Here is a 72,089-nt window from a genome sequence, read left to right on the forward strand (position 1 = left end):
CACTCCTGAGTACTTAGCTTTTTCTCCGTGTCCTTCTACCGTGTTCAGAATCTCTCTGTGGTTGAGGAGGCGAGTTCCTCAGGATCTTCATCTTTCTCTGTCTTGGTATACGACCATAAGAGAGAGGAAAATTAACAAGAGGTCAGAAACACTGATGTCTCGAACAACCGGTGCCCATGTCATTGCCAGACTCCTGAGTACTTAGCTTTTTCTCCGTGTCCTTCTACAGTGTTCAGAATCTCTGTGTGGTTGAGGAGGCGAGTTCCTCAGGATCTTCCCCTTTCTCTGTCTTGGTGTACGACCATAAGAGAGAGGAAAATTAACAAACGGTCAGAAAAACTCACTTCTTCTCGAACAACCCGTGCCCATGTTATTGCCAGGCTCCTGAATACTTAACTTTGTGTCCGTGTCCTTGTACAGTGTTCAGAATCTCTGTGTGGTTGAGGAGGCGAGTTCCTCAGGATCTTCCCCTTTCTCTGTCGTGGTGTATGACCGTAAGAGAGAGGAAAACCAAAGGGAGGTCAGAAATCCTCAGTCACAACAGACAACCCGTGCCCATGTCATTGCCACACTCCTGAGTACTTAGCTTTTTCTCCGTGTCCTTCTACAGTGTTCAGAATCTCTGTGTGGTTCACGAGGCGAGTTCCTCAGGATCTTCCCCTTTCTCTGTCTTGGTGTATGACCGTAAGAGAGAGGAAAACCAAAGGGAGGTCAGAAATCCTTACTCACAAGAGACAACCCGTGCCCATGTCATTGCCAGGCTCCTGAATACTTAGCTTTTTCTCCGTGTCCTTCTACAGTGTTCAGAATCTCTGTGTGGTTCACGAGGCGAGTTCCTCAGGATCTTCATCTTTCTCTGTCTTGGTGTACAACCATAAGAGAGAGGAAAATTAACAACAGGTCAGAAAAACTCACTTCTTCTCGACCAACCCGTGCCCATGTCATTGCCACACTCCTGAGTACTTAGCTTTTTCTCCGTGTCCTTGTTCAAGGCTCAGAATCTCTGTGTGGTTCAGGAGGCGAGTTCCTCAGGATCTTCCCCTTTCTCTGTCTTGGTGTATGACCATAAGAGAGAGGAAAACAAAAGGGAGGTCAGAAATCCTCACTCACAACAGACAACCCATGCCCATGTCATTGCCACACTCCTGAGTACTTAGCTTTTTCTCCGTGTCCTTCTACAGTCTTCAGAATCACTGTGTGGTTCAGGAGGCGAGTTCCTCAGGATCTTCATCTTTCTCTGTCTTGGTGTATGACCATAAGAGAGAGGAAAATTAACAAGAGGTCAGAAGAACTCACTTCTTCTCGAACAACCCGTGCCCATGTCATTACCAGGCCCCTGAATACTTAACTTTGTGTCTGTGTCCTTGTACAGTGTTCAGTATCTCTGTGTGGTTCAGGAGGCGAGTTCCTCAGGATCTTCCCCTTTCTCTGTCTTGGTGTACGACCATTAGAGAGAGGAAAACCAAAGGGAGGTCAGAAATCCTCACTCACAACAGACAACCCGTGCCCATGTCATTGCCACACTCCTGAGTACTTAGCTTTTTCTCCGTGTCCTTCTACCGTGTTCAGAATCTCTGTGTGGTTCAGGAGGCGAGTTCCTCAGGATCTTCCCCTTTCTCTGTCTTGGTGTATGACCATAAGAGAGAGGAAAATTAACAAGAGGTCAGAAATCCTTACTCACAACAGACAACCCGTGCCCATGTCATTGCAGGCTCCTGAGTACTTAGCTTTTTCTCTGTGTCCTTCTACAGTGTTCAGAATCTCTGTGTGGTTCACGAGGCGAGTTCCTCAGGATCTTCCCCTTTCTCTGTCTTGGTGTACAACCATAAGAGAGAGGAAAATTAACAACAGGTCAGAAAAACTCACTTCTTCTCGAACAACCCTTGCCCATGTCATTCCCACACTCCTGAGTACTTAGCTTTTTCTCCGTGTCCTTGTTCAAGGCTCAGAATCTCTGTGTGGTTGAGGAGGCGAGTTCCTCGGAGTCTTCCCATTCTCTGTCTGGGTCTACGACCGTAAGAGAGAGGAAAACCAAAGGGAGGTCAGAAATCCTTACTCACAACAGACAACCCGTGCCCATGTTATTGCCAGGCTCCTGAGTACTTAGCTTTTTCTCCGTGTCCTTCTACCGTGTTCAGAATCTCTGTGTGGTTGAGGAGGCGAGTTCCTCAGGATCTTCCCCTTTCTCTGTCTTGGTGTATGACCATAAGAGAGAGGAAAACCAAAGGGAGGTCAGAAATCCTTACTCACAACAGACAACTATGGCCATGTTATTGCCAGGCCCCTGAATAATTAACTTTGTGTCCGTGTCCTTGTACAGTGTTCAGAATCTCTGTGTGGTTCAGGAGGCGAGTTCCTCAGGATCTTCCCCTTTCTCTGTCTTGGTGTATGACCATAAGAGAGAGGAAAATTAACAAACGGTCAGAAGAACTCACTTCTTCTCGAACAACCCGTGCTCATGTTATTGACAGGCTCCTGAATACTTAACTTTGTGTCCGTGTCCTTGTACAGTGTTCAGAATCTCTGTGTGGTTGAGGAGGCGAGTTCCTCAGGATCTTCCCCTTTCTCTGTCTTGGTGTATGACCATAAGAGAGAGGAAAATTAACAAGAGGTCAGAAACACTGATGTCTCGAACAACCGGTGCCCATCTCATTGCCACACTCCTGAGTACTTAGCTTTTTCTCCGTGTCCTTCTACCGTGTTCAGAATCTCTGTGTGGTTCAGGAGGCGAGTTCCTCAGGATCTTCCCCTTTCTCTGTCTTGGTGTACGACCATAAGAGAGAGGAAAACCAAAGGGAGGTCAGAAATGCTCACTCACAACAGACAACCCGTGCCCATGTCATTGCCACACTCCTGAGTACTTAGCTTTTTCTCCGTGTCCTTGTTCAAGGCTCAGAATCTCTGCATGATTGAGGAGGCAAGTTCCTCAGGATCTTCCCCTTTCTCTGTCTTGGTGTACGACCATAAGAGAGAGGAAAATTTACAAGAGGTCAGAAACACTGATGTCTCGAACAACCGGTGCCCATCTCATTGCCACACTCCTGAGTACTTAGCTTTTTCTCCGTGTCCTTCTACCGTGTTCAGAATCTCTGTGTGGTTCAGGAGGCGAGTTCCTCAGGATCTTCCCCTTTCTCTGTCTTGGTGTACGACCATAAGAGAGAGGAAAATTAACAAACGGTCAGAAAAACTCACTTCTTCTCGAACAACCCGTGCCCATGTCATTGCCAGGCTCCTGAATACTTAACTTTGTGTCCGTGTCCTTGTACAGTGTTCAGAATCTCTGTGTGGTTCAGGAGGCGAGTTCCTCAGGATCTTCCCCTTTCTCTGTCTTGGTGTATGACCAGAAGAGAGAGGAAAACCAAAGGGAGGTCAGAAATCCTCAATCACAACAGACAACCCATGCCCGTGATATTGCCACACTCCTGAGTACTTAGCTTTTTCTCCGTGTCCTTCTACAGTGTTCAGAATCGCTGTGTGGTTCAGGAGGCGAGTTCCTCAGGATCTTCATCTTTCTCTGTCTTGGTATACGACCATAAGAGAGAGGAAAATTAACAAGAGGTCAGAAATACTGATGTCTCGAACAACCCTTGCCCATGTCATTGCCAGGCTACTGAGTACTTAGCTTTTTCTCCGTGTCCTTCTTCAAGGCTCAGAATCTCTGCATGATTGAGGAGGCGAGTTCCTCAGGATCTTCCCCTTTCTCTGTCTTGGTGTATGACCGTAAGAGAGAGGAAAACCAAAGGGAGGTCAGAAATCCTCACTCACAACAGACAACCCATGCCCATGTCATTGCCAGGCTCCTGAGTACTTAGCTTTTTCTCCGTGTCCTTCTACCGTGTTCAGAATCACTGTGTGGTTGAGGAGGCGAGTTCCTCAGGATCTTCATCTTTCTCTGTCTTGGTATACGACCATAAGAGAGAGGAAAATTAACAAGAGGTCAGAAACACTGATGTCTCGAACAACCCGTGCCCATCTCATTGCCACACTCCTGAGTACTTAGCTTTTTCTCCGTGTCCTTCTACCGTGTTCAGAATCTCTGTGTGGTTCAGGAGGCGAGTTCCTCAGGATCTTCCCCTTTCTCTGTCTTGGTGTACGACCATAAGAGAGAGGAAAACCAAAGGGAGGTCAGAAATCCTCACTCACAACAGACAACCCGTGCCCATGTCATTGCCACACTCCTGAGTACTTAGCTTTTTCTCCGTGTCCTTCTACAGTCTTCAGAATATCTCTGTGGTTGAGGAGGCGAGTTCCTCAGGATCTTCATCTTTCTCTGTCTTGGTATACGACCATAAGAGAGAGGAAAATTAACAAGAGGTCAGAAACACTGGTGTCTCGAACAACCGGTGCCCATCTCATTGCCACACTCCTGAGTACTTAGCTTTTTCTCCGTGTCCTTCTTCAAGGCTCAGAATCTCTGCATGATTGAGGAGGCGAGTTCCTCAGGATCTTCCCCTTTCTCTGTCTTGGTGTATGACCGTAAGAGAGAGGAAAACCAAAGGGAGGTCAGAAATCCTCACTCACAACAGAAAACCCGTGCCCATGTCATTGCCAGGCTCCTGAGTACTTAGCTTTTTCTCCGTGTCCTTCTACAGTCTTCAGAATCTCTCTGTGGTTGAGGAGGCAAGTTCCTCAGGATCTTCATCTTTCTCTGTCTTGGTATACGACCATAAGAGAGAGGAAAATTAACAAGAGGTCAGAAACACTGATGTCTCGAACAACCGGTGCCCATCTCATTGCCACACTCCTGAGTACTTAGCTTTTTCTCCGTGTCCTTCTACAGTGTTCAGAATCTCTGTGTGGTTCAGGAGGCGAGTTCCTCAGGATCTTCCCCTTTCTCTGTCTTGGTGTATGACCATAAGAGAGAGCAAAATTAACAAGAGGTCAGAAATCCTTACTCACAACAGACAACCCGTGCCCATGTCATTGCCAGGCTCCTGAATACTTAGCTTTTTCTCCGTGTCCTTGTTCAAGGCTCAGAATCTCTGTGTGGTTGAGGAGGCGAGTTCCTCGGAGTCTTCCCATTCTCTGTCTGGGTCTACGACCGTAAGAGAGAGGAAAACCAAAGGGAGGTCAGAAATCCTCAATCACAACAGACAACCCGTGCCCATGTTATTGCCAGGCTCCTGAGTACTTAGCTTTTTCTCCGTGTCCTTGTACAGTGTTCAGAATCTCTGTGTGGTTGAGGAGGCGAGTTCCTCAGGATCTTCCCCTTTCTCTGTCTTGGTGTATGACCGTAAGAGAGAGGAAAACCAAAGGGAGGTCAGAAATCCTCACTCACAACAGAAAACCCGTGCCCATGTCATTGCCAGGCTCCTGAGTACTTAGCTTTTTCTCCGTGTCCTTCTACAGTCTTCAGAATCTCTCTGTGGTTGAGGAGGCGAGTTCCTCAGGATCTTCATCTTTCTCTGTCTTGGTATACGACCATAAGAGAGAGGAAAATTAACAAGAGGTCAGAAACACTGATGTCTCGAACAACCGGTGCCCATCTCATTGCCACACTCCTGAGTACTTAGCTTTTTCTCCGTGTCCTTCTACAGTGTTCAGAATCTCTGTGTGGTTCAGGAGGCGAGTTCCTCAGGATCTTCCCCTTTCTCTGTCTTGGTGTACGACCATAAGAGAGAGGAAAATTAACAAACGGTCAGAAAAACTCACTTCTTCTCGAACAACCCGTGCCCATGTTATTGACAGGCTCCTGAGTACTTAGCTTTTTCTCCGTGTCCTTCTACAGTGTTCAGAATCTCTGTGTGGTTCACGAGGCGAGTTCCTCAGGATCTTCATCTTTCTCTGTCTTGGTGTACAACCATAAGAGAGAGGAAAATTAACAACAGGTCAGAAAAACTCACTTCTTCTCGACCAACCCGTGCCCATGTCATTCCCACACTCCTGAGTACTTAGCTTTTTCTCCGTGTCCTTGTTCAAGGCTCAGAATCTCTGCGTGGTTGAGGAGGCGAGTTCCTCGGAGTCTTCCCATTCTCTGTCTGGGTCTACGACCGTAAGAGAGAGGAAAACCAAAGGGAGGTCAGAAATCCTTACTCACAACAGACAACCCGTGCCCATGTCATTGCCACGCTCCTGAGTACTTAGCTTTTTCTCCGTGTCCTTCTACAGTGTTCAGAATCTCTGTGTGGTTGAGGAGGCGAGTTCCTCAGGATCTTCCCCTTTCTCTTTCTTGGTGTACGACCATAAGAGAGAGGAAAACCAAAGGGAGGTCAGAAATCCTCAATCACAACAGACAACCCGTGCCCGTGTCATTGCCACACTCCTGAGTACTTAGCTTTTTCTCCGTGTCCTTCTACCGTGTTCAGAATCTCTGTGTGGTTCAGGAGGCGAGTTCCTCAGGATCTTCCCCTTTCTCTGTCTTGGTGTACGACCATAAGAGAGAGGAAAACCAAAGGGAGGTCAGAAATCCTCACTCACAACAGACAACCCGTGCCCATGTCATTGCCACACTCCTGAGTACTTAGCTTTTTCTCCGTGTCCTTCTACAGTGTTCAGAATCTCTCTGTGGTTGAGGAGGCGAGTTCCTCAGGATCTTCATCTTTCTCTGTCTTGGTATACGACCATAAGAGAGAGGAAAATTAACAAGAGGTCAGAAACACTGGTGTCTCGAACAACCGGTGCCCATCTCATTGCCACACTCCTGAGTACTTAGCTTTTTCTCCGTGTCCTTCTTCAAGGCTCAGAATCTCTGCATGATTGAGGAGGCGAGTTCCTCAGGATCTTCCCCTTTCTCTGTCTTGGTGTATGACCGTAAGAGAGAGGAAAACCAAAGGGAGGTCAGAAATCCTCACTCACAACAGACAACCCGTGCCCATGTCATTGCCAGGCTCCTGAGTACTTAGCTTTTTCTCCGTGTCCTTCTACAGTCTTCAGAATCTCTCTGTGGTTGAGGAGGCGAGTTCCTCAGGATCTTCATCTTTCTCTGTCTTGGTATACGACCATAAGAGAGAGGAAAATTAACAAGAGGTCAGAAACACTGATGTCTCGAACAACCCGTGCCCATCTCATTGCCACACTCCTGAGTACTTAGCTTTTTCTCCGTGTCCTTCTACAGTGTTCAGAATCTCTGTGTGGTTCAGGAGGCGAGTTCCTCAGGATCTTCCCCTTTCTCTGTCTTGGTGTACGACCATAAGAGAGAGGAAAATTAACAAACGGTCAGAAAAACTCACTTCTTCTCGAACAACCCGTGCCCATGTTATTGACAGGCTCCTGAGTACTTAGCTTTTTCTCCGTGTCCTTCTACAGTGTTCAGAATCTCTGTGTGGTTCACGAGGCGAGTTCCTCAGGATCTTCATCTTTCTCTGTCTTGGTGTACAACCATAAGAGAGAGGAAAATTAACAACAGGTCAGAAAAACTCACTTCTCGACCAACCCGTGCCCATGTCATTCCCACACTCCTGAGTACTTAGCTTTTTCTCCGTGTCCTTGTTCAAGGCTCAGAATCTCTGCGTGGTTGAGGAGGCGAGTTCCTCGGAGTCTTCCCATTCTCTGTCTGGGTCTACGACCGTAAGAGAGAGGAAAACCAAAGGGAGGTCAGAAATCCTTACTCACAACAGACAACCCGTGCCCATGTCATTGCCACGCTCCTGAGTACTTAGCTTTTTCTCCGTGTCCTTGTACAGTGTTCAGAATCTCTGTGTGGTTGAGGAGGCGAGTTCCTCAGGATCTTCCCCTTTCTCTTTCTTGGTGTACGACCATAAGAGAGAGGAAAACCAAAGGGAGGTCAGAAATCCTCAATCACAACAGACAACCCGTGCCCGTGTCATTGCCACACTCCTGAGTACTTAGCTTTTTCTCCGTGTCCTTCTACAGTCTTCAGAATCACTGTGTGGTTGAGGAGGCGAGTTCCTCAGGATCTTCATCCTTCTCTGTCTTGGTATACGACCATAAGAGAGAGGAAAATTAACAAGAGGTCAGAAACACTGATGTCTCGAACAACCGGTGCCCATGTCATTGCCACACTCCTGAGTACTTAGCTTTTTCTCCGTGTCCTTCTACCGTGTTCAGAATCTCTGTGTGGTTCAGGAGGCGAGTTCCTCAGGATCTTCCCCTTTCTCTGTCTTGGTGTACGACCATAAGAGAGAGGAAAACCAAAGGGAGGTCAGAAATCCTCACTCACAACAGACAACCCGTGCCCATGTCATTGCCACACTCCTGAGTACTTAGCTTTTTCTCCGTGTCCTTCTACAGTCTTCAGAATATCTCTGTGGTTGAGGAGGCGAGTTCCTCAGGATCTTCATCTTTCTCTGTCTTGGTATACGACCATAAGAGAGAGGAAAATTAACAAGAGGTCAGAAACACTGGTGTCTCGAACAACCGGTGCCCATCTCATTGCCACACTCCTGAGTACTTAGCTTTTTCTCCGTGTCCTTCTTCAAGGCTCAGAATCTCTGCATGATTGAGGAGGCGAGTTCCTCAGGATCTTCCCCTTTCTCTGTCTTGGTGTATGACCGTAAGAGAGAGGAAAACCAAAGGGAGGTCAGAAATCCTCACTCACAACAGACAACCCGTGCCCATGTCATTGCCAGGCTCCTGAGTACTTAGCTTTTTCTCCGTGTCCTTCTACAGTCTTCAGAATCTCTCTGTGGTTGAGGAGGCGAGTTCCTCAGGATCTTCATCTTTCTCTGTCTTGGTATACGACCATAAGAGAGAGGAAAATTAACAAGAGGTCAGAAACACTGATGTCTCGAACAACCGGTGCCCATCTCATTGCCACACTCCTGAGTACTTAGCTTTTTCTCCGTGTCCTTCTACAGTGTTCAGAATCTCTGTGTGGTTCAGGAGGCGAGTTCCTCAGGATCTTCCCCTTTCTCTGTCTTGGTGTACGACCATAAGAGAGAGGAAAATTAACAAACGGTCAGAAAAACTCACTTCTTCTCGAACAACCCGTGCCCATGTTATTGACAGGCTCCTGAGTACTTAGCTTTTTCTCCGTGTCCTTCTACAGTGTTCAGAATCTCTGTGTGGTTCACGAGGCGAGTTCCTCAGGATCTTCATCTTTCTCTGTCTTGGTGTACAACCATAAGAGAGAGGAAAATTAACAACAGGTCAGAAAAACTCACTTCTTCTCGACCAACCCGTGCCCATGTCATTCCCACACTCCTGAGTACTTAGCTTTTTCTCCGTGTCCTTGTTCAAGGCTCAGAATCTCTGCGTGGTTGAGGAGGCGAGTTCCTCGGAGTCTTCCCATTCTCTGTCTGGGTCTACGACCGTAAGAGAGAGGAAAACCAAAGGGAGGTCAGAAATCCTTACTCACAACAGACAACCCGTGCCCATGTCATTGCCACGCTCCTGAGTACTTAGCTTTTTCTCCGTGTCCTTCTACCGTGTTCAGAATCTCTGTGTGGTTGAGGAGGCGAGTTCCTCAGGATCTTCCCCTTTCTCTTTCTTGGTGTACGACCATAAGAGAGAGGAAAACCAAAGGGAGGTCAGAAATCCTCAATCACAAAAGACAACCCGTGCCCGTGTCATTGCCACACTCCTGAGTACTTAGCTTTTTCTCCGTGTCCTTCTACCGTGTTCAGAATCTCTGTGTGGTTCAGGAGGCGAGTTCCTCAGGATCTTCCCCTTTCTCTGTCTTGGTGTACGACCATAAGAGAGAGGAAAACCAAAGGGAGGTCAGAAATCCTCACTCACAACAGACAACCCGTGCCCATGTCATTGCCACACTCCTGAGTACTTAGCTTTTTCTCCGTGTCCTTCTACAGTCTTCAGAATATCTCTGTGGTTGAGGAGGCGAGTTCCTCAGGATCTTCATCTTTCTCTGTCTTGGTATACGACCATAAGAGAGAGGAAAATTAACAAGAGGTCAGAAACACTGGTGTCTCGAACAACCGGTGCCCATCTCATTGCCACACTCCTGAGTACTTAGCTTTTTCTCCGTGTCCTTCTTCAAGGCTCAGAATCTCTGCATGATTGAGGAGGCGAGTTCCTCAGGATCTTCCCCTTTCTCTGTCTTGGTGTATGACCGTAAGAGAGAGGAAAACCAAAGGGAGGTCAGAAATCCTCACTCACAACAGAAAACCCGTGCCCATGTCATTGCCAGGCTCCTGAGTACTTAGCTTTTTCTCCGTGTCCTTCTACAGTCTTCAGAATCTCTCTGTGGTTGAGGAGGCAAGTTCCTCAGGATCTTCATCTTTCTCTGTCTTGGTATACGACCATAAGAGAGAGGAAAATTAACAAGAGGTCAGAAACACTGATGTCTCGAACAACCGGTGCCCATCTCATTGCCACACTCCTGAGTACTTAGCTTTTTCTCCGTGTCCTTCTACAGTGTTCAGAATCTCTGTGTGGTTCAGGAGGCGAGTTCCTCAGGATCTTCCCCTTTCTCTGTCTTGGTGTATGACCATAAGAGAGAGCAAAATTAACAAGAGGTCAGAAATCCTTACTCACAACAGACAACCCGTGCCCATGTCATTGCCAGGCTCCTGAATACTTAGCTTTTTCTCCGTGTCCTTGTTCAAGGCTCAGAATCTCTGTGTGGTTGAGGAGGCGAGTTCCTCGGAGTCTTCCCATTCTCTGTCTGGGTCTACGACCGTAAGAGAGAGGAAAACCAAAGGGAGGTCAGAAATCCTCAATCACAACAGACAACCCGTGCCCATGTTATTGCCAGGCTCCTGAGTACTTAGCTTTTTCTCCGTGTCCTTGTACAGTGTTCAGAATCTCTGTGTGGTTGAGGAGGCGAGTTCCTCAGGATCTTCCCCTTTCTCTGTCTTGGTGTATGACCGTAAGAGAGAGGAAAACCAAAGGGAGGTCAGAAATCCTCACTCACAACAGAAAACCCGTGCCCATGTCATTGCCAGGCTCCTGAGTACTTAGCTTTTTCTCCGTGTCCTTCTACAGTCTTCAGAATCTCTCTGTGGTTGAGGAGGCGAGTTCCTCAGGATCTTCATCTTTCTCTGTCTTGGTATACGACCATAAGAGAGAGGAAAATTAACAAGAGGTCAGAAACACTGATGTCTCGAACAACCGGTGCCCATCTCATTGCCACACTCCTGAGTACTTAGCTTTTTCTCCGTGTCCTTCTACAGTGTTCAGAATCTCTGTGTGGTTCAGGAGGCGAGTTCCTCAGGATCTTCCCCTTTCTCTGTCTTGGTGTACGACCATAAGAGAGAGGAAAATTAACAAACGGTCAGAAAAACTCACTTCTTCTCGAACAACCCGTGCCCATGTTATTGACAGGCTCCTGAGTACTTAGCTTTTTCTCCGTGTCCTTCTACAGTGTTCAGAATCTCTGTGTGGTTCACGAGGCGAGTTCCTCAGGATCTTCATCTTTCTCTGTCTTGGTGTACAACCATAAGAGAGAGGAAAATTAACAACAGGTCAGAAAAACTCACTTCTTCTCGACCAACCCGTGCCCATGTCATTCCCACACTCCTGAGTACTTAGCTTTTTCTCCGTGTGCTTGTTCAAGGCTCAGAATCTCTGCGTGGTTGAGGAGGCGAGTTCCTCGGAGTCTTCCCATTCTCTGTCTGGGTCTACGACCGTAAGAGAGAGGAAAACCAAAGGGAGGTCAGAAATCCTTACTCACAACAGACAACCCGTGCCCATGTCATTGCCACGCTCCTGAGTACTTAGCTTTTTCTCCGTGTCCTTCTACAGTGTTCAGAATCTCTGTGTGGTTGAGGAGGCGAGTTCCTCAGGATCTTCCCCTTTCTCTTTCTTGGTGTACGACCATAAGAGAGAGGAAAACCAAAGGGAGGTCAGAAATCCTCAATCACAACAGACAACCCGTGCCCGTGTCATTGCCACACTCCTGAGTACTTAGCTTTTTCTCCGTGTCCTTCTACCGTGTTCAGAATCTCTGTGTGGTTCAGGAGGCGAGTTCCTCAGGATCTTCCCCTTTCTCTGTCTTGGTGTACGACCATAAGAGAGAGGAAAACCAAAGGGAGGTCAGAAATCCTCACTCACAACAGACAACCCGTGCCCATGTCATTGCCACACTCCTGAGTACTTAGCTTTTTCTCCGTGTCCTTCTACAGTCTTCAGAATATCTCTGTGGTTGAGGAGGCGAGTTCCTCAGGATCTTCATCTTTCTCTGTCTTGGTATACGACCATAAGAGAGAGGAAAATTAACAAGAGGTCAGAAACACTGGTGTCTCGAACAACCGGTGCCCATCTCATTGCCACACTCCTGAGTACTTAGCTTTTTCTCCGTGTCCTTCTTCAAGGCTCAGAATCTCTGCATGATTGAGGAGGCGAGTTCCTCAGGATCTTCCCCTTTCTCTGTCTTGGTGTATGACCGTAAGAGAGAGGAAAACCAAAGGGAGGTCAGAAATCCTCACTCACAACAGACAACCCGTGCCCATGTCATTGCCAGGCTCCTGAGTACTTAGCTTTTTCTCCGTGTCCTTCTACAGTCTTCAGAATCTCTCTGTGGTTGAGGAGGCGAGTTCCTCAGGATCTTCATCTTTCTCTGTCTTGGTATACGACCATAAGAGAGAGGAAAATTAACAAGAGGTCAGAAACACTGATGTCTCGAACAACCGGTGCCCATCTCATTGCCACACTCCTGAGTACTTAGCTTTTTCTCCGTGTCCTTCTACAGTGTTCAGAATCTCTGTGTGGTTCAGGAGGCGAGTTCCTCAGGATCTTCCCCTTTCTCTGTCTTGGTGTACGACCATAAGAGAGAGGAAAATTAACAAACGGTCAGAAAAACTCACTTCTTCTCGAACAACCCGTGCCCATGTTATTGACAGGCTCCTGAGTACTTAGCTTTTTCTCCGTGTCCTTCTACAGTGTTCAGAATCTCTGTGTGGTTCACGAGGCGAGTTCCTCAGGATCTTCATCTTTCTCTGTCTTGGTGTACAACCATAAGAGAGAGGAAAATTAACAACAGGTCAGAAAAACTCACTTCTTCTCGACCAACCCGTGCCCATGTCATTCCCACACTCCTGAGTACTTAGCTTTTTCTCCGTGTCCTTGTTCAAGGCTCAGAATCTCTGCGTGGTTGAGGAGGCGAGTTCCTCGGAGTCTTCCCATTCTCTGTCTGGGTCTACGACCGTAAGAGAGAGGAAAACCAAAGGGAGGTCAGAAATCCTTACTCACAACAGACAACCCGTGCCCATGTCATTGCCACGCTCCTGAGTACTTAGCTTTTTCTCCGTGTCCTTCTACAGTGTTCAGAATCTCTGTGTGGTTGAGGAGGCGAGTTCCTCAGGATCTTCCCCTTTCTCTTTCTTGGTGTACGACCATAAGAGAGAGGAAAACCAAAGGGAGGTCAGAAATCCTCAATCACAACAGACAACCCGTGCCCGTGTCATTGCCACACTCCTGAGTACTTAGCTTTTTCTCCGTGTCCTTCTACCGTGTTCAGAATCTCTGTGTGGTTCAGGAGGCGAGTTCCTCAGGATCTTCCCCTTTCTCTGTCTTGGTGTACGACCATAAGAGAGAGGAAAACCAAAGGGAGGTCAGAAATCCTCACTCACAACAGACAACCCGTGCCCATGTCATTGCCACACTCCTGAGTACTTAGCTTTTTCTCCGTGTCCTTCTACAGTCTTCAGAATATCTCTGTGGTTGAGGAGGCGAGTTCCTCAGGATCTTCATCTTTCTCTGTCTTGGTATACGACCATAAGAGAGAGGAAAATTAACAAGAGGTCAGAAACACTGGTGTCTCGAACAACCGGTGCCCATCTCATTGCCACACTCCTGAGTACTTAGCTTTTTCTCCGTGTCCTTCTTCAAGGCTCAGAATCTCTGCATGATTGAGGAGGCGAGTTCCTCAGGATCTTCCCCTTTCTCTGTCTTGGTGTATGACCGTAAGAGAGAGGAAAACCAAAGGGAGGTCAGAAATCCTCACTCACAACAGACAACCCGTGCCCATGTCATTGCCAGGCTCCTGAGTACTTAGCTTTTTCTCCGTGTCCTTCTACAGTCTTCAGAATCTCTCTGTGGTTGAGGAGGCGAGTTCCTCAGGATCTTCATCTTTCTCTGTCTTGGTATACGACCATAAGAGAGAGGAAAATTAACAAGAGGTCAGAAACACTGATGTCTCGAACAACCGGTGCCCATCTCATTGCCACACTCCTGAGTACTTAGCTTTTTCTCCGTGTCCTTCTACAGTGTTCAGAATCTCTGTGTGGTTCAGGAGGCGAGTTCCTCAGGATCTTCCCCTTTCTCTGTCTTGGTGTACGACCATAAGAGAGAGGAAAATTAACAAACGGTCAGAAAAACTCACTTCTTCTCGAACAACCCGTGCCCATGTTATTGACAGGCTCCTGAGTACTTAGCTTTTTCTCCGTGTCCTTCTACAGTGTTCAGAATCTCTGTGTGGTTCACGAGGCGAGTTCCTCAGGATCTTCATCTTTCTCTGTCTTGGTGTACAACCATAAGAGAGAGGAAAATTAACAACAGGTCAGAAAAACTCACTTCTCGACCAACCCGTGCCCATGTCATTCCCACACTCCTGAGTACTTAGCTTTTTCTCCGTGTCCTTGTTCAAGGCTCAGAATCTCTGCGTGGTTGAGGAGGCGAGTTCCTCGGAGTCTTCCCATTCTCTGTCTGGGTCTACGACCGTAAGAGAGAGGAAAACCAAAGGGAGGTCAGAAATCCTTACTCACAACAGACAACCCGTGCCCATGTCATTGCCACGCTCCTGAGTACTTAGCTTTTTCTCCGTGTCCTTGTACAGTGTTCAGAATCTCTGTGTGGTTGAGGAGGCGAGTTCCTCAGGATCTTCCCCTTTCTCTTTCTTGGTGTACGACCATAAGAGAGAGGAAAACCAAAGGGAGGTCAGAAATCCTCAATCACAACAGACAACCCGTGCCCGTGTCATTGCCACACTCCTGAGTACTTAGCTTTTTCTCCGTGTCCTTCTACAGTCTTCAGAATCACTGTGTGGTTGAGGAGGCGAGTTCCTCAGGATCTTCATCCTTCTCTGTCTTGGTATACGACCATAAGAGAGAGGAAAATTAACAAGAGGTCAGAAACACTGATGTCTCGAACAACCGGTGCCCATGTCATTGCCACACTCCTGAGTACTTAGCTTTTTCTCCGTGTCCTTCTACCGTGTTCAGAATCTCTGTGTGGTTCAGGAGGCGAGTTCCTCAGGATCTTCCCCTTTCTCTGTCTTGGTGTACGACCATAAGAGAGAGGAAAACCAAAGGGAGGTCAGAAATCCTCACTCACAACAGACAACCCGTGCCCATGTCATTGCCACACTCCTGAGTACTTAGCTTTTTCTCCGTGTCCTTCTACAGTCTTCAGAATATCTCTGTGGTTGAGGAGGCGAGTTCCTCAGGATCTTCATCTTTCTCTGTCTTGGTATACGACCATAAGAGAGAGGAAAATTAACAAGAGGTCAGAAACACTGGTGTCTCGAACAACCGGTGCCCATCTCATTGCCACACTCCTGAGTACTTAGCTTTTTCTCCGTGTCCTTCTTCAAGGCTCAGAATCTCTGCATGATTGAGGAGGCGAGTTCCTCAGGATCTTCCCCTTTCTCTGTCTTGGTGTATGACCGTAAGAGAGAGGAAAACCAAAGGGAGGTCAGAAATCCTCACTCACAACAGACAACCCGTGCCCATGTCATTGCCAGGCTCCTGAGTACTTAGCTTTTTCTCCGTGTCCTTCTACAGTCTTCAGAATCTCTCTGTGGTTGAGGAGGCGAGTTCCTCAGGATCTTCATCTTTCTCTGTCTTGGTATACGACCATAAGAGAGAGGAAAATTAACAAGAGGTCAGAAACACTGATGTCTCGAACAACCGGTGCCCATCTCATTGCCACACTCCTGAGTACTTAGCTTTTTCTCCGTGTCCTTCTACAGTGTTCAGAATCTCTGTGTGGTTCAGGAGGCGAGTTCCTCAGGATCTTCCCCTTTCTCTGTCTTGGTGTACGACCATAAGAGAGAGGAAAATTAACAAACGGTCAGAAAAACTCACTTCTTCTCGAACAACCCGTGCCCATGTTATTGACAGGCTCCTGAGTACTTAGCTTTTTCTCCGTGTCCTTCTACAGTGTTCAGAATCTCTGTGTGGTTCACGAGGCGAGTTCCTCAGGATCTTCATCTTTCTCTGTCTTGGTGTACAACCATAAGAGAGAGGAAAATTAACAACAGGTCAGAAAAACTCACTTCTTCTCGACCAACCCGTGCCCATGTCATTCCCACACTCCTGAGTACTTAGCTTTTTCTCCGTGTCCTTGTTCAAGGCTCAGAATCTCTGCGTGGTTGAGGAGGCGAGTTCCTCGGAGTCTTCCCATTCTCTGTCTGGGTCTACGACCGTAAGAGAGAGGAAAACCAAAGGGAGGTCAGAAATCCTTACTCACAACAGACAACCCGTGCCCATGTCATTGCCACGCTCCTGAGTACTTAGCTTTTTCTCCGTGTCCTTCTACCGTGTTCAGAATCTCTGTGTGGTTGAGGAGGCGAGTTCCTCAGGATCTTCCCCTTTCTCTTTCTTGGTGTACGACCATAAGAGAGAGGAAAACCAAAGGGAGGTCAGAAATCCTCAATCACAACAGACAACCCGTGCCCGTGTCATTGCCACACTCCTGAGTACTTAGCTTTTTCTCCGTGTCCTTCTACCGTGTTCAGAATCTCTGTGTGGTTCAGGAGGCGAGTTCCTCAGGATCTTCCCCTTTCTCTGTCTTGGTGTACGACCATAAGAGAGAGGAAAACCAAAGGGAGGTCAGAAATCCTCACTCACAACAGACAACCCGTGCCCATGTCATTGCCACACTCCTGAGTACTTAGCTTTTTCTCCGTGTCCTTCTACAGTCTTCAGAATATCTCTGTGGTTGAGGAGGCGAGTTCCTCAGGATCTTCATCTTTCTCTGTCTTGGTATACGACCATAAGAGAGAGGAAAATTAACAAGAGGTCAGAAACACTGGTGTCTCGAACAACCGGTGCCCATCTCATTGCCACACTCCTGAGTACTTAGCTTTTTCTCCGTGTCCTTCTTCAAGGCTCAGAATCTCTGCATGATTGAGGAGGCGAGTTCCTCAGGATCTTCCCCTTTCTCTGTCTTGGTGTATGACCGTAAGAGAGAGGAAAACCAAAGGGAGGTCAGAAATCCTCACTCACAACAGACAACCCGTGCCCATGTCATTGCCAGGCTCCTGAGTACTTAGCTTTTTCTCCGTGTCCTTCTACAGTCTTCAGAATCTCTCTGTGGTTGAGGAGGCGAGTTCCTCAGGATCTTCATCTTTCTCTGTCTTGGTATACGACCATAAGAGAGAGGAAAATTAACAAGAGGTCAGAAACACTGATGTCTCGAACAACCGGTGCCCATCTCATTGCCACACTCCTGAGTACTTAGCTTTTTCTCCGTGTCCTTCTACAGTGTTCAGAATCTCTGTGTGGTTCAGGAGGCGAGTTCCTCAGGATCTTCCCCTTTCTCTGTCTTGGTGTACGACCATAAGAGAGAGGAAAATTAACAAACGGTCAGAAAAACTCACTTCTTCTCGAACAACCCGTGCCCATGTTATTGACAGGCTCCTGAGTACTTAGCTTTTTCTCCGTGTCCTTCTACAGTGTTCAGAATCTCTGTGTGGTTCACGAGGCGAGTTCCTCAGGATCTTCATCTTTCTCTGTCTTGGTGTACAACCATAAGAGAGAGGAAAATTAACAACAGGTCAGAAAAACTCACTTCTTCTCGACCAACCCGTGCCCATGTCATTCCCACACTCCTGAGTACTTAGCTTTTTCTCCGTGTCCTTGTTCAAGGCTCAGAATCTCTGCGTGGTTGAGGAGGCGAGTTCCTCGGAGTCTTCCCATTCTCTGTCTGGGTCTACGACCGTAAGAGAGAGGAAAACCAAAGGGAGGTCAGAAATCCTTACTCACAACAGACAACCCGTGCCCATGTCATTGCCACGCTCCTGAGTACTTAGCTTTTTCTCCGTGTCCTTCTACAGTGTTCAGAATCTCTGTGTGGTTGAGGAGGCGAGTTCCTCAGGATCTTCCCCTTTCTCTGTATTGGTGTACGACCATAAGAGAGAGGAAAACCAAAGGGAGGTCAGAAATCCTCAATCACAACAGACAACCCGTGCCCGTGTCATTGCCACACTCCTGAGTACTTAGCTTTTTCTCCGTGTCCTTCTACCGTGTTCAGAATCTCTGTGTGGTTCAGGAGGCGAGTTCCTCAGGATCTTCCCCTTTCTCTGTCTTGGTGTACGACCGTAAGAGAGAGGAAAACCAAAGGGAGGTCAGAAATCCTCACTCACAACAGGCAACTATGCCCATGTCATTACCACACTCTTGAGTACTTAGCTTTTTCTCCGTGTCCTTCTACAGTCTTCAGAATCACTGTGTGGTTGAGGAGGCGAGTTCCTCAGGATCTTCATCCTTCTCTGTCTTGGTATACGACCATAAGAGAGAGGAAAATTAACAAGAGGTCAGAAATACTGATGTCTCGAATAACCCTTGCCCATGTCATTGCCACACTCCTGAGTACTTAGCTTTTTCTCCGTGTCCTTCTACAGTGTTCAGAATCTCTGTGTGGTTCAGGAGGCGAGTTCCTCAGGATCTTCCCCTTTCTCTGTCTTGGTGTATGACCATAAGAGAGAGGAAAACCAAAGGGAGGTCAGAAATCCTCACTCACAACAGACAACCCGTGCCCATGTCATTGCAGGCTCCTGAGTACTTAGCTTTTTCTCCGTGTCCTTCTACAGTCTTCAGAATCGCTGTGTGGTTCAGGAGGCGAGTTCCTCAGGATCTTCATCTTTCTCTGTCTTGGTATACGACCATAAGAGAGAGGAAAACCAAAGGGAGGTCAGAAATCCTCAATCACAACAGACAACCCGTGCCCATGTCATTGCCACACTCCTGAGTACTTAGCTTTTTCTCCGTGTCCTTGTACAGTGTTCAGAATCTCTGTGTGGTTGAGGAGGCGAGTTCCTCAGGATCTTCCCCTTTCTCTGTCTTGGTGTATGACCATAAGAGAGAGGAAAACCAAAGGGAGGTCAGAAACCCTCACTCACAACACACAACCCGTGCCCATGTCATATCAGGCTCCTGAGTACTTAGCTTTTTCTCCGTGTCCTTCTACAGTCTTCAGAATCTCTGTGTGGTTCAGGAGGCGAGTTCCTCAGGATCTTCATCTTTCTCTGTCTTGGTGTACGACCATAAGAGAGAGGAAAATTAACAAGAGGTCAGAAATACTGATGTCTCGAACAACCCTTGCCCATGTCATTGCCAGGCTACTGAGTACTTAGCTTTTTCTCCGTGTCCTTCTTCAAGGCTCAGAATCTCTGCATGATTGAGGAGGCGAGTTCCTCAGGATCTTCCCCTTTCTCTGTCTTGGTGTATGACCGTAAGAGAGAGGAAAACCAAAGGGAGGTCAGAAATCCTCACTCACAACAGACAACCCGTGCCCATGTCATTGCCAGGCTCCTGAGTACTTAGCTTTTTCTCCGTGTCCTTCTACAGTCTTCAGAATCTCTCTGTGGTTGAGGAGGCGAGTTCCTCAGGATCTTCCCCTTTCTCTGTCTTGGTATACGACCATAAGAGAGAGGAAAATTAACAAGAGGTCAGAAACACTGATGTCTCGAACAACCGGTGCCCATCTCATTGCCACACTCCTGAGTACTTAGCTTTTTCTCCGTGTCCTTCTTCAAGGCTCAGAATCTCTGCATGATTGAGGAGGCAAGTTCCTCAGGATCTTCCCCTTTCTCTGTCTTGGTGTATGACCGTAAGAGAGAGGAAAACCAAAGGGAGGTCAGAAATCCTCACTCACAACAGACAACCCGTGGCCATGTCATTACCACACTCTTGAGTACTTAGCTTTTTCTCTGTGTCCTTCTACAGTGTTCAGAATCTCTGTGTGGTTCACGAGGCGAGTTCCTCAGGATCTTCCCCTTTCTCTGTCTTGGTGTACGACCATAAGAGAGAGGAAAATTAACAAGAGGTCAGAAACACTGATGTCTCGAACAACCGGTGCCCATCTCATTGCCACACTCCTGAGTACTTAGCTTTTTCTCCGTGTCCTTCTTCAAGGCTCAGAATCTCTGCATGATTGAGGAGGCGAGTTCCTCAGGATCTTCCCCTTTCTCTGTCTTGGTGTATGACCGTAAGAGAGAGGAAAACCAAAGGGAGGTCAGAAATCCTCACTCACAACAGACAACCCATGCCCATGTCATTGCCAGGCTCCTGAGTACTTAGCTTTTTCTCCGTGTCCTTCTACCGTGTTCAGAATCACTGTGTGGTTGAGGAGGCGAGTTCCTCAGGATCTTCATCTTTCTCTGTCTTGGTGTATGACCATAAGAGAGAGGAAAATTAACAAGAGGTCAGAAACACTGATGTCTCGAACAACCCGTGCCCATCTCATTGCCACACTCCTGAGTACTTAGCTTTTTCTCCGTGTCCTTCTACCGTGTTCAGAATCTCTGTGTGGTTCAGGAGGCGAGTTCCTCAGGATCTTCCCCTTTCTCTGTCTTGGTGTACGACCATAAGAGAGAGGAAAACCAAAGGGAGGTCAGAAATCCTCACTCACAACAGACAACCCGTGCCCATGTCATTGCCACACTCCTGAGTACTTAGCTTTTTCTCCGTGTCCTTCTACAGTCTTCAGAATATCTCTGTGGTTGAGGAGGCGAGTTCCTCAGGATCTTCATCTTTCTCTGTCTTGGTATACGACCATAAGAGAGAGGAAAATTAACAAGAGGTCAGAAACACTGGTGTCTCAAACAACCGGTGCCCATCTCATTGCCACACTCCTGAGTACTTAGCTTTTTCTCCGTGTCCTTCTTCAAGGCTCAGAATCTCTGCATGATTGAGGAGGCGAGTTCCTCAGGATCTTCCCCTTTCTCTGTCTTGGTGTATGACCGTAAGAGAGAGGAAAACCAAAGGGAGGTCAGAAATCCTCACTCACAACAGAAAACCCGTGCCCATGTCATTGCCAGGCTCCTGAGTACTTAGCTTTTTCTCCGTGTCCTTCTACAGTGTTCAGAATCTCTCTGTGGTTGAGGAGGCGAGTTCCTCAGGATCTTCATCTTTCTCTGTCTTGGTATACGACCATAAGAGAGAGGAAAATTAACAAGAGGTCAGAAACACTGATGTCTCGAACAACCGGTGCCCATCTCATTGCCACACTCCTGAGTACTTAGCTTTTTCTCCGTGTCCTTCTACAGTGTTCAGAATCTCTGTGTGGTTCAGGAGGCGAGTTCCTCAGGATCTTCCCCTTTCTCTGTCTTGGTGTATGACCATAAGAGAGAGCAAAATTAACAAGAGGTCAGAAATCCTTACTCACAACAGACAACCCGTGCCCATGTCATTGCCAGGCTCCTGAATACTTAGCTTTTTCTCCGTGTCCTTCTTCAAGGCTCAGAATCTCTGTGTGGTTGAGGAGGCGAGTTCCTCGGAGTCTTCCCATTCTCTGTCTGGGTCTACGACCGTAAGAGAGAGGAAAACCAAAGGGAGGTCAGAAATCCTCAATCACAACAGACAACCCGTGCCCATGTTATTGCCAGGCTCCTGAGTACTTAGCTTTTTCTCCGTGTCCTTGTACAGTGTTCAGAATCTCTGTGTGGTTGAGGAGGCGAGTTCCTCAGGATCTTCCCCTTTCTCTGTCTTGGTGTATGACCGTAAGAGAGAGGAAAACCAAAGGGAGGTCAGAAATCCTCACTCACAACAGACAACCCGTGCCCATGTCATTGCCAGGCTCCTGAGTACTTAGCTTTTTCTCCGTGTCCTTCTACAGTCTTCAGAATCTCTCTGTGGTTGAGGAGGCGAGTTCCTCAGGATCTTCATCTTTCTCTGTCTTGGTATACGACCATAAGAGAGAGGAAAATTAACAAGAGGTCAGAAACACTGATGTCTCGAACAACCGGTGCCCATCTCATTGCCACACTCCTGAGTACTTAGCTTTTTCTCCGTGTCCTTCTACAGTGTTCAGAATCTCTGTGTGGTTCAGGAGGCGAGTTCCTCAGGATCTTCCCCTTTCTCTGTCTTGGTGTACGACCATAAGAGAGAGGAAAATTAACAAACGGTCAGAAAAACTCACTTCTTCTCGAACAACCCGTGCCCATGTTATTGACAGGCTCCTGAGTACTTAGCTTTTTCTCCGTGTCCTTCTACAGTGTTCAGAATCTCTGTGTGGTTCACGAGGCGAGTTCCTCAGGATCTTCATCTTTCTCTGTCTTGGTGTACAACCATAAGAGAGAGGAAAATTAACAACAGGTCAGAAAAACTCACTTCTTCTCGACCAACCCGTGCCCATGTCATTCCCACACGCCTGAGTACTTAGCTTTTTCTCCGTGTCCTTGTTCAAGGCTCAGAATCTCTGCGTGGTTGAGGAGGCGAGTTCCTCGGAGTCTTCCCATTCTCTGTCTGGGTCTACGACCGTAAGAGAGAGGAAAACCAAAGGGAGGTCAGAAATCCTTACTCACAACAGACAACCCGTGCCCATGTCATTGCCACGCTCCTGAGTACTTAGCTTTTTCTCCGTGTCCTTCTACAGTGTTCAGAATCTCTGTGTGGTTGAGGAGGCGAGTTCCTCAGGATCTTCCCCTTTCTCTGTATTGGTGTACGACCATAAGAGAGAGGAAAACCAAAGGGAGGTCAGAAATCCTCAATCACAACAGACAACCCGTGCCCGTGTCATTGCCACACTCCTGAGTACTTAGCTTTTTCTCCGTGTCCTTCTACCGTGTTCAGAATCTCTGTGTGGTTCAGGAGGCGAGTTCCTCAGGATCTTCCCCTTTCTCTGTCTTGGTGTACGACCATAAGAGAGAGGAAAACCAAAGGGAGGTCAGAAATCCTCACTCACAACAGACAACCCGTGCCCATGTCATTGCCACACTCCTGAGTACTTAGCTTTTTCTCCGTGTCCTTCTACAGTCTTCAGAATATCTCTGTGGTTGAGGAGGCGAGTTCCTCAGGATCTTCATCTTTCTCTGTCTTGGTATACGACCATAAGAGAGAGGAAAATTAACAAGAGGTCAGAAACACTGGTGTCTCAAACAACCGGTGCCCATCTCATTGCCACACTCCTGAGTACTTAGCTTTTTCTCCGTGTCCTTCTTCAAGGCTCAGAATCTCTGCATGATTGAGGAGGCGAGTTCCTCAGGATCTTCCCCTTTCTCTGTCTTGGTGTATGACCGTAAGAGAGAGGAAAACCAAAGGGAGGTCAGAAATCCTCACTCACAACAGACAACCCGTGCCCATGTCATTGCCAGGCTCCTGAGTACTTAGCTTTTTCTCCGTGTCCTTCTACAGTCTTCAGAATCTCTCTGTGGTTGAGGAGGCGAGTTCCTCAGGATCTTCATCTTTCTCTGTCTTGGTATACGACCATAAGAGAGAGGAAAATTAACAAGAGGTCAGAAACACTGATGTCTCGAACAACCGGTGCCCATCTCATTGCCACACTCCTGAGTACTTAGCTTTTTCTCCGTGTCCTTCTACAGTGTTCAGAATTTCTGTGTGGTTCAGGAGGCGAGTTCCTCAGGATCTTCCCCTTTCTCTGTCTTGGTGTACGACCATAAGAGAGAGGAAAATTAACAAACGGTCAGAAAAACTCACTTCTTCTCGAACAACCCGTGCCCATGTTATTGACAGGCTCCTGAGTACTTAGCTTTTTCTCCGTGTCCTTGTACAGTGTTCAGAATCTCTGTGTGGTTCACGAGGCGAGTTCCTCAGGATCTTCATCTTTCTCTGTCTTGGTGTACGACCGTAAGAGAGAGGAAAACCAAAGGGAGGTCAGAAATCCTCACTCACAACAGGCAACTATGCCCATGTCATTACCACACTCTTGAGTACTTAGCTTTTTCTCCGTGTCCTTCTACAGTCTTCAGAATCACTGTGTGGTTGAGGAGGCGAGTTCCTCAGGATCTTCATCCTTCTCTGTCTTGGTATACGACCATAAGAGAGAGGAAAATTAACAAGAGGTCAGAAATACTGATGTCTCGAATAACCCTTGCCCATGTCATTGCCACACTCCTGAGTACTTAGCTTTTTCTCCGTGTCCTTCTACAGTGTTCAGAATCTCTGTGTGGTTCAGGAGGCGAGTTCCTCAGGATCTTCCCCTTTCTCTGTCTTGGTGTATGACCATAAGAGAGAGGAAAACCAAAGGGAGGTCAGAAATCCTCACTCACAACAGACAACCCGTGCCCATGTCATTGCCAGGCCCCTGAGTACTTAACTTAGTGTCCGTGTCCTTGTACAGTGTTCAGAATCTCTGTGTGGTTCAGGAGGCGAGTTCCTCAGGATCTTCCCCTTTCTCTGTCTTGGTGTATGACCATAAGAGAGAGGAAAACCAAAGGGAGGTCAGAAATCCTCACTCACAACAGACAACCCGTGCCCATGTCATTGCCACACTCCTGAGTACTTAGCTTTTTCTCCGTGTCCTTGTACAGTGTTCAGAATCTCTGTGTGGTTGAGGAGGCGAGTTCCTCAGGATCTTCCCCTTTCTCTGTCTTGGTGTATGACCATAAGAGAGAGGAAAACCAAAGGGAGGTCAGAAACCCTCACTCACAACAGACAACCCGTGCCCATGTCATATCAGGCTCCTGAGTACTTAGCTTTTTCTCCGTGTCCTTCTACAGTCTTCAGAATCTCTGTGTGGTTCAGGAGGCGAGTTCCTCAGGATCTTCATCTTTCTCTGTCTTGGTATACGACCATAAGAGAGAGGAAAATTAACAAGAGGTCAGAAATACTGATGTCTCGAACAACCCTTGCCCATGTCATTGCCAGGCTACTGAGTACTTAGCTTTTTCTCCGTGTCCTTCTTCAAGGCTCAGAATCTCTGCATGATTGAGGAGGCGAGTTCCTCAGGATCTTCCCCTTTCTCTGTCTTGGTGTATGACCAGAAGAGAGAGGAAAACCAAAGGGAGGTCAGAAATCCTCACTCACAACAGACAACCCGTGCCCATGTCATTGCCAGGCTCCTGAGTACTTAGCTTTTTCTCCGTGTCCTTCTACCGTGTTCAGAATCACTGTGTGGTTGAGGAGGCGAGTTCCTCAGGATCTTCATCTTTCTCTGTCTTGGTATACGACCATAAGAGAGAGGAAAATTAACAAGAGGTCAGAAACACTGATGTCTCGAACAACCGGTGCCCATCTCATTGCCACACTCCTGAGTACTTAGCTTTTTCTCCGTGTCCTTCTACAGTGTTCAGAATCTCTGTGTGGTTCAGGAGGCGAGTTCCTCAGGATCTTCCCCTTTCTCTGTCTTGGTGTACGACCATAAGAGAGAGGAAAACCAAAGGGAGGTCAGAAATCCTCACTCACAACAGACAACCCGTGCCCATGTCATTGCCACACTCCTGAGTACTTAGCTTTTTCTCCGTGTCCTTCTACAGTCTTCAGAATATCTCTGTGGTTGAGGAGGCGAGTTCCTCAGGATCTTCATCTTTCTCTGTCTTGGTATACGACCATAAGAGAGAGGAAAATTAACAAGAGGTCAGAAACACTGGTGTCTCGAACAACCGGTGCCCATCTCATTGCCACACTCCTGAGTACTTAGCTTTTTCTCCGTGTCCTTCTTCAAGGCTCAGAATCTCTGCATGATTGAGGAGGCGAGTTCCTCAGGATCTTCCCCTTTCTCTGTCTTGGTGTATGACCGTAAGAGAGAGGAAAACCAAAGGGAGGTCAGAAATCCTCACTCACAACAGACAACCCGTGCCCATGTCATTGCCAGGCTCCTGAGTACTTAGCTTTTTCTCCGTGTCCTTCTACAGTCTTCAGAATCTCTCTGTGGTTGAGGAGGCGAGTTCCTCAGGATCTTCATCTTTCTCTGTCTTGGTATACGACCATAAGAGAGAGGAAAATTAACAAGAGGTCAGAAACACTGATGTCTCGAACAACCGGTGCCCATCTCATTGCCACACTCCTGAGTACTTAGCTTTTTCTCCGTGTCCTTCTACCGTGTTCAGAATCTCTGTGTGGTTCAGGAGGCGAGTTCCTCAGGATCTTCCCCTTTCTCTGTCTTGGTGTACGACCATAAGAGAGAGGAAAATTAACAAACGGTCAGAAAAACTCACTTCTTCTCGAACAACCCATGCCCATGTTATTGACAGGCTCCTGAATACTTAACTTTGTGTCCGTGTCCTTCTACAGTGTTCAGAATCTCTGTGTGGTTCACGAGGCGAGTTCCTCAGGATCTTCATCTTTCTCTGTCTTGGTGTACAACCATAAGAGAGAGGAAAATTAACAACAGGTCAGAAAAACTCACTTCTTCTCGACCAACCCGTGCCCATGTCATTCCCACACTCCTGAGTACTTAGCTTTTTCTCCGTGTCCTTGTTCAAGGCTCAGAATCTCTGCGTGGTTGAGGAGGCGAGTTCCTCGGAGTCTTCCCATCCTCTGTCTGGGTCTACGACCGTAAGAGAGAGGAAAACCAAAGGGAGGTCAGAAATCCTTACTCACAACAGACAACCCGTGCCCATGTCATTGCAGGCTCCTGAGTACTTAGCTTTTTCTCCGTGTCCTTCTACAGTCTTCAGAATCTCTCTGTGGTTGAGGAGGCGAGTTCCTCAGGATCTTCATCTTTCTCTGTCTTGGTATACGACCATAAGAGAGAGGAAAACCAAAGGGAGGTCAGAAATCCTCAATCACAACAGACAACCCGTGCCCGTGTCATTGCCACACTCCTGAGTACTTAGCTTTTTCTCCGTGTCCTTGTACAGTGTTCAGAATCTCTGTGTGGTTGAGGAGGCGAGTTCCTCAGGATCTTCCCCTTTCTCTGTCTTGGTGTATGACCATAAGAGAGAGGAAAACCAAAGGGAGGTCAGAAATCCTCACTCACAACAGACAACCCGTGCCCATGTCATATCAGGCTCTTGAGTACTTAGCTTTTTCTCCGTGTCCTTCTACAGTGTTCAGAATCTCTATGTGGTTCAGGAGGCGAGTTCCTCAGGATCTTCCCCTTTCTCTGTCTTGGTGTATGACCATAAGAGAGAGGAAAACCAAAGGGAGGTCAGAAATCCTCACTCACAACAGACAACTATGCCCATGTCATTACCACACTCTTAAGTACTTAGCTTTTTCTCCGTGTCCTTCTACAGTGTTCAGAATCACTGTGTGGTTGAGGAGGCGAGTTCCTCAGGATCTTCATCCTTCTCTGTCTTGGTGTACGACCATAAGAGAGAGGAAAATTAACAAGAGGTCAGAAATACTGATGTCTCGAACAACCCTTGCCCATGTTATTGCCACACTCCTCAGTACTTAGCTTTTTCTCCGTGTCCTTCTACAGTGTTCAGAATCTCTGTGTGGTTCAGGAGGCGAGTTCCTCAGGATCTTCCCCTTTCTCTGTCTTGGTGTACGACCATAAGAGAGAGGAAAACCAAAGGGAGGTCAGAAATCCTCACTCACAACAGACAACCCGTGCCCATGTCATTGCCAGGCTCCTGAGTACTTAGCTTTTTCTCCGTGTCCTTCTACAGTGTTCAGAATCTCTCTGTGGTTGAGGAGGCGAGTTCCTCAGGATCTTCATCCTTCTCTGTCTTGGTATACGACCATAAGAGAGAGGAAAATTAACAAGAGGTCAGAAATACTGATGTCTCGAACAACCCTTGCCCATGTCATTGCCAGGCTCCTCAGTACTTAGCTTTTTCTCCGTGTCCTTCTACAGTGTTCAGAATCTCTGTGTGGTTCAGGAGGCGAGTTCCTCAGGATCTTCCCCTTTCTCTGTCTTGGTGTACGACCATAAGAGAGAGGAAAACCAAAGGGAGGTCAGAAATCCTCACTCACAACAGACAACCCGTGCCCATCTCATTGCCACACTCCTGAGTACTTAGCTTTTTCTCCGTGTCCTTCTACAGTGTTCAGAATCTCTCTGTGGTTGAGGAGGCGAGTTCCTCAGGATCTTCATCTATCTCTGTCTTGGTGTACAACCATAAGAGAGAGGAAAATTAACAAGAGGTCAGAAACACTGATGTCTCGAACAACCCGTGCCCATGTCATTGCCACACTCCTGAGTACTTAGCTTTTTCTCCGTGTCCTTGTACAGTGTTCAGAATCTCTGTGTGGTTGAGGAGGCGAGTTCCTCAGGATCTTCCCCTTTCTCTGTCTTGGTGTATGACCGTAAGAGAGAGGAAAACCAAAGGGAGGTCAGAAATCCTCACTCACAACAGACCACTATGCCCATGTCATTGCCAGGCTCCTGAATACTTAACTTTGTTTCCGTGTCCTTGTACAGTGTTCAGAATCTCTGTGTGTTTCAGGAGGCGAGTTCCTCAGGATCTTCCTCTTTCTCTGTCTTGGTGTATGACCATAAGAGAGAGGAAAACCAAAGGGAGGTCAGAAATCCTCACTCACAATAGACAACCCATGCCCATGTCATTGCCACACTCCTGAGTACTTAGCTTTTTCTCCGTGTCCTTCTTCAAGGCTCGGAATCTCTGCATGATTGAGGAGGCGAGTTCCTCAGGATCTTCCCCTTTCTCTGTCTTGGTGTATGACCGTAAGAGAGAGGAAAACCAAAGGGAGGTCAGAAATCCTCACTCACAACAGACCACTATGCCCATGTCATTGCCAGGCCCCTGAATACTTAACTTTATGTCCGTGTCCTTGTACAGTGTTCAGAATCTCTGTGTGGTTGAGGAGGCGAGTTCCTCAGGATCTTCCCCTTTCTCTGTCTTGGTGTATGACCATAAGAGAGAGGAAAACCAAAGGGAGGTCAGAAATCCTCACTCACAACAGGCAACTATGCCCATGTCATTGCCACACTCCTGAGTACTTAGCTTTTTCTCCGTGTCCTTCTACAGTGTTCAGAATCTCTGTGTGGTTGAGGAGGCGAGTTCCTCAGGATCTTCCCCTTTCTCTGTCTTGGTGTATGACTCTAAGAGAGAAGAAAACCAAAGGGAGGTCAGAAATCCTCACTCACAACAGACAACCCGTGCCCATGTCATTGCCAGACTCCTGAGTACTTAGCTTTTTCTCCGTGTCCTTCTACGGTGTTCAGAATCGCTGTGTGGTTGAGGAGGCGAGTTCCTCAGGATCTTCCCCTTTCTCTGTCTTGGTGTATGACCGTAAGAGAGAGGAACACCAAAGCGAGGTCAGAAATCCTCACTCACAACAGACAACCCGTGCCCATGTCATTGCCAGACTCCTGAGTACTTACCTTTTTCTCCGTGTCCTTCTACAGTGTTCAGAATCTCTGTGTGGTTCAGGAGGCGAGTTCCTCAGGATCTTCCCCTTTCTCTGTCTTGGTGTATGACCAGAAGAGAGAGGAAAACCAAAGGGAGGTCAGAAATCCTCAATCACAACAGACAACCCGTGCCCATGTCATTGCCAGGCTCCTGAGTACTTAGCTTTTTCTCCGTGTCCTTCTACAGTGTTCAGAATCTCTGTGTGGTTCACGAGGCGAGTTCCTCAGGATCTTCATCTTTCTCTGTCTTGGTGTACGACCGTAAGAGAGAGGAAAACCAAAGGGAGGTCAGAAATCCTCACTCACAACAGACAACCCGTGCCCGTGTCATTGCCACACTCCTGAGTACTTAGCTTTTTCTCCGTGTCCTTCTACAGTGTTCAGAATCTCTCTGTGGTTGAGGAGGCGAGTTCCTCAGGATCTTCATCTTTCTCTGTCTTGGTATACGACCATAAGAGAGAGGAAAATTAACAAGAGGTCAGAAATACTGATGTCTCGAACAACCCGTGCCCATGTCATTCCCACACTCCTGAGTACTTAGCTTTTTCTCCGTGTCCTTCTACAGTGTTCAGAATCGCTGTGTGGTTCAGGAGTCGAGTTCCTCAGGATGTTCCCCTTTCTCTGTCTTGGTGTATGACCATAAGAGAGAGGAAAACCAAAGGGAGGTCAGAAATCCTCACTCACAACAGACAACCCGTGCCCATGGCATTGCCACACTCCTGAGTACTTAGCTTTTTCTCCATGTCCTTGTACAGCATTCAGAATCTGTGTGGTTGAGGATGAGAGTTCCTCAGGGTCTTCTCCTTCCCTTCTCTGTGCCTGAGACCATCAGAGACAGTAAAAACAACAAGAGGTCAGACATCCTCATTTACCATGAACAACCCATGAAAATTTTGGGATGATTAGCCCAGCTGAAGTGTATCTACATGAATGCACGCAGCATGGGTAACAAACAGGTGGAGCTGGAGGCCATCGTACAGCAAGAAAATTATGATCTGGTTGCCATCACAGAAACATGGTGGGAGGACTCGCGTAACTGGAGTGCTGTGATTGATGGTTACCAACTTTTCAGAAGGGACAGGCAAGGAAAGAGAGGTGGTGGGGTGGCCCTTTATGTTAAGAGCAGTATTGTATGCCTCGAACTTAGCAATATGCAAGATGACAGCATTGAGTGTCTATGGATAAGAATTAAGGGGAAGACCAATAAGGCAGACATCATGGTGGGAATTTGTTATAGACCCCCAAACCAGGATAAAAAGGCAGATGAAATATTCTATAAGCAGCTGGCAGAGGCCTCACGATCACTCCCCCTTGTACTCATGGGGGACTTCAACTTCCCAGATATCTGCTGGAAATATAACACAGCAGAGAGGCAACAGTCCTGGAGATTCTTAGAGTGCATGGAAGACAAGTTCCTAATGCAGCTGGTGAGAGAACCGACTAGGGAAAGTGCCCTACTGGACCTGCTGATAGTTAATTCAGAAGGTCTTGTGGGGGATGTAAACGTTGGAGGTCGTCTTGGACAGAGTGATCATGAAATGATACAATTTTCAATTTTTGCTGAAGCAAGGAGGGGGGCCAGCAAAACTGCCACCTTGAACTTCCGAAGGGCAGACTTTGGCCTCTTCAGGAGCATGGTTGAAAGTGTCCCTTGGGAGACAGTCCTGAAAGGCAAAGGTGCCCAGGAAGGCTGGTTGTACTTCAAGGAGACACTCTTAAAAGCCCAGGAAAGAGCCATACCCAAATCCCAAAAAACAAGCAGGAAGGGAAGAAGACCAGCCTGGCTAAATAGAGAGCTTTGGCTGGAGCTCAGGAACAAAAAGAAGGTTTATGATCTTTGGAAAAGGGGCCTGGCAAGCAAGGAGAAATACCAGGAAGCGGTGAAGACATGCAGGGGGAAAATTAGAAGGGCCAAGGCTCAAGCCGAGCTCATCTTGGCCACTACAGTTAAGAATAACAAAAAGGGCTTTTTTCAGTATGTGAACAGTAAAAGGAAGATTAGGGATAATGTGGGCCCACTGAGGAATGAGATGGGCACCCTAGTGGTGGAAGACACGGAGAAAGCGGAGCTGCTGAATGCCTTCTTTTCTTCAGCCTTCACTGCTAAGGCTGTCCCTCATGAATCTCTGGCCTTGGAGGCAAGGGGGAGGGTATGGAGAGAGGAATTTTTTCCTCCAGTACAGGAGGACCAGGTTTGGGACCACTTGGCCAAACTGGACATTCATAAGTCCATGGGCCCTGATGGGATGCACCCATGAGTGCTGAGAGAGCTAGCAGATGTTATCGCTGGGCCACTCTCTATCATCTTTGAAAGGTCATGGAGGAGAGGTGCCTGAAGACTGGAGGAAGGTGAACATCACTCCAGTCTTCAAAAAGGGCAAGAAGGAGGACCCATGGAACTACAGACCAGTTAGTCTCACCTCCATCCCTGGGAAGGTAATGGAGAGACTCATTCTAGATGTCATCTCCAAACAAGTTGAAGAGCAGGGGGTTATTGGAAGTGGGCAACATGGGTTTACCAAGGGTAAATCATGTTTGACCAATCTGATAGCTTTCTATGATGCTATAACTGGTTGGCTGTATGAGGGGAGGGCAGCAGATGTCATCTACCTTGACTTCAGCAAGGCTTTTGACACAGTCTCCCATAGCATCCTCATTGGGAAACTAAGGAAGTGTGGGCTGGATGAGGGGACAGTGAGGTGGATTGAGAACTGGCTGTGTGACAGGACCCAAAGGGTAATGATTAATGGAGCAGGTTCAAGCTGGAGGCCTGTAACCAGTGGTGTCCCCCAGGGGTCAATACTTGGTCCAGTCCTGTTCAACATATTCATCAGCGACCTGGACGAGGAGACCAAGTGTATCCTCGGCAAGTTTGCTGATGACACCAAGCTGGGAGGGGTGGCTGACACCCCGGAGGGCCATGCTGCCATCCACCGAGACCTGGACAGGCTGGAGAGCTGGGCAAGGAAGAACCTCATGAGGTTCAACAGGAAAAAGTGTAGGGTCCTGCACCTGGGGAAGAAGAATGTTAGGCACCAATACAGGTTAGGTGTGGACCTGCTGGAGTCAAGTTCTGAAGAGAAAGATCTGGGGGTTCTGGTAGACAGAAAAATGACAATGAGCAAGCAATGTGCTCTTGTGGCCAGGAAGGCCAATGGAATCCTGGGCTGCATAGGGGAGAGTGTGGCCAGTAGGTCGAGGGAAGTCATTCTCCCCCTCTACTCTGCACTGCTGAGGCCACAACTGGAATACTGCATCCAGTTCTGGGCTCCCCAATTCAGGAGGGATAGGGAACTACTGGAAAGAGTCCAGCGAAGGGCAACGAGGATGATTCAAGGATTGGAGCATCTCCCTTATGAAGAAAGGCTGAGAGAGCTGGGACTCTTTAGTCTGGAAAAGAGAAGGCTGAGGGGAGACCTTATCAATGCTTATAAGTATCTGAAGGGTGGGTTGAAGGAGGAGGGAGCCGGACTCTTTTCAGTGGTTCCCAGCGATAGGACGAGGGGCAACGGGCACAAGCTGGAACATAGGGGGTTCCACTCAAATATGAGAAGAAACTTCTTTACAGTGAGGGTGCCAGAGCCCTGGAACAGGCTGCCCAGGGAGGGTGTGGAGTCCCCTTCTCTGGGGATTTTCACAGACCCACCTGGATGCAGCCCTGAGTAACATGCTCTGACATGCTCTGGGCAATCCTGCTTTGTCAGGGGAGTTGGACTAGATGATCTCTATAGTCCCTTCCAACTCTAAAAAAAATTCAGTGAAATTCAGTGAAACCCCTGCCCATGGCATTGCCAGACTCCTGAATACTTAACTTTGTGTTTGTGTCCTTGTACAGTGTTCAGAATCTCTGTGTGGTTAAGGATGTGAGTTCCTCAGGGTCTTCTCCTTTCTCTGTCTTCGCGTACGACCGTAAGAGATAGGAACACTAACAGAATGTCAGACCTCCTCACTCACCACGGTCAACTCCTGCCCATGTCATTGCCAGACTCCTGAATACTTAACTTTGTGTCCCTGTCCTTGTACAAGGTTCATAATCTCTGTGTGGTTGAGGATGCCAGTTCCTTAGGGTGTTCTTCCCCTTTCTGGGTCTTTGACTCTCACAGATAGGAAAACCAACAAGAGTTCAGCCATCCACATTCAGTATGGACAATCCATTTCCAGGTCCTTTTCACACTCCTGAATCACTAACTTTGTGTCTGTGTCCTTGTACAAGGTCTGAATCCCTGTGTGTTTGAGGATGCACCTTCCTCATGGTCTTCTCCTTCATCTGTCTGGGTCTGCGAGTGTCAGAGATAGGAAAGCCATGAAGAGGTCAGCCACTTTCATTCAACACGGACAATTCCTGCCCAGGTCTTTGCCACACTCCTTAATCCTTTATTCTGTGTTCTTGTCTAAGGTAGATTTTCTGTTGCTGTGTAGCTCAGAACAAGATTGCCTCGTCATATTTGTCTCTTCCTGCTTCTGTGAAGAGCAGGATAGTATCAACAAACAAAATGAGAAGGGACTATCAGTCAGCATGGACACCTCTAACCATGGCTCTGGCACACTCTTGAATCCTTTGGTCGGTGTCAGTGTCCCTGTAGAAGTTATCGGATCTCTGGCTGTGTGGCTTAGGATGGGTTTGTGCCATGGTTTACTCCTGTCATAGAATCATAGAATCATAGAATGGCTAGAGTTGGAAAGGACCTTAAAGATCATCTAGTTCCAACCCCCCTGCCCTGGGCAGGGACATCTCCACTAGAGCAGGTTGCTTAAAGCCCCATCCAGCCTGGCCTTGAACACTTCCAGGGATGGGGCATCCACAACTTCCCTGGGCAACCTGTTCCAGTGCCTCACCACCCTCACTGTAAAGAATTTCTTCCTAATATCTAATCTAAATCTCTTCTCTTCCAATTTAAAACCATTGCCCCTTGTCCTGTCACCACTCTTCCTGACAAAGAGTCCCTCTTCAGCTCTTCTGTAGGCTCCCTTCAGGTATTGATAGGCTGTTATAAGGTCTCCCCGGAGCCTTCTCTTCTCCAGGCTGAACAACCCCTGGACAACCCTGAACAACCCCTGAACAACCCCAGCTCTCTCAGTCTGTCCTTTTCTGGGCCTGCAGATTTAAGAGACAGGGTAATAAACACTGGGTCAGCTACCCTTACTTACCATGGACAACCCCTGCCCAAGGCTCTGAATGAGTCTTGAAAGCTTAACTTTGTGTCCTTATAGAAGGAACAGAATCTCTGGCACTGTGGCTGAGGGTTGGAGTGCCCCATGGTCTTGTCCTTTCCGTCTCTGACCCTGCAGCTCTAAAAGGCAGGGTAATATCAACAAACTGAGGCAGCAGAGACCATCAGTCATCATGGACAGCCCTACCAAGGTCTCTGCCAAACACTGGAATCCTTAACTTGGTGTCAGGGCTTTTGTAGAAGGTAGACAATCTCTGGCTGTGTTGCTGAGGGTTGGAGTGCCCCATGGTCTTATCCTTTCCTTGTCTGTCCCTGCAGCTGTAGAAGGCAGGATAATACCAATACACAAAGGGAGTAGAGACCATCAGTCACCATGGTCTCTGTCAAGGTCTCTGCCAAACTCTTGCATCCTTTGCTTTGTGTCAGGGTCCTTGTGGAAGGTGGAGAATATCTGGCTGTCTGGCTGAGGAGGCGATTGTCCTCTCGCCTCTCCCCTGCTCACTGGTCTGCCCGGCTCCAGGCTGTGCCAGCTCACCTCACTACCAAGGCTTTGTGACCTGGCCACCTCCAACATTCTACCACTGTGACACAGCCACCGCATCTCCAGGGCTGACAGAAGGCCCAGGCCTTGGCTGCCTGGGCAAGATGGCCGTCAGGCTTCAGCCGTCTTCAACACGGTGGGATGGACACAGCCCGTGACGCAGTCCCACGGGAGAAACAACTGCTGTGGAGAGCTCAGGGTCACTCCTGTCTGTGTGGGGACACCCTCTGGACCCGGGGCTCTGGTCACCTCGTGGCTCCGCACCCTTCTGCCTCCCCGCCGTCCCCGGGGCCCCATCCTGGCTTCCAGGGCCAGGGCAGAGCCCGGTGGAGCTCAGCATGAGGTCACAGAAGGCACAGAACCATAGACTCATTTAGGTTGTGCAAACCCCTTAACATCGTGGACTCCAACCATAGACCTAACCCTGCCAACTCCACCACTAACCCATGTCCCTCAGCACTCTGTCTACCCGCCTTTTAAATGCCTCCAGGGATGGAGACTCCATGACTTCCCATAGGGAAGCCTGTCCCAATGCTTAATAACACTTTCAGTATAAAAATTGTTCCTAATATCCATCCTAAACCTCCCTGGTGCAACTTGAGGCTGTTTCCTCTAGTCCTGTCGCCTGTTCCTTGGGAGCAGAGACCGACCCCCACTGGCTACACCCTCCTTTCAGGGAGTTGGAGAGAGCGAGAAGGTCTCCCCTCAGCCTCCTTTTCTCCAGGCTGAACACCCCCAGCTCCCTCAGCCGCTCCTCACAAGACTTGTGCTCCAGACCCCTCACCAGCTCCGTTGCCCTTCTCTGGACACACTCCAGCACCTCAGTGTCCCTCCTGTCGTGAGGGGCCCAAAACTGGACACAGCACCCGAGGTGGGGCCTCACCAGTGCCCCATACAAAGGGATGGCCTCTTCCCTAGTCCTGCTGGCCATGTTATTTCTGACACAAATGTGGTGCCTAAACACTGGGAAGCAATTCAGGCATTCAACATATTAAGCTAGCACTGTCTTAAAGCCCCATGTCCTACAGATATACATGAAACTGACAGGTAGGGCACAAGACCTGGGAAAAATGTGTGTCTCTTTAGATCTATCTTTCTTCTCTTAAGTCACTTTGCCAAGTATACTGGGTTGTAGTCTGTAGGAGAATACTGTCCCTGTCTTGAATTTCACCATATCGTTCAGAGATGTTGCTGCCTAAATAAAGATCCGTCAAAAAAGAAAATTCTTGCACGGCAAAGCAGAAAATATGGTTTCACTGCCTTTATAAATTTAGAATTATATGTAACAATATAGGTCTCTTTCTTGGACTTTTTATTCTTTCAAAAAATGCAGTAAGACTCTGCAGTCATTTTTTTATTTTCTGCTTTTTTGTCGAAGTTTCATTAATGTGGGTTTCATTGTTTTATTTCTCTGCTGCTAGTTTGCATCTAAAAGTGATTCTGCATTTTCAGGCTAGGTTTTTCCAAACACAGTAGGGCTGAATTAGAGTTTATATCTGTGACTATCTCCAGGTTTCTTTATCTGTCTGAGGCAGCAGGTTTCTTATCTGACAGCCTTATAATTATAGAAGTAGCTGCATATTAATGATTCAGTGCTTACATAAACAACTGGCCTTGGAGAAATCTAATGAACTAACTTGCAGGATTTGATTTTGCCTAATTAAATGTAAATAATGTTTAATGTTGTATGTGACAGGATTTCTCTGGAAACTTAAGGAGTTTTTTATGTAACCAAAGTGCTATTATGAATGCAGAGTGAGGTCCATACTCAGCATCATGAAATTGCATGTCATGTTTTGTTTTCAGTAGTTATCCATCTATCTCTTCAAGTAGAAAACAGAGCATTTAATATCTAGCGCAGCCTATGATACTGGGTTTGAGGAGGTGCTTGCACTGTGCAGAACCACAGGCTAACCTCCCTGTGGGTTCTTCTCTTTCTTTCAAAGCTCAAAAACTGTGAGCCTGGACAAAATTTTCCAGTCAATCAGAATCAATTTGGTATCAACCAGAACCCCTTCTTCAATGGTGGCCTTTCATCTCCCTTTCTACGGTGTTATGTATCAGCAATCTGATCATTAGACATAAACCAGGTGGAGTTGGATCATCAGACCCTTGGTCTCAGTTTCATTGCAGAGGGACATTTTGTAAGTGGGATTCAGAGTAAAATGAAGCATATTTTTTTTTTGCCACAAGAAGTGGTAGGCTGATTTACCTGAGCTGATTAATCCATTTTAAACCTAATGTATTTGCAATGTCTTTGTGCATATACATGCATGTGAATGCACATACTTCAAATACTTCTATATAAGGATTTAAAATCTTACCAAAAATACACTATTCCATCTGAAATGGAGAAGGTTTTGTAACATTCTACACATAATTTTTTACATGTGTTTACGAACCTGTTTGTGATATGACTGAGAATCCCAGAAGGATGGACCTAGTCACCTCTGTGGAAAGACTAAAGCAGTTATTTTTATTCCAGTCTGCACTTCTCCATGACAGTCCTGCCAGGCTGTCTAGGAACACGCACACCTCAATTTCCTTATTTCTATAGGTACTTTTTAGAGGCAAAAAGGGGTTAAGATTTTTGTCAGGGATCAGAGAGCCCTGGAGAAGGCTTGTCTTCATTTAGCTGCCTGAATGAGCTATCAATAATTGAATAAGGCCATTACCTGAGGAGCATACCTTGAATAAGGTAATGGGAAATGGCATCCAATGGACATTATCTTTTACCAATGAACTTTTTCCCCCATTCCATTTCCACTTCTCAGGAACCTGGAAAGGCAACTAAACCATGGGAAGATCCTACATGGGAGAACAGGCATAGTCACACAGAAAAGAAAAGGGTAAGATGTGTAGTGTGTCTTTCCTGCTTTTATGGGATGTGAATACATTTGTCCTAAGTTTTTTGTCCTACATATCTATGGGATTTTTTAATCCTGATAAATAGAAAATGGTTTTGAATATATTATTCCACAGCTGTAAAGTTGTCAGCATTTGCCTTACAAGGGTAAGTTGTCACATAACTGTACCTGATGGCAGAGAATTAAACAATTGGACAAGTTTTAAGAGCTAAAATTGAGCAAAAAACCACCAAGGCTTTGCTCTCATATGGAACCTAGACAAGGACAAGTTTTCAAAATTGCATCAGAAATATGCATAAATGTCACTGTTAAAAGACAAACTTCATGCTGGTTCTCAGCCAGGCCCAGGGAAGAACTGGTACTCTATATTTTGGTCCCGTGTTCTGCCTTATATCAGCATGGCCCAAACAGATACTCTCAAATGTTGGGATTTCATCTGCAACGTGCTCACAATTGAACTTGTTGGATTAAACAGGTTTTATGGTAGCACTATACATATATGAGATCAAAGCCAGGTTCAATACATCTTTGTCTGGTTGATGTGTGCTCCCAGTTGGGTTTTTTTAGGCATATTTTTTGCCATTAGGGATGGTACCACTGGCATTTTTTCTCTTTCAGCTGTTGTAGCTGCTACAGCATTTACTGGTTTCTGTTCTTTTCTTTTCCCTTGTGTTCCTGAAGGCAAATCCAGGTCATCCTGCAATCTGTAGAAAAATTCTGACTAAATGATACTAATGACATTAATGTGATGTTACTATGTGTTCTTTCATAAATGAAAAATGGTAAAAAATATGGGATATGTTAATCTCATCACTGTTTTTTCTCTATATATTTTTCTATTATTGTTTTATTGGATATTTCTATCACTGTACTTTTGTTGTCCCCAGTTTTAGGACTACATTTTGACTCTGATTAACTTTCCTATTTATTCTATAGAATGAGATTTTTAACAATTGTATTGTTTAGACATCCATTTCTACATAGACTTGCAAAATGAGATAAAAAGCTGAGATCTATTCTGACCTAGTTTTGGTGATTTGGCTTTATTTATTTTTGTGTTTTCCTCCTCGTTCCCACTTGACTGTGCTGAGTTTCCATTTAACTTTCCATTCTAAGCGCATGTGCTGATGAGTACATGGATAAGATTGAGCTACAGATCCAATCATGTGGAAAGCTGAATTAGATCTTCAGTAACACCCTCAAACACCCACGTGTATATGCAGTGAGACACATTTACTTTGGCTGTGGGCACAAAGCAGGCAAAGCCACAGAGAACTGCAATTCTGCCTTTTTTTTATCCCCCCCCTTTTTTTTCCTTTTTTTTTTAAGCAAAGCAAAAAGTCAGGCTTTTACCAATTTATGATTATCTGTCCTGTCCTGCTGAGAATTCATTTCAGTGGAAACGGGCTTTGTTTGCATTCATATTGCGTGTATAAATATCATTGTATAATTATGATCCAAGGACTTGTAAGTGACACTTGAGACAGGGCAAACACTGTAGGGAGATGAGCTGGTTCGAACCTGTCAAAATATTGCAATGAGAATTAACAACTAGGTCTAGATACTCTTTTAAAAATTTTCAAGGTGTAATTTGTTGTATTGCACTTTAAAGATGTGTGTAAGTCTAAAAATATATGCTTTCAAAAGCAAAGGTATTTAAAAAACATTATTTTTATGTGCTTTCCAGTGTTTCCAGCATGCACTATAACATTTTTGTCTTTCTTACCAGCGATATTCAGAGATTTAATTTTAATCAAGCCTTCCATGGTTTAGCTCTAGAGTCACAAGACTGCACTGCTATTTTAAATTCTGTAAACTTAAATAAAACCCACAGCACAATGGGTATGGATGTCTTCCACTTGGTGGGAATCCCTAAATACTCTGCAAGGGACTTCTGGTATGAAATAGGTAATTCATGTGAGCCCACGTTCAGACATACAGCAGAATACTGCTCAGAACACTGCAAGTCATTTTAAATCAGCTTAGACCTTCCTCAGAACCCTTAAATAGTAATGAAATTGAACATGCATGCAAGGCACCTTGCTTTGCCCTGCAGCAACCATAGTCGCTGGTCTGCTTCTTGCTGTTTGTTCCCCATTTAACCAGGTTACCATGTCACTGGTGAACATATATGTAAACATGCTGTTAATAAGGCCCCTGGAAAAAGTAGCTGGTTCAATATGAGATGTTTGTCCCAACACCTCAGATGAGGAGGTCTTCATCAGCCGCATCCCATTGTAAGAGTTTATGGCTGAAGTTTGGATTGGGGTTTGATGTTGGAGTCTAGTAAGTACTTGTGAGGTTCAGTTTAAATTAACAATATGAGACTGAAAAGATAAATTTGGAGAAAGTTGTTTGGAAAGGTAATTATTTTTTCTATGGTGTGCAGTGCGTTCAGATTCTTAATTTCTTATCTCCTTTGGGTAAAACTTTCTGGCCTGTACAATGTAACGAACTAGATCCCAAAGTCAAAGCAGTACGTATAAATCCAGTCATGTTACTTGCTTCGGTAAAGTCACCCCAGATTTACACCCATGTTGATGGGATCAGAGGCTGGTCAATTAAGCTTAAGCCAATTGATAAAAATAACTTTGCTTCAGTTTTTTACTGATTGATCAGTGGTTAACACGTTTTCATTGTGTTGATATCGCCTAGTTTCATATTGCAATGCGTATCTATTCAGAGTGGAAATGGTTAAATATGAAGAAGCCAGGTTATTACACATTTCAATTCCAGAGTCAAATATAAAAATTTCTATTATAGGGACAATTAATTACATCTCAAAATGGCAAATGTGCATCCTTGTCAGGTAGAGTGTACTCTGATGGCCTTTCCTCAAACACTGAATGTGGAGATTTGATCTCTTCTAATGGTGCTGAGAAAAGGGTAATTACGCTATGGTCAAAGCTAATTTGCTTTCTGCCAGATGAACTGTTGTATTTTATTGTACGCTGACATTTTAAAGTAATTACGGCACTGTTGACCTTAGACAATTCCAGTTGTATCGCTGTCTACAGCTGCAGCGTTCTACCTTTGGCTGGCAGACAGCGGCTGTAACGAGGTAATGACACGGACAAAGAGCACCATATGGGGCTCCTTTGAGATACACAAAGCCCAGTGAAAGGAAACAAGGAAATTTTAACATCATCATTACAGTCACACATTTTTGCAGCCATAAAAGATCCCATCCCCACACACCCCCTCCCCCCAGCCACATACACAAAATGTCCTAAATAGTTTAGTTGCTTATATACTGTATATCTGTGTGTTTTCCTTCTGTAAATGGCAGCGTGCATTAAGAAGAAAGAGGTCAGATAGAACTGAATGTGACGGACTGGTCTTCCTCTGACACGAGTTCAAAGGCTAAAGACTATTGATTGAGATAAAAGCCTAGGTTCTTATCTAATGTTAAAGACACTCCTTGTTGTCTGAAAGCTGTGCACACAATTAGGCTGAAAGAAGAGCACTTCATCCAGAAAATCACTATAAACTGAGCTTCATTAAACGTAGATATTAGTTAATTTAAAGGAAGATGTTATTTTTCATTGATATATTTTAATGGTGTATGTCTGGTTGTCTTTTCTATGCTAAGAAATATAAAAGTGTGCAGAGTGCTTCCTGGTTAATGTATCCCTGCTAGGACACAAAAATAGATTACTATCACTCACAGAGAGTAATGCTTTATTCTCTCAGAGAAAAAAAAAATTGCAGGGTACCAAACACAAAAATTTATTGTAGTGAAGAGCTGGCGGAAAACTGAACTTTACTGTTAAACATTTTCCTACTGTTCTGTAGCATGGGCAAGAGAACCGTTCACTTGTTCAACACAGGCAACAGGATTTTACCTCTGTCATGCTCTACAACTTATATGATAAATGTAAAGAGATAGTGGAAATGATTCTATGATTGTAAATCAGTTAATCTCCATTGCAGTTACTTTTCCACAACGAGGCTTTGTTAGAAACGGTAAGAAAAGGGAGATTACAGTTGGCATGTGTCAGAAAAATTACATCTGAAGGAACAGGTTAGGCCCAGCATTCAGTGTTGCTCTTGGCTCCAAACTGATAATATCATTTCTTAGAAATCTTGTTTTCAATTTTGCACAGCTCATCCAGTTGTGTCTGAATATTAGACGAAGAAATAATCCATGCATCCTAAAAGCCTGTGTTTTTAGAACACCATCTCTTGATGAGGGGTTTTAAAAGTTAAACTATGATCCAATACAGAATGGGTTGTTCTGTAACTCTGGCTGTTGCTGAAATGCTAGTTTTCTGGCCAGCATTTAGATGAGAGACCAGTAAGGTTTCTAATAATTGCCCAGCCTTATGTTTCAGTTCTGGACTCTGCTTATATTTTGGGGGGCTGGTGGTGGTGTACTCTGAAAGCACGTTTTTGTTTTGGTTTTTTTCCTCTTTTAATACTTGTTTTATCCCCCACAAAAATAGAAAACCTGGTGGTGAGTGAAACAAGGGCCATCACTCTGCACGTAAAAGTCCGGCGTTACCAACCACAGAGAAAAACACCATCTCTGTGTCTGAAAGACAGAGTGACAGAGGGCATAAGCCATGCCAGCTGCTTTATGGCAATGTTTTCTATAGCGATACTTTGCAAAAGGGCACAAAGAGAAACTGAAAAGGAAAACAAACAAAAAAAACCCCCAAATCCTGGAATTAAAAATAAAAAAAAAAAGTTAATCAGTAGCATTGTAGCATAATGCCATAAAGTTGTAAGAGCAAGATAGAGAGGGGCAATATATTTTAATAGAAGACAAACACTTGTCCTTAACACATTGCCAAGGTGATACAAAGAGAAATAAATCATAGCCCAACTGTTCATTTTCACACAGCTGGCCTGGAAGTAGAGATTCAAAGGGGTGTGATGGCACAGCAAACCTTTTGCTTTACCCAGAATACAAAGTAAAAACAAAGCTTATGACAGGTCTCACTCTATCTAGTCTTACAGTGAAGTGGCTATTCTCAGGCACCTACCCATCAAAAAATTATCTATATGGCAGAAGAACAATTTATCCCAAGATGTATAAACATATGGATATTTCCTCAAGGAATAAGGTTAGATATCATCAAGGGAAGTGTGCTGTCTATATGCTCTTCTCAAATTTGATTGTAATCTGTCCCGTGGCTCTGTTACAAGGATGGAATTTGAGGCTAAAACAACCCTGTTGTAATCTGCGGTTAGATGTTGTAACTGTTTTTTTTAATCCTAAAGCATGTGCTTGTGCTATATCCTGCACATCTTGTGTTTGCTCTGTGCTGCAAGAGCTACAGCTCAACATGGGACCTTGCTTCCTGCACAGACAGCAGCTTTAGCAGGTTGAGCCAGAAGGGGTTTATCTTCCTGGCCAAACTAAGCTTGTCTCAGCTGCAAATTGCTCTTTACGTGTGGGATGGTTCACCTGTAAAGAATTACAAATTGCACCCTATTATTCTTATTTTATGTAGATTCCATATGTGACATGCATGGATTGCTACTCGTGCAGCTTTATTGGGAAATGGCTTGGAATAGGGCATGAGCCTATTGTGATCTGAATTATTAGCCCAGTTGTATTTTGTAGGCTGAAATTGTTGATGATGCCACCTCCATTCCTAGGTTGAAGTCCTGACTCAGGACAAGGTCTGATATTGATCTTTGTGGACCCATATTTTCACCCTCCAAATTGGCTTCTATTTAATATGAACATAAGCTAATAGAGGAAGAGAGTTACATTTCCTGATGGAAAATTAGATTTACAGAATAGGCAACCTACAACAGGAGAGAGAAAATAAAACACACAAAAAAAGAATTGGAAGATGGAGGCAAATAACTTGGAGAAGAAAAGATCTTGAAGTGGGAAACTGACAACTGGTGTGAAATTAAGATGAGAGAAAGGGAAATTTTAAGAAATTCATAGACATGGGGTATTTTAGGTGGAAAAAGTGCTCACTGCAAATAATAAAGAAGGTAAGATGGTAAAAAAGGAAAAATTTCTGAGAAGTAAAAAAAGAAAGCAGATAATATGGAGATTTCAGGCTAAAATAACAGATCTTTTACGATAATATGGCCACTTATTGTTTCATTGAGGTTTTTATATTTGGAGACATTATTTATGTCCAAATCCCAGAGAGAAGAATCTCTCTGAGTTTTTTGATAGGAAATTATTGGAAACAATTCACAAGAAACATAGAACTTTTTTTTCTTTTAGAACAGAGTGACTCTCTTAACCCTATTGAAATGAGCTAGTTTTCTGTGCAAAGCTATTTAGTGCTATAAAAGACAGTAACTCTAATCAAGTATATAGATTCATTAAGGGCCATACTAGATCTGTGTCAAATATGTGACCCTCCAATCTGCGTGCAGTTAGCTGAGGCAATACTATCTCCTCATTACTATCTTGAATTTATTGTCCATGAAATAGGCTGTTGCCTGCTTTTCTATCAAAACAAATATAAAGACTAATCTGGCACATAAAAATGTAAGTCAGAATATTGATTCCTACTAGCTGATCTAGATATACTTATCACTGATACAATGGTCTTTAGAAACTGTTGATATTTTCCATAAAATAATAACACATTTTCATTTTTGGGAAACGCACGGGTTTTCATTAACTTAATGCAAAACAAACAAATCATATTATGGATAACTTATGTAAAATATAATGCATGTTCAGAAGTTTTTAAATGGGTCAGGCCATTGGTGATATGAATTGTGCACAAGTCATGAAAGCCAGGAAATAAAATTATGAGAAAATTGTGCTTTTAAATAATTAAAGATTCCTAGGCAGCTTAGTCCACCATGTTAAGATTTTTAGATGGAGACTTTTTGAGATATAATGAAAGAAAAAATAAACATTGACTGAAAAGCACAGTTTTCTTTCATTCTGATTTAAAAATTCCCTTGTAATATCAAAATTGTATCCCTAATTTAATTTATTTGACTTTAAAGTTAAGCTGACTACCTTTTAGAAAGTAGAATAGTTCCTAGCATTCCCTCAAAAGTAATAGAATTTAGACTGTGGTTAGCAGCAATAACACATTCAAAGTGTTTTAAAAAGGGAAGCCTTAATTTATTTCCCAGGTCACAGGTTATTGTAGACTATTTGATTACCCAGCAGTCATACCTGCATTTTCTGTTTTGTATATAACCCAGACCCCTCAGAGATGTTAAAATTCCATTCAACTTAGAAATCAATAAAGAAGTAATGATATCTTCACTGGAGAGAATATATTTTTTTCTTAAAAATGTAAATAGTGTTCATATTACTTATAATTCCTATGTAAGTTGGATGGGGTTTGTTGTTTTTGTTGGTTTTTATTATATTGCTACAATTTTCAATAGTATAGTAGTAGCTTTTTTCTTACCAGAGTTTGAGCTTCAAAAGGCATAATTCTTTGTCTTCCAGAAATGTAAGAGGAACTTCGGTTTACATCGCCAAATCTTTCATCTTGTTTCTGAATTAAAAAAAAAAAAAAAAAAAAAAGTTTATTTTTAAAGGCTTGATTTTGATAGCTAAATACTCATTTACCAATGAGGGGCTGGGTTTTAGGCTCTTTAGGACAAGTCCCATCTTCTTTTTTCTAAGTCTGCAGTAAAAGAGTCTGCATCAGGCCCTGGCCTCTGCCTTCCTCACCCTTCAGGGATACCACAGTTTTGAGGAACTGGTACTTCTTTTGTACTCATTTACACAAACCCTTGTTTATTGGAAGCTGTTGTGTCTCCATTGCTCTATGCACTGACCACAGAGAGGTAGGGTATTATTCCACTTTCTCAGCTGTGCTGCAGTTTAAAACTTTTTCTCTTAAATGCACAATTTCCGTAGCAATGAAAAAGCCCCACACTATCAAAAACTTCCTGTTTGCAATATTATAAAATGTTCTGCTCCGTAGGCTTCCTTGCACCCTAATCTGGAAATTCTGGAGTGTTTCTCTGGAGCCCTAATTCTCCTGTCCCTTACGTACTTTCCATTGATTTTAATTGATCTAATTAATGAGTTGTTGTCTATCCATAACTCCAAATAGATCAGCTTGTGCTGTAAAGTTCAGATGATATCTGAATTTAGCGTTTTCAGAGGTGTTTGTGGACTTTCTGTGGCCTTTAATCCCTTTGGCGTAAGTTGTTCTATTTATTTTAGTAAAAGTTTATTACATTTATCTCATCAAAGTAGAGTGCAAGATCACTTCAGAGTCACTTGTCACTGAGTTCACAGCAGTTCAGGAGCTCAAGGGCATGGGTCTTCAGATGTTAAGGCAGCCGAAAGATATGGGTTTTAATTCATCTTTTATTCTGTCACTGAGCTAAATACGGTTCTTTTGTTTCGATGAGTTAAAGTAAAACTTTCTTTAGGGCTATGGCCAGGAAAGTTTGCTACTGTCTGTCCTTTAGGGACTCTACTGCAGGGTACTGGACCCATTTATCATGAAAATAGGACATTAAAGGAACTGTGCTTTTAAAAGATGTCCTCTGGAGGTGTGTTAATCCATGGCTAAACTGGTCGTACACAATTTCTGAGCCAGATCATTCACTTTGCACTGTGCTTCCTTCTCCCCAGGCCCGTATGTGAGAGCAAACTGGTGACAACACATCCCTAATCTTTTTCTACGAATCCTTTAGATTTTTGACATAGGAAAAAAAATATCAATCCTGGGTATCTTTAGCTAACTGCGTACCAATGTGGGGGTTTTTTGTGTTCTAAAGGTTTAAACTCATATTTCTGGGCTAGCTGTAGAGGAGATAGCAGTGTTAGCACCTGGTAATTCATTTTGTTATCTGTGTGACAGGGTACAGTTGTTCTTCAGAGCGATGTAACACCCTAACGGAGAGTATCACGCCTGCTGTGAGAAACTGAGATTTATTTTTGGTGGGAAAGGGGAAAAAGAGAGGTCGGTAAGAGAGGAGGACAGGACCTCAGACAAATGGCAAGTGTTAATGGTTCACAGAGAAGGCGAAAAAAGCAAACAAGCCCTGTCTATGTAGAACAGCAATTCTGGGTGGGAAGTTTATAGGAGCAATGAAATGGGTCAAACTTAACTCAGTGCACACCTGAGCTATTTCATTTCTAGATACTGTATTTTTCTCCTTAATATTCGTACTTTTTATCATCTCTTGAGTGTCTTTCCAGCACCCAATGTATTTTGGATGGCAACTGGGGCATTTACATAGGTGATCCTGTAAGCATTCCTGCCCTTTGTTCTGTGCTGGTGGGGGGTGAAGTTGCACGCTGTTTCCTGAAATTCAGTATGAAAACTGAGTCCACATATTTTAGTTTTGAAGTTTTAGTTTTTAGTCTTGAAGTCTTTTGCCTAAAAACTTCAGATGGGATACAGAAAATGTAACCAAACAACAGCGTGCATCTCCGGCTGGCACACAAGTCTGTTTATGCAGGTTACAGCTGGTTTAAGAAACCTCTGAACTGTCACGTACCACCTGAATTAATGAGGCCATACAGGCCTAAGGTCCCTAAAAAGACCCATCTAGATTAGAATCGATTAAACCCGTGGTGGGCTGCACGGTATTATAAGAGTGATAACAGATGTAGGTTTTTCTTAAGCATAATTTCAAAAAGATCATCAGCTGTATTCTTTAATTAGTGATGATTGCTCATAATTTGACTGTAGTGAAAATTTCTCCAAAGCCATTAACCCACATTTGCTGAGAAGGAACTTTGTGAAGAAAAAATAAAAGTCAAAGATATGATTTATATTGAGCAAATGTGTTCAGAAGAATTCAATGCGCCATGTGGAGTCAAGTGAAATCCCTTCAAATATTTGAATTATTGACAGAATTGCTATTTCTATATCCTGCATGTATTTCCAGCTTCCTATTGAATTAATTATTTTTTCACTTTTGTGAATAAAATTAACTGTAAAAATAAAATAGTGACTGAAAGATACTGTACCTGTCATACAGATATGCCTCAAATCAAAGCTGCAGTTTTGAACCCAGTTTAGCATTAAAGAAATAAGAAATAAGACATAATCTGGTCCAAGTCTTATAGTCGTTATCCCTGTAATCAGCCAATACAAAATCTGTGACACAAATACTAATAAAGATTTATTTTTTTTCTTGAGCATAAAGGTTGAAAGCTTAGACCAGTGGAGCACTGAAGACAAAGGAGTTTGTGAGATATTAAGGTGGAAAACAAGTAAAAACAGAAGCTTAAGGAATCCTTTTGGCTTGTTAAATATCTCACACTCTGTAACTCTACAGAAATAATTCTATAAAGGACATTTGATCACTCGCTGAAATGCCACCTAAATGGCTTGTCACCTGTTTGCATGGTGTTAGAGGTATCATCTACAAAACTATGCTCTGGACAAATAATCGACATTACTCTATTAACAGACCTTTTTAAAATTTTTGTTTTGTGCTTTCAAATCCGGCGAACAACCCATCAAACATCATCAAATCTATTAGGTACCCAGCCTTTAATCTCCTACCCTTCGATATCAAATGGCCAAAATAAGAGGTTGTTTTGGAGCGATTACAGTGACCGTAATGAGCCCCGACACTTATGACACCCCAGCCCCACCGCCACCACCAGCTGCTCCGTCACGACAAAGGAGCTCGGAGCCCAAATGCCTCGTGGTGGTGGGGAGAGTTGTGAGTTCGCAGCTCTTGTACCCGCACATCTTTGCACCCCCAAACACACACCCTCATCCAATCTGACAGATCGGACAATGGCACACAAATGAAAAAACAAACCCACCCCATCACTGGTGCTTAAACAAAGGCTTCATCTCTAAAGAGACAAAAGCTGCGTGCGGAATGCCTTCCCGCTAGTAAATTTTCCAAATGGAAAAAACCAATGTATATTTTATTAATGAAAAACAAATTGAGGCAAGGATGACAAACGCATTGGCTCTTTTTGACATTTTAAAAATGTGTATTCTCTTTCCTTTTAATATTTACCTTCATATCATTCTGCGAATGACTTTGTTAATTAGTTGTATCTTGTGTATGCTTCACACGACGAATGCAAGGAAGCTAGGGGACCACACTAAGAGAGATTAAAAATCCATCAAGCAAGTGAAATATGATTTTGCAGTCTTTAGTGTAAAAATAGCTTCTTTTCTTCTTTAATACGCATTTAGACAGAAACATAAATGTATGAACTGGAGTCTTTAAAGTCATCGCTACCTTGGTGTTTGAAAAATTTATTTTTAAAGGAGGAAAAAATAGAAAACCTAATTTTCTATTCAACTTAACAGCAACAGAGCATTAAAAAGTGAAGCTAGAGATGTGCATATTTACCATGAGGGAATGAACTGGGCATTAATGGGCTCTGGAGGCTTATTTGGAGACAGCTGCACTTATCATGAATCAGGAAAGGGAAATAGCAGCCCTGGTGCGCTGTAGGTCAGTCACAAATGTCGACTTCAGAGAGCTGTAAATCTCCAGCATTACTTCAGCAGCCGACTCTCAGAATACCCTTCTAGCGTTTTCCTATAATTTAAAGATTATGTAAGGTGTATAGTGAGAGTGTTCGATGAAAATATTAATTTAGAGATAAATCCTGTAAATGCTCTAAAGCAGCAGCTTCTGCTGAGCAGGATCATCTTCTGGTACACTTCAAATAGGAATTGCTGCTAGTTTTGTCAACAGTAGGAGGTCATGGATGGCTGCCAAATAAAACAAGGCCTTTTTCAATAAAATGCTTTCAGTTCTAAGTAGTCACAGAATATCTTCCTGTACCGTTTTATTACTGATATTTAAACTTTGATATATTGTTTTATACTGACAATTCCTTGAGACAGAAATCTTAATCGTGAAATGAGCTGGAGTAAAAAGCAATTAATCACAGTTAACTCCTTCTGGCATGTCCAAAAACGTATTTTGTTGTTGCTTCTGAATGTTTTAAAGGCATTATCCAGGCTCACAGATTTCGTATCCCACTGTGAGGCTGCTGGTTTTCGAAATCCGATATTTACATGTTGAAATTTAAAGCTTTTAAGAAAAGTGGCAAAACTTCTTAGCAAATTAACATTTTAATTACTGTGAAATAGAAAGGGGGTTGTATTGTTTTAACTTCATCAGCATGAGCTACAGGAACAGACCTTTTAGCTCTTGATAATAGAAGAACCTTGTGGGTATATATGCAGATTATTTGGTTTCTGCCCTGTTGGTAGGAAGACTTTTTTAAACACATCAAGACAGTAAAAAAAAAAAAAATAAAAAAAGAGATGAAGGTGGAAGTTCCGGTCTCTTTTGTAAGATAAAGTGAAATCAGTGATAAGTGACATGTTTGCCTATGATAACATGTGCTCAACTGACAGAACTTCTAGTTCTCCGTTCTAGGTTAAACCTCAACTTTGGGGTAATTTTTCCATTCCTTCCTGGAATCAGGACTGACAATGCAATTTTCACTAATTTCAGAAGGAATGCTAGTACAATAAGAACCTATACATAAGTGACATATATAAAAACTTACGTGTGGTTCATTAACCTCATGGGTTACTCATGGGTAAACTCATGGGTTACTGATTCTAAGAGGGCTTTTTCTCAAAGCCTCATACAGAGTATGGAGGGACCATTGTACTTCAAAAACACACTTTCTGCTGAAATACTGCCCCAAAACTGACCAATTGTGAATGATCACATTACTAGAAATCTCACATGGCTCAGTAGAAATTCTTTCTGACTTCCAGAGGACTAGTTAGTGACAGGATCTTCTGTCAACACAGCATCTTGATTCATCCTGGGAGCATATTCCTTCATCTAATAAACCAACAAAGCCATGTTCCTTTGGAGAAAAAAGAAAATCAAATTAAAAAAGAAAAATTAGGAAAAAAATATGTAGTTATACAAGATTACATCATAACATATGTTTACAGGGCAGATGGATTACAATCACATAAACAATCTTAGTTTTTATATTTCCTAACTTCTCCATGCATAACTTTGCAACCAGGATATTTTTAGATGGGCCTTCATTCATTTTTTTAGGCTTTTAAAAAAAGGAAATTGAAAACCTAGAAATTCTGTCTATGCTTGTGGTTTCACGTGTCTTTATATTTCTGTAACAGGAAAGGAAGTTTTATAACTCACAGATGCACACCTTTTGCTGATAAAATAAGAGACAGCAACGGTACCTGATTATCCTCTAGGTGGAACAGCACAGAAAAGGGTGCAACACTGGTGAAGTATTTTTGCAGAGGGGAAAGACACAAGGCTCTTTTCTTCCTCACCAAGCTATCCCATCTCTTTCTTATCCCTGGCTTTCATGCAGGTCTCCATTTCTCTGCCTATATAGCATCCTCTGCCTTGGGCTCTCCATCTGACTCCAGCTCCCGCTCTAACCCTAAACTGTTTTCCCCCTCAGGCTCGATTCCCTCTCACATGAAGACCAGGTGGGACGGGGCTTTGAGCAACCTGGTCTGGTGGGAGGTGTCCCTGCCCATGGAAGGGGGTTGGAACTCAGTGATCTTTAAGGTCCCTTCCAGCCCAAACCATTCTATGATGTTGCTGTAGATCTCTTCCACCAACCATGACCAGTTGTCTGCTCCAATCTCTCGTCCTTTCAGTCCATGTTCATTCAGCTGAACGTGTTTGTTTGTTTGTTTGCTGTTGCAAACCTGCTGTTTGTTGCTCTCACTCATCCCACCTCACCCCTCCCACCCCTTCTCCCACCAGCCCTCATTCAATCTCAGCACTTTCTTCTCTCCCACCAACTGATCTTCAGTCCCACTGGCTCACAATTCCCACCTCTTGCTTCAGAGCATCAGTGCTTCTCACAAAAAATATTGCCAGGCTGCATTAACAATAAAAAAAAATACATATGTTCCCCAACCTTATTAGCTGTATTCCTTTGGCTCACCCTTCATAAAAAATTTTATCCTAATGCAAAGAGCCAGCCTGGAAGACTTCAGCCAAAATGGTTAAAATTAAGTAAAATTATAAGCAATGCAATTACAGTAAAACTCTGGACAATGTCAGGCAATTTTAACCATAACTGGCATATTTGTCCAAGCCTGATATAACAAAGAATGCAGTATTTTGTGTTCATGTTTAAGAATATATAAACTAAGGAAAGCCAGGGTACAGATTAAAAAGTGTTACATAATTAGCTATTTTACACAAATAATACCTTTAGTTCATTTCAATTATAAAATGTTTGCATCTGTATAATCTCAGCAGTTGTTGCTGACTCTGCAAAGACTAAAAATAATAATTATAAAATCAAATGTCACAGGCAACCTAGATATGTCTGAAAATTTTACCTTAAACAGGTGTTCTGAGATAGAAAACTAAATCTTACAGCTTTGCAATTCAAGTGGCAGTGCTGTGTCCATGGCGTTTCAAAAAGTAAAACTGGGCATCTCATTGCCACGAAGAAACTTATGGGTTGAGTGTCTCAAATTCAGATTTGCTGGAGAAAAAAATTCTAGAAGTTACTTAAAAGTTTCTGGAAGAAAATAATTTGTGATTATTTGGAATTTTTCTGTTTTAAAATAATTAAAGTCTCTAAAATAAAAAGCTTTTTGAAATAAAATTAAGATAGGATTGTCTGAACCTCAAGAACCAGAAATTTCTCACTCAGGTTTGACAAAGAACAAGGAGATTGTCTGAGCATTGACAGGAGTTAAGGTGATCAGGCTTTTCAGCCACCCTCTCCCTCAGTGTGGATTTACCTGCACTGGAGCTGGTCTCCTCAGCGAGTGACCGTTGATGGGGTTACACCTCATTTAAATCTCTGGCCGGTGGTGCTGGCTCTGCCGACGGTACCTCAGTAGCCCACCCACAAGCAACCAGCTTCAGCCAGAGGCTGGCTTCTTGGCCCAGATTCAAAAAGCCCTCAAAAAGAGCTCCTTGCCCAGCCTTTTTTGCCACCATCCCCTCTTTCAGTATGGACTTACCTACACTGAAGCTGGGGTCTCCTCAGCAAGTGACTGTTGGTGCGGTTACACCTCATTTAAATCTGTTACTAGGGGTGCTGGCTCTACCCACAAGCCACCGGCCACAGGCAGAGGCTGGGCGCTTTGCCCGGCTTCAAAAAGCCCTCAAAAAAAGCTCCTCGCCCATCCCTTTTGCCACCATCTCCTCTCCCAGTGAGGGCTTACCTACACTGGAGCTGGGGTCTCCTCAGCGAGTGACTGTGGTACCTTTACCCCTCGTTAAAACCTGCTCCTGGGGCTGCTGGCCCCATGCTGTCTCAGTGGCCCGCCCACAAGGCACTGGCTGCTGGCACAGGACGCTTTTCCTGGCTTCAAAAAGCCCTCAAAAAACGCTCCTCGCCCATCCTTTTTTCTGCCATCTCCTCTCACAGTGTGGACTTACCTACACTGGAGCTGGTCTCCTCAGCGAGTGACCGTTGGAATGTTTACTCCTTGTATAAATCTGCTGCCTGGGGTGCTGGCTCTGCCCCACACCGCCTCAGCAGCCCGCCCACAAGCCACAGGCAAAGAGTGACTGCTTTCCCCAGCTTCAAAAAGAGCTCCTCGCCCATCCTTTTTGCCACCATGCCCTCTCCCAGCGTGGACTTACCTACAATGGAGCTGGTCTCCTCGGCGACTGACCGTTGGTGCGGTTAAGCCTCGTTTACATCTGCCACCAGTGGTGCTGGCTCTGCCCACAAGCTACAGGTTGCCGGCACAGGCCACTTGGACCGGCTTCAAAAAGCCCTCCAAAAGAGCTCCTTCCTGACCCTTTTTTGACGCGATTCCCTCCCCCCATGCAGACTTACCTGCACTGGAGCTGGTGTCTCCTCAGTCTCCTCGGCGAGTGACCGTTGGAACCGTTACGCCTCATTTAAACCTGCCGCCGGTGGTGCTGGCACCACTCACAGGCCACTGTCTGCCCGGCTTCAAAAAGCCCTCAAAAAGAGCTCCTCACCCATCCTTTTTGCCACCATCTCCTCTCCCAGTGAGGGCTTACCTACTCTGGAGCTGGGGTCTCCTCAGCAAGTGACTGTGGTACCTTTACCCCTCGTTAAAATCACAGAATCACAGAATCTTAGTGGTTGGAAGGGACCTTTGAGATCATCGAGTCCAACCACATTAAAAAAAAAAAAAAAAGAAGAAAAAAAACACACACAAAAACAAAACAAAACAAAAACCCAACAACAACAAAAAAAAACCCCACACCAGAAAGAAAAAAAAAAAAAAAAAAAAAAAAAAGCACCCACCAACTAAACCCCACACCCATAATCTCACACACAACACCCCACCACAAACCAACAATCTCGGGCACTAGAGCATGCCCTGAAGTGTTATGTCTACACGTTTCTTAAATACCTCGAGGGATGGTGACTCCACCACCTCCCTGGGCAGGCCATTCCAGTGCTTGACCACTCTCTCAGTAAAGTAATTCTTCCTAATATCTAATCTAAACCTCCCCTGCCGCAGCTTCATACCATTTCCTCTGGTCCTGTCATTATTCCCTTGGGAGAAGAGGCCAACACCCACCTCTCTACAGTTTCCTTTCAGGTAGTTGTAGAGGGCAATGAGGTCCCCCCTCAGCCTCCTCTTCTTCAAACTAAACATGCCCAGTTCCCTCAGCCTCTCCTCATAGGACTTGTTCTCCAGACCCCTCACCAGCTTGGTGGCTCTCCTCTGGACACGCTCCAGCACTTCAATGTCCTTCCCGTAGTGAGGGGCCCAGAACTGAACACAGCACTCGAGGTGAGGCCTCACCAGTGCCCAGGACAGAGGCACCATCACTGCCCTGCTCCTGCTGGCCAGGCTATTCCTGATACAGGCCAGGATGCCGTTGGCCTTCTTGGCCACCTGGGCACACTGCTGGCTCATGTTAAGCCAGCTGTCCACTAACACTCCCAGGTCCTTTTCTGCTGGGCAGCTTTCCAGCCACTCAGCCCCAAGCCTGTAGCATTGCTTGGGGTTGTTGTGACCAAACTGCAGGACCCGGCACTTGGCCTTATTAAACCTCATCCCATTGGCCTTGGCCCATTGACCCAACCTGTCCAGATCCCTCTGTAAAGCCTTCCGACCCTCAAGCAGATCAACACTCCCACCTAGCTTGGTGTCATCCGCAAACTTACTGAGGGTGCATTCAATCCCCTTGTCTAGATCATCAACGAAGATATTGAACAAGACTGGCCCTAAAACTGAGCCCTGAGGGACACCACTGATGACCGGCCGCCAACCAGATTTTGCTCCAATCTGCTCCTGGGGGTGCTGGCCCCGCACCACCTCAGTAGCCCGCCCACAAGCCACCGGCTGCTGGCACAGGATGCTTTGCCTGGCTTCAAAAAGCCCTCAAAAAGAGCTCCTCACTCATCCTTTTTGCTGCCACCCCTTCTCCCAGTGTAGACTTACCTCCTCTGGAGCTGGTCTCCTCGGCGAGGAGCTCCTCTCCTGCTGCTCTGCCACATGGAGAGATGTGCCAGGAGATCCTACCAGTGCCAGGTCCACCAGCTTGATCTGTCTTCACCGGCTCCTACAGGACATCGCTTTCATCTTTATATTGTCGCTCTGTGGTTATCCGTAGTGAATACACTATCGTTAGGGTAATTCTAGTGTAGCTGCACAAATGAAGCTGTTGCTGGAGTGCTCCCAGAGCACCAGGGCCGGTGGTTGCCTGTTCTCATCTGTCTTTTCTTTAAGTGCACATAAATGGCACTTTCCCTCTAGATCACATAGCGTGGCAGCTTGGTGATGCCTAAGCTCATCTTAAAAGTGCTTAGTGGATGCTAGTCACGGAAGAATTGTTCAATTCCAAAATATTTTCAGACTTAAAAATAACAATAATAAATATTGTGTCCTGCATGTTTGCATTAGAGCTTGTACTTCTTCAGCAGAGAGACTGGAAGCCTGTTTAGGAAAATAAAATCAAAGTAGTTTAGTAATTACATAGCTACATAAGAAAGGGCTTGAAGACAAAAACATCAAATGTTGTGAGAGTCCAGAATATGGCAAGGGCATTATCGGTTCTCCCTGTAATTGCCGTTACTCTCCAAAAGTAGTGGACTGGAAAGTGCCATGAAGGTAACTGGTCGCTTCTCTGTGTAAGGCAGGGAAGAATTCAAAGGCCCCTGGGAAAGTCTTAGACCCACTGACCAGATATTTCAACAAGAAAACAGAAGGGCTCAAAAATGTAGGAACTATACTAAAGTTTTAATAAGAATTTTATACCATCCAAATATTATTGCTGCCCACAAATTAAGCAACAGATCTAGAGTTCATCAACATGCAATTCACATAAGCTATGTACACAACACCCGTTAGCTGCTTTTAGCTGTCCAGGTGAGTATTTTAATGAATGAATTAGAGCTTCAACCATTTTTGTATTCCATAGTAAATTAATGAAGATGAAGATGATGATGAAACTTTGCTAATTATGATGATGAAGTATAATAGGCGTAAAAAGTTCTGCTCCTATTACCTGGAAAATGAGCATGACATGCAAAAATGTCATAGCTCCTGTATCTGAAGTTCTCAAGTAATACGTAACTATACTAACAGTCTATTTTTAATTTCATATCACAGTGGACCTTGAGATGTGTTGTATTAACGTGTGACTGCGTGTGTGTTTGTAACTGTTTAGCATCTTTTCAATCATTCTGGTTGAATTGCCATGTACTCAATTGCCATGCGGTTCAACCAGTGGTCCTTTCACCTTTGTGAGAATTAGCCAAGTGCTTAAATATTAAAATTTTTTTTAGCCTTAGAGATATCTGAAGAATAGTGGCTAAACAACTGTCTAGTTATGATGTATTGTCAATGACCGTATGGCATTTCAGTATTTGAAAGCCTGATTTGTAATTTCAGTTTTCTGTTCTTTTTTTTTCCTAAAACAGTTGTCTAAGCTATAATTATAAGGAAGTGCAAATACACTGCACAGTATAGAAGATTATTATTCCCCTCTTAGTCCACTGTACCGCTTTTCCAACCCTGAAAAAAATGTTTTCATGTTTTATTTTTCTTTTCTGTTCATTTCATCCAGCCACTCAGGGAGGAAAGCTACTCTATCCAGTGGGAACTTCCCATATTTGAGTAGTGTAAGGTCTCAGTGTCACACGCACCCTCAGTCAGACACACCACACCTCCAGTGGTGTCTTCTCTGAAAACCTATGTACTTCCACAGAAATTCCATTTCCATCCCTTCCCTGTATCAGTTACCACTAACACCTCCACGTGTTGCGTTCTTAGCTCCATACATCTGAGATATGCAAAGATGTTGTGTACTTCAGATACTTACTTCTCTCCCTGTGCTGAAAATGTAAAGGGATCCGAATTTAACACAGAAGTGATCTCAGAAAAGCTTCTGTAGCCTTAGTTCATCCCAGTCCATGAAAAAAAGGGCATCCTAAACAGATCATGTCAGTGGAACATAGTAAATATAGGCTGGTATCATAGATGGGACATCGCCTGGATATTTTATTTCTCTGCCAAGGGAGTTGGAAGGAATCATGTACAACGCACAGCTCTGTGACACACTGAGGTAACCTCTATTCTGTGGGTGACCACCAGCTGTCAGCCCAGTGTGGATGCGTCTGGTGCCCTGTGCTTCTCCCTCCATCCCTGTTGCACCAGTGTATCTGCTTTAGACAACTGCTTTTGTCACTGGGAACTAAAACGAACATCAACTCTTTTCCAGACCTAACAGAATCTGCAGATTCCTCCAGAGCACCAGGTTCCTCCGTCCAAACCAGTCCTAGAGCCAAGGAGCCTTTGGCAGCTCGAGCCCTCAGCCAGGTAAACCAACAACTGGAATGGTTCCCTCAGAAGATTGAAATTATTTACGCTAGCTTACTGTGAACAACGCGGGCAGACTTCACAGCCCAAATTTCACAGCAAGAATGCTGATAAAACACAACCAATTACGCTTCAGGCAGGTAAGACGTGAAGTCAGTGCATCTGCCTACATTCCTATGGATTACCTGCATCAGAGCACATCGCTGTGCAAAGAACTGAGAACAACCTGTTTGCCATCTTAGAGAGGTGGAATCACATGGCAAAAAGACTTTGGGAGGTTTTCTGTCTTGTTACCCCTGCTCTGAGAGATCTGCGTCCAGTTTTCTATGGAGGGAGATCCGGATTTTGTAAAATGGAATAGTATGTCAAAGACAACCAGGTAAAACAGGTAGATATAATGTCACTAAATAAAGCTGAAATATAATAGCCAGTATCAGGCTAGCCTTAGATGCAAAAGTAAACATTGTTTTTGGAAAAACTACGCTTACTGCTGATAATTTTAAAAAGAAATATAAAATTATCTATTTTTTTTTTAAAAAAAAGCATGTAGAAAATTGTTTTGCATGCTACTTCAGTAACAACCTGAAATAACTGGCAACTAACATCTCATGTGATATCTCTCTACAATTTTCAGTCATTTTGTGAAATGACTGGTTTCACAATCTGACTAGAGCATAAATTTAGATCTCCATGATACACAGTTTTTCTCTATGTTCACTACCTATTTTTTTATTTTTAATACAAAAATGATAGGGTATTTGTTCTTTATATACTAGGATATCTATATGATTTTCAAGCATATGTTGACATCAGTTATTCATAGCTCTTGCGTCTCCAGCATTTTAAGTGAATTTACCATCATTGCTGGGAGAAGGTGCAAAAAGTCCTTTTATTTCTTTATACAGAGATAAGGAGATTAAGGAGAGGGAACCCGTGAAGTTCCTCCGGGGTTTTATCATTAAGTGTGAACAATGCTGGCATCTCCTGGGTAAGCCATAAGTCTAAGTATGGGTATTGTAAATTCCATTAAGTACCTCTTTCTAGTGGAAACAAAACATTATTCAGTCACACAAGCTACTACTTGAGACCACTGGAATAATGTGGTAGCTGTGTACTCTGCCTTTATTTCAGCACTTCAAGATTTTAAAATTTTAGGGGGTTTAAATAATGTTCATAGATCATTATGCAAGATTTTTTCTCTTAGTATGAATTGCCCAAAATAGGACATTACACAGTTATTTGAAAGGCTGGGGGTATTTTTCCGGAAAACTGCTGGTTTGGGGCCACTTCCTTTAGAACATGGACTATGTAACTTCTCTTTCAAGAGAAATCAGGAAGTCCAAAGCTTCAGGATTCAGCCTTGTGCCATCCCTACTGCTTTCCAGCTCTGTCAGCAGCGTGGGCAAAACAGTCATAGCATCAAGGTGTTGAGGAGAAAAGTCACAGCTGAGCTGTGTCTACCACTTCCATTTAGATGATATTTAAAAAAGCACAGCTTTGATACTTTCTTCTCTTTGGCGTAACTTGTAATTTACCAACTTCATCATAGCAAGGAGAGAAATTCTTTCTGTAAAATGCTTTGCAGAAGCAATGCTTTACCAAAGAACCTCTCTGTTGGCAGAGACACTCCTGAGCCAGACAGGCCATGGCTGGAGCAGAAAAGCTTTCAGGAGAAGCCCTTAGGACAGATGAGCTCAGATGGGGAGCTGGGGAAAACCACAGCACGCTCTATATTCTCAGTGCCCTCCCACAGCAATATCTTCTTCACAAATCTAAAAAATAAGGCAGTTATCTTCCACATGGGAGAAGCCCAAGGCAGTAGCTGTAACATGTCCTGCCTTTGGTTGTATTGACTTGTCTTTGAGGCCAAGGATCCTAGTGGGTGCAGGAAGGGCGAACCTGCTAGTATAAATCTGATTAAAGAGCTTCAAACTCACATGGAAGAATTTTTGGTATCTGTGACCTCCACATAACACACAAAGTGAGCCTTTTATTGCTGTTATTTGTAGACAGGACCCTCATCACAGGGTTGCTTTGATGTTTTTAGTAGATTACAAAAAACATATGAGGGAAGGGGCCACGACAGCTTCAAATCATGAGATTCTCTTTGTAAACAATGAACTACAAAGATTGTAATAAAGTATATAGTAATGTTTGCAAAATTGAAATCAGACTGTTATTCAGATGTCCAAGAGGATTTCAGTGACTTTTTGAGAGGAAATCCTCTAATTTGTTTAGATAAAATGTAATTTCCTAAATAAATCTGCTTATTAATATTTTAAATGATAAATTTGTTTTGACAAACAGAGAGGTATTTGAAATTATGGTCTCTAATGCTAGTAGTTTTCTTCTATACAGGATTTGTAATGACCTTAATGTCATAATATATTGTCACAGTTTGAACTGAGATGCATAACTCATGATTAATACTGTAATCACAATAGAGGGCTATTGCTCACATAGAAAGCTGTTCTATTTTTTCCTCAATGAGTTGCATACTTTTAAGTTTATGAGTTCGATGGTATTGATATAGATGTCTTTTAAGCAATAGACCGAAAACAAAATGTAACAGACTATGTACTCCCTGCTTCCACACAGGTTCATGACAAAATAATTCAGAATAGCACAGAAAATGTAGATTCATAAAGAAAGCAATTTCTAAACATAATCAAGGTCTCATACTTTTCAGTGTCTTCAAAGGTTTCTAATTTGGGGTAGTCAACTGGATGTGCTTTACAGAGTGTTGAGGTTTTCTGAGGTCTGCTGCACAAATTTCAGAGAGGATCAAGCCTCTTGGATATGCCTTTCAGAGGACATAGAAAATGGAGATACTCAAAATCCATATTTTGATATCTTTTACACAATAGAGGAGAGGAACTCTAAGGCTATGTGAATGAACTACTTAGAAGATCAAAGAAGTGCTATGTACAGACACACAAAAATTGTTAGAAGGGGTGTTTGTATTAAGCTAGATATGGTGTGCTCTTGGCCATGAAAAAAAAAACTAGAAGACCCAGTAGCATAATGAGGCTGGCATCGGCTCCAGCACAGGTGTAGAAGAGATCTTCTGTCTGCCTGTTCATTATGAACTTGTGTTTGCCCTGTCCAGAGTCTGGAAATACTCTTCCTGGTGTAGTTTCATGACTTCTCATGCTCAGTATATGAGGTCAAATAAGATATACCTGTACTTTTTTGGTGGCAAAGTTACTGAGGCATTTCATCCATTCGTGCACAGCACTGTTTTTTGTTTTATTTCTTAAGCATGTGAAAAGCTCTATAATGAATTTAAGAATAAAATTAAATGCATTTGAAGTATCTCCACCCCAGAATTACCCAAAGATGATAATTTCTTTCCAGTTAAGAGTAAGCATAGACAGGGATTTTTCTGACTTATGGGTTTAATTTAAAAAATTTCAGTTCATCAAAACCAAACCTCTAAAGAATAGTGGGGAGGAGAAAGGAAAAACACAGCAAGTTGAACAGGAAAATTTTCTCAGCCTCCTGGCACACTAGGGCAAGAGGAAATGGTCTCAAGTTGTGCCAGGGGAGGTTTAGATTGAACATTAGGAACAATTTCTTCACTGAAAGGGTTATCAGACATTGGAACAGGCTGCCCAGGGAAGTGGTGGAGTCACCATCCCTGGAGATATTTAAAAGCCAGGCAGATGTGGTGCTGAGGGACACAGGTTAGTGGTGGTTTTGTCAGTGTTGGTTTAATGGTTGGAGTGGATGATCTTAAAGGTCTCTTCCAACCTAGATGATTCTATGATTCTATGATTTTTATGATCAAAACCAGGACTATTGACTGGTGGTCAGTATATTCACTTGGCAGTGTGGGAGACAAGCTTGAGACTCATACCTGAGTGATCCAAAGTGGGTCTGGGTCTTAGTTTCTTCTGTTTTAGCTGGAGCCATTCCATTTTGCAAAAATAAGTAATTATGGAATCAAGGTTTATCAGCCTCTCGTTGTGCTTGCATTTATGTCAAGTCTTCTTCCGGCCGCAACACAATTATTTATTTCAGCAAAGGAGTAGAGCATTGGAAAGTGAAAACTGTCAGTACCAGAACGAAACCCAAATCTTCTATTCCTTGGGTGAACATCTGAGCTCACTGAGCTTTCTGTTATCCTGGTCTCGGTTCCTTTTTCTCTTCCTTTTTTTCTGGGAGAAAGAAACAAGTGAACTTTGTAAAGCCTGGCTTTTACGCTGATGTGGAATGAAAATTTGAAGAAAAGTTTATAGACCCGTGTCAGACAGGAAAATAATTTACTGTCTCATATACATTTTCAAAGTTAGATAAGAATACCCTAGAGATATTTTACATGTAGGCTACTTTATTTACAGTGAGTGATTCCATATATCTTTGCAGGTAGCAGTTTAGCAGGCATTAGCTAAGTTGTATGTTCCTGAATTTCCCTTCATGTAAATCAATGTGGCAGAAAATTAAGGTGACTGGGGCTTCATGGAGATGAAGATCAAGTCTGGTATTTTTCTAACAGAAAGAAATTAAAAGCATATCCAATTTAAACAAAGCCTTTAGTCTGAAAATGCAGGAAGAGTGATTTTCATACTTGCTTAAACTCTTGCCTGAATTATGAGTCTTACGTATCCATCATGTTCTTCTGCTTTCTCCTTTCATATGCACCTTTTCCTTGCATGACCTTTTTCTTTTTTCCTTAGTAGCTCAGTTGACAGTCCTGGTTGATTCTCTGGTGAGCAAAGGACTAAAAATAAACTCTCCTTCCTGCCAATAGCCATTTTGGTGCTTTTCATTCATTTCAGGACAGCATTACATTGTGAAAGGAGAAGCCAAGGGCTAGATATACTCAAAGACAAAGTTAACAATGGCAGCCTACAAATTCCTAGAGATACCATAGAGGTACCAAAACATGAGACCTCCTTCTTGAAGATGACTAAAGGAAAGAAACACAGGTAACAGAAGCCCGTGGGAGGAAGGGTTAGAAGACCTGCTAAGTTATATGAATACTTTTGCTAAATTTTGTACATTTAGGCTTTTGTTTTTAACTTTGTGTGGCAAAGTTACATGGCAGGGGGTTTCTGCTCAGGAAGCTGGTGGTGTGTGCATTCATTTCTGCGAGACCGAAATGTTACAGTGGTCTGACCAAACGCCATCATGAAGTCATGTAACATTATCGTGTAATGCCTACTTTGTTTTCACAGGTCATTACCTAATATGAAGGTGATGGGATACAGTACAAAAAAAAGTTGTTTTTAAAAGCATGAGGAAATGTACAGAGATCTTAGATATCTAATCCTGGAGGTCCTTCTAGCCCGATATAATTTGTTTTTCATGTGTTTATCAGAAACTTTGCAATAGTTCTGATCTTGAGATTTTTTTTTTCCAATGTGCTACTTTGTACTGATTCGATTAAAATTCTAGATAAAGAAAAAAAAGATGGATTTTATATTGAACTTTCAACGGGTCTTTGTTTCAAACTGTCCATATGTGTTATTTTAATCTTTTGACATTTTAATGCATAGTTTATTAGTGTTACAAATATAATGTGTGTAGATTTCTTTTTTCGTTGAGTTTATGGTAATTATTTTGCAGCATTTGCTAGAACTTGAGAGACTTCTGCACTGATTAGATAAAATATTACAATTTTCCCTTTTTACTTTAAAATAGATGATTTTTTTTAAAAAAGTAAAGTCCATAATTCATTTTTTTTTCTATAAAATAAAGTTAACATTTTGAAACAAGATTTGAGTTTCTGATGTCTTAGGGCCGAAAACTCAGAGGCAGCACATCAGGATGAGCTGGTGAATGCAGCAAAGAAAGAGTTAAAAAGAATGAAAATGTTTTCAAATTCCTGTACATATTAGCTAGCTTTGAAGAAACTCTAGATATCTGTCTAAATCTAACTGACACCAGTGTGTTTTACAGCCAGAATAACTTTGTGACTTTGAAAAGTGTTTCTTCACATTGCTTTTATATGACACCAATTATACTGTGCACTGGAGGTGACTGTGAAACATATTTTGTTGGTTAAAAATATTGCATTAAATGGTTGTCTTCCACACAATTTTCAAATAGGAATCAATCAAGGCTTGTGTGGTGATGTGCAAATTTTCAGTCAATTTGAACTGATTTGGCTCTTCAGAAGGTTAAGGTAGTTTAATGGTTGAAAGCACATTGCTGTGCAGCAAGCTGCAAAAGTCAAAGGGTTAGAGGATTAGGATTTCATTTCCTTTTAGCCGTTGCCATGTCTGTTTTCTGTCCAAACTACTTCTTGTTCCCATTTAACCCATGCTTTTAAAGACAAAAGGGGTTGAGAACTCGTGGGCCTCAGGCTTCATTTTAACAAGCCGTCTCTAGCACTTTGGTGCGTAATTTGTCATAAATGTCATAGGTCAGGGTATGTTAGAAACCTACAGCCAGCAGATGGTCATTATGACAGCAGTTAGGTTTCAGAAGCAAAAGATGCTTTGTGATATTTACTCCAGTGTGTGAATGTTACACCTCTGTAGAATATTTTCAAGTTCACTCTTAAAATGAACTCATCCTTTTTATCACTCACTTCTTAACTAGAGCTCACAAAAGCCCCTGAGCCAAATCCTCTTCCCACTGCTCACGGGGTTCAGTGGGGCTCCTTCCAGCAGTAAAACACACCTGTAGAACAGTCCACTTCATTTGCAAAGGCTAGTAATAGTCCAGAATTACTAGCCGTAGACAAATTTTGCAGTGTTCAGTTAAATTACGGAGAATTTCTTTTTCATCCTCATGTTACTTTTCTGTCCTGTTATTCTTTTCAAATGGTACTGGAAAATGGAGGTTTCAGATAATCACAAAATGGGCTTTTCCTGGGAACACAGTATTTCCAATTGAATAGAAATGAGAAATCTGTACTATTTTGTTTCACAGGATACCACCAGACCTGAGAACCTTAGGCAGCGTGCAGGCTCCATTATGGCAGCCAATACACAATATTTAAGGTTTTTAAAAGGAGGAGGAAACTGTTAGGAACAATCTCAGCCCCAAAAAGCCTGCAGCCCAAAGTTGGAGGAAAAAAAAAAAAAGATTAATTTTAATATGCACAGTTCACTACGCTCAGATCTGCATGTGAATTGTTTTACAGTAAAAGAAAGAGCTGTCTGTTCCTTCAAGAGAACTGGCTGAGTAGTTGGCTGATCTCTTATAAGCCTTATGACAAATATTGATCTTGAGGAGAGAATAAGGTGGTCTTTTTTTTTTTTTTTTTTTTTTTTTACAAATCAGTTCTATGAAAGCATTTTGTGCATAAGGGCTGCAGATACAGGTAAGTGCAGGAGTGTAGATGTAAACTTGTGTGTGACAAGCTGACAGGCAGGCAAATGGGTTTAATATTGCTCATAAGTGAAGGAGGTGGGTGAGAAAAAGCTAAAAGACAAGCCTCTTGTTCTGCGATAACTAGTCAAGTAGGAAGTAGCTAGTAGAAAGAAGCCACATTCTGCAGATACGCTGGAAGCATCATTCAACAGGTAGCCATTCAGAATGAGAAAATTAATTTTCTTGCTAGTCACTGAAAATCTTGGTTTATTATGTCTCATCCAAGCCGCTTAGCCAAACTTTGTGAAGGTCACTAACAAACGCGTTTTACACACGTGAGGAAATAACTACAGCGACAGTAGCTGGGATTTGAAGACACAGCCTGGTTTCCAGGGAAATAAGGCTGTTTCATCCATCAGCCTGTCTTTTATGTCCCCTTTAGTAATTTTTGATCAGTTGGCCAGTTTCAACTGGCTTCAGTTGAAATTTCAGAGGTTTCAGAGAAATTTCACACATTCACAAAAGATTAAAAAATAATTCACTTCCTGCAGGTTTCCTGAAAATTAGTGACTGGATACAGAAGACAACACAAATTATTCCCATAGTACAAGATTCTTGGCTAGACCGCAGGTGCCCCATCAATTCTCACACGCAGGGCAGCAGATCGGCGCTTCCATTGCTCGAAAACCACTGTGGTGTTCTTGCTGCCAAGCTGGTAGGCCAGTGAGAATGAGGTCCTAAAGTCGTCATCTCACTATGGTGATAGGAGGGGGACAGGGGTAATTACTGTGGGAGAAGAACCTATCAAACTTCTTTAGAAAGCATGATCAATTAGTTCCACTGCTAATGGGGTCATTTGTCTTCTCTTTGCAATGGTAAGAGTTACAGAATAACTGCCAACAACGGAAGAGGTTTCTTCGTCCTCTAAACTCAGAACCTTATGTCCCCAAAAATATGTTCTTTATGTGTGGTTCCTGCTTGCTCTCAGGCATGTTGATGCTGGTTTTCCCAGTGCTTAGCTTTTGAAGGGTGGAACCTCAACATTTCCAAATTTTGCATAGAGAGCCACCAGCCACCAGCCTGTGAACCTTGCAGTTAGTCGTATCTTCTTGTTTCACCTTCCAAAATGAAAAGTCAAATATGTAGGGTACTTATACTGCCTGAAGGTCATGAGAGACTTGTGAAGCCATCATTTCTCCAGGGTCACCGTAAATGAAATATGCAATTTTTAATTCTCCAAGGCTCCAGATTAGAGAGATGCAAACCTGAAGGATATTACCTTTCACAACCTGAATTCTATTTTATGCTCTTGCAAGGTAGTAGCCTCCAGGGTCCTAATGACCCCAATAGCTATCTCTGAGTGAGTGGACTACAGTTCCTATCAGTCATTACGACAGATTTGATCAGCAACTAACTTTATTTAAACACTTTATAATTAAAGCCTGTCCCAATGATTGATAAGTATTGGATCCAGCTCTCCCTCGAATACTTTAGCTATTGCTGGTCTCTGGATTTTGCAGGTCCTTATAGTAACAGGAAAGAAACTTCAGCAGATAAGGGGAATACATCACAGATGGTGCAAACCTTCACCTAGAGAATGATTATTTTACTGTCGTTTGAGGAAATATAGGCAATACTTAGGAAAATTCTGAAATTCATACAGATAAGATTCAGTTCAAGTGATAAGAAACAGCTCGAGCGCTTTGAAAAAAGTAGTAGGCTTGTCTAGATTTTAAGTACAAAATGAACCACTATCAACATGTTCTCTAATTTCAGGCATAACAGAGGCTATGACTTTCACACAGTAAATTATTCTGTCTATAGCTTTGCGTAACTTTGGCTTAATATGAATATACCTTATGAAACAAATTTGGGTATACCCTGCTTTTGTGTTACTCTTCCATTTAGAATATTTCTCGATATTAATTTCTAAAAGATAACTAGTGAAATCACACATGTGTTTTTACACAAATGTGTAGTATAGCACTTATCAGTGCCTCATAACCAATAAGTACATATGGAATATCTTCTTTTGGTTGATATGTGTTTGCTTTTGTCTTTCTTGCAGTTCTTGTTTAGTAATTTCGAGGATGGGGGAAAATGTTTAAATATGAAAACGCTATTTCAGTGCCTTGGTTTGCACTGCCAGCTAAAAGCTGCTCGTGAGTTTCCTAAGGGAAGAGAAGGTCAACAGAAGCTTAGAATTAAGAATTGTTCTGGATGTACCCAACATTGATAAATAGTAAGAAAACAACATTTAAATACATCTTTGCTACCAATGTGGAATGCAGACCAACCAATCACTTTATCTTCCTGAGGACTATCTCAGCTGGAGTAAAGACATTACTAGTTATAGATGCAAATGTTTGCATAGAAGTGCAGGAAGTGGTTATTAGCAATTTTCTATGAAAAATTATGGAAAAAATGTCATTCCACACATAACCGGCACTTACCACGGTTTGTAGGATGCTCCAGAGGCTGACCCTTCAAACATACAACGATTTGAGCACACCGCATCACAGAGAGGCAAATGCTGAACCTACTGCTCATGCAGCAAATCCACATCTCTGTGTGCTCCACACTGAGCGATTTTGCCAACAACTCCAGAGCTGTGTTCTGATCTCACAGGGTAGTTATCACAACTTTTCTTGAGGTGTAGCTGCTGCATAGACAGGAGAGAGAGGATTTATTGACTTATTCAAATCCCAATGAAGCTACTTGGGATCTCTCCGTTTCCTACAACAAGTATTAGATCAGACCCTTAAAAAAGGCACAAACAAAAAGAAATGTCCAAAAGCGAAGCCTTTCATGAACTGAAAACTTTCCTGCATCCTTTTAACCAATCTCCTATTTTCTTAAGGACTGATTTTGAGCTACGAGATTTATGTCAGTGTTACGAGGGCATTATGGTAAAAGAGAACGTGTTAACAAAAATGCTATTATTGCCTTCACCATAGTAAGAAGAAAGTCAGGAATCAAAACTATACCTCGGCACGTGGGCAAATAGAAAAACGCTGTGACAGGGAAGCCAGAGTTTGTAAACAATTTAAAAATGTAAAATGAGGTTTTTCCAGGAGATTTTTCTGATGTGTGTTACACTGTAAGTTTTCATTGGTTTAATTGTTTGCATTGATGCTCATGCAATAGCTTTAAAATATAAAGAAATTTAATAAAAGAATTCAAGCAGCAGCTTAAGGTTATGCAATCAAGGAGACATTAGAGGTATGTGCTGTATCGAAATCTCCATGTAGGTCCTGTAGGTACATAGATTAGATTAAAAATACGCAATGGAAGTTACTCCTGACATTATTTCCAAGCCCCATTTAGTATCATTTAGTGATAGGATGGTTACACACCACACACCGGCTTCAGCGGTGCTTCTTTTGCACAAACTGCTTCTAACACAGCCAAGGAGTGGGCAAGCAGTAATCATCTGCAGGCTAAGCCTCACTTTTCTTTTTCTCTTTTCCATTTGTATTTTCCCTATTTCCACCCTGCGCACATCAGGTGACACTAAATAGTGACAGAAACCATTTTTTTGCAGGAAACCTAAACAAAACAAAACAAAACAAAACAAAACAAAACAAAACAAAACAAAAAAACCCAAGATTTCTAACTGTCCAAGCAGGAAATCTGAGGCTGTGGTTCTAAATCATTGCTGGATTGTAAATATTACAAACAACTGTTGTAGAGCTATTTTTCTTCAGTCATTTCTGGGTGGCAGAGCATCCACAGAACGCCTTCAGAAGCGGTGTTCTGCAGCCTAACAAGCAATTAGTACAGTCCATAAAAAAAAAAAAAAAAAAAAAAAGAAAAAAAAAGTTAAAAAAAAAAAAGAAAGAAAGAAAAAAGGAAAGAAAACTAGGCCTTGAAAGTGGAGGTGGCCACTAATTATTAAAATGGAGTCATGAACAGCTATAAATATTTAAGCTTTATAGTTGGATTTGTTTGTGGAGGTAGCTATTAGGCTGCTTGTGAGATGGTAAATTCCTGCCTGGTACAATGCAGCACTACAGGCAGCTCCAGTGTGCGCCGAGACAAAGAGCCCCAGGCAGCCCCACCCTCGCCCATTCTGCTCTCCGACAACACCCCTTGTTCACAAAGCCCCTTTCAATTATAGTCTTTGTGGGTAATGTTTACTTTTTCCCCCCCCCCTCCTTTTTTTTTTTTTTTTTTTTTTTTTTTTTTATCCCCCTCATTCAAATCTCTCTCCTTCCCTCCGTCTCGCTCTTCCAGGCAACCCGCTCGCTTGGAGCCGACGCAGGGAGGCAGAGAGACAGGGAAAATGAAATCCAGCACATGCTCTACCCTGGTAAAAATAATAAAAAACCACAGCCAAAAAAAAAAAAAAAAACCAGCCAAAAAAAAGTCCCGGCCCCAACCCTCCAAGCAGTGAGTGCAAAGGAATCCGAATTTATTTTTTATTATTTTTTTTGTTGTTGTTGCAGCGCTTGTAATTCTCCTTTCCTTATTATCCACTGAGGATGCGGGCTGGTTGTGCAGATGTACGGTGATGACAAGAGAGCTGCTTTAATTTGCTCAACGAATATCTTTCTACTTGTATCTCTCTTTTTTTTTTTTTTTTTTTCCCCACTAGATGGTAAAAAGGTTATTTATTGAGGGATGACACTCTTCCTTCTTAGGCAAAGATGCCACAAATAAGGATCCATTGTGGAATACTGTCCAGAGTTTTCCTTGGTGCTTTCTGCTTTTTGCCCTCGTGATTTTTTTTTATTTTTTTTTTTCCCCCGCTAGCTTGTGGGGATTTTTGCTTCTGGGCATGGAGGGTTTGTTTTGTTTTGTTTTGTTTCACGAAAGCAGTTATTTACTTTCATGTCTGAAATACACTACAAAGTGCGTTTTGAAATTCATTATGAGATGTGGCAACACTGCTTATACCTGACAAAACGTAACAAAAGGACAATGCTGCAAAACATTCTTACATAAAGAGGTTAAAGTACAGGTCTGCAACATTGTAAGGCAGAATCCAAAGCAAACAAACAGCAGGAGTTAAAAACTCTTTTTTTTTTTTTTTTTTTTTTTTGGCTGTGTAGTTGCATCAGATTAATTAAGACCAAAATATGAATACTTTGATCAGAAGGTGGCAGCTGTCACTCCGGCATCTGTAACCTGCGTTTTGGGAAACAGAGTCTTCCTGTGCTCTCTCCACTGACAGACACATGTCACCATGCACCTCAACAAATTCGGCATTTTAGACTGATTTCTATAATGTCCCAGAAGCATACATGTATGTGTACATAGACGTGTATATATATCTACACGAAAGTACATTTGTCATTGGAGAACATTTTTCTACGTTGTTCTTCTCAGTTAACAAGGGTTGGCACATAAATATTAACATTTAATTGGGAAATATATAGCCTTTTGTTCTACATAAAGTTTCTGCATTTGTTTTAAGAGGGAAAATAAACTATAGATTAAAAAGTCTGGGTTTCAAAGGTCTCTCTGACATGGGACAAAAGTTGGCATAGCTCTACGGTTTAGGAGAACCCAAATTCATGCTCGGAAGATCTCCTGTTGCTTTGAGAAGCTTAGTCTGCTCAAGGTAAAGTAACATAGATCAGTGATGAGGACATTCTTTTTCTTCTTCTTAAACATTTTTTCCAAATTTATGAAATGAAACAGATCGCTAGATTGGCTTCTATATATCCAGAATTTGTTTACATTTGCAATGGGCTTTAGCATATTCTTGTGACTCCAGACAACGTTTAACCAAGATATTAGTATTTTTACTAGCAATAGTCAAAACAGAGGTACGCTTTCTTTTCTTCCACCTTGAAATTTACGTCACCTGTTATTAACAAAAATAATAATAGCCTGGGTCAGCCACACAGCCGCACAGGCCCATGTACTCCCGATGAGGAACATCTGTATTCAAGCTCTTTCGGGCCTTAAAAGCGGTCATAAATCCAGTCCCCGGCGAATGAAAAAGGTTTCACAGACGACTTAATTTGCTGTGGGAAGCCGAGTTCCCTGTAGCCTCCCCGTTTCTCAGCCCGTGACCTTCCGCACTGTCCACCTGCTGGAAGCCATGTTTGATTTCCAGCCCGGGGAGACGCCTCTCGGCAGCAAAATGGTGTCATAGTGAAGGAATTTCTCTCTCTCTCATCATTAAGGGGGTTCCCCCTACGGCGAGGGGAATGAAAAGTGAGATTTAATGTTCTCCGGATAGCGGCAGCGGGGAAAATTTAAAAAAAAAATAAAAAATAAAGGCCGGCGCTTCCCGAGTGGGCCATTGCAGCCCTTGCGGTGAGTGGGATGTCCCTGAGGAATTCACCGTAGGGCCAGCCTGAAAAGAAAGGGATTAAGGCCCTTTAAAGGAGGGAAATGTAACAAAAGGAGCACTTTTTACGATGTAGCAGCATAAAATAAGGGGCTGCATTGTGCGAGTGATTGCTAAAGGTCTCCGGAGCAGAGCAGCCCGCGTTGTAGGCCCCGCTCCCCCCGGGGCACCAGCTCCCGCTAAACCCTCCGCCTGCGCTGGAATAAGAGCGCCCATCTCATTTAGGGGCAAATAAGAGATTATTGGTGTGTTTCTACATCTTTTCCTTTTTCTTTTTCTTTTTTTTTTTTTTTTTTCCCCACACCTACCGAAAAGTGGCCTGTAGGGAGATTATACTCTAGTGAAAGTTGCTGCTAATTAAAACAAGTAATTAGTGTTCCTCCAGGCTTTGCGGTTTCACTCACTTTTGCCCGCCAGACAACATTAGTTTAAAAGCAATCCAATTTCTAGCAATAACAGACTGTAAAAAAGTCATTTAACAAGTATATAAGTGTAAGGTTACAGTTCAGGCTTTGATTTATCTCTTCTGGGCTATTTAGAAAGCCATAGCAAAGTTGGGGTGGGGTGTGGAGTTAAATGGTTTTTTTCTTCAGGTTTTGTTTTGGTGGGGTTTTTTAGAAAAGTCATGTCACTACATTTGCAAAGACAAGACAGGGCTTCGGGAGACAGCTTTCCAAGCCACATTAAAAAACAGAATTGGATTTAATGCAGTTTTCCAAGAGAATCCTCACTTAGCATTTTGTAAACAGATCATTTCATTAAATCCTTTTTTGTTTCCGCTCCTGCTTCTGCTGAAATGAGGTCTTTTTATTGACTCTGGCTCTCCCTGGATGAATAGGAGTTTAACATATTATTGCTTCATGTTGGTACAGACAAAAGTGATTATATGTTTTTGTTGTTGTTCTACAAGAAACTTAAGGAGATTAGTATAAAGTTTCAAACATGATGATACATCGATTGACAAAAAAACATATCGGAACACCACTCCTATCTTTGGTTGGTTTCCAATGTTCCTGTCATTCCAGAACTGCCAGCTGTTGAACACGTGGATCGTAATATTTAATGCTGAAATGTGTTGTAATATGCTTCCTCATAGGCTTAATATAGACACCGGTGGAGGTTCCTTATTTTTGCAGAAGTGGTTGCATAATGCACAAACCACAAACCAAGGACAATGGGAGTATATGCAGGTGATTTCTTCCTATAAAAAGAAAGCACCGTTTTCTAACATTCAACCAGTGGACAGAGATTTTGTTTTCAGTTTGGCTTATC

This window comes from Numenius arquata, chromosome Z (genome assembly GCF_964106895.1).
Source record: "Numenius arquata chromosome Z, bNumArq3.hap1.1, whole genome shotgun sequence".
In the NCBI taxonomy this organism is placed as follows: Eukaryota; Metazoa; Chordata; class Aves; order Charadriiformes; family Scolopacidae; genus Numenius; species Numenius arquata.